General features: G+C 35.0%; 2 protein-coding genes, 1 long non-coding RNA gene and 1 pseudogene across 3 annotated transcripts; all 4 read right to left on the bottom strand.

Annotated features, from left to right (window-relative positions):
* Nucleotides 1-12,254: 12,254 nt before the first annotated feature.
* LOC122602885 (chloride channel protein CLC-e) lies at nucleotides 12,255-24,136 on the bottom strand. The gene is made up of 7 exons (XM_043775498.1): nucleotides 23,631-24,136; nucleotides 19,463-19,844; nucleotides 19,036-19,236; nucleotides 18,072-18,538; nucleotides 16,734-17,243; nucleotides 12,796-12,992; nucleotides 12,255-12,691 (listed from the first exon to the last, which is right to left on the bottom strand). Exons 1-7 carry the CDS (start codon nucleotides 23,949-23,951, stop codon nucleotides 12,631-12,633), a joined length of 2,139 nt encoding a protein of 712 aa, XP_043631433.1. The 5' UTR covers nucleotides 23,952-24,136; the 3' UTR covers nucleotides 12,255-12,630.
* A 21,226-nt stretch (nucleotides 24,137-45,362) lies between these two features.
* Nucleotides 45,363-55,033, bottom strand: LOC122584708 (transcription termination factor MTERF2, chloroplastic). Its single transcript, XM_043756755.1, has 9 exons — nucleotides 54,942-55,033; nucleotides 54,150-54,756; nucleotides 53,524-53,661; nucleotides 53,170-53,415; nucleotides 51,045-51,158; nucleotides 47,671-47,853; nucleotides 47,178-47,395; nucleotides 45,851-46,468; nucleotides 45,363-45,754 (listed from the first exon to the last, which is right to left on the bottom strand). The coding sequence occupies exons 2-8, from the start codon at nucleotides 54,750-54,752 to the stop codon at nucleotides 46,156-46,158; spliced, it is 1,815 nt and encodes a 604-aa protein (XP_043612690.1). The 5' UTR covers nucleotides 54,753-54,756; nucleotides 54,942-55,033; the 3' UTR covers nucleotides 45,363-45,754; nucleotides 45,851-46,155.
* A 4,686-nt stretch (nucleotides 55,034-59,719) lies between these two features.
* LOC122598692 lies at nucleotides 59,720-60,670 on the bottom strand. Its single transcript, XR_006323695.1, has 3 exons — nucleotides 60,578-60,670; nucleotides 59,882-59,972; nucleotides 59,720-59,785 (listed from the first exon to the last, which is right to left on the bottom strand). It is a non-coding gene; the product is annotated as an uncharacterized LOC122598692 (long non-coding RNA).
* Nucleotides 60,671-65,529: 4,859 nt separating this feature from the next.
* LOC122599931 lies at nucleotides 65,530-67,768 on the bottom strand (annotated as a pseudogene).
* Between the last annotated feature and the right edge of the window lie 4,321 nt (nucleotides 67,769-72,089).

Raw genomic sequence — 72,089 nt, 5'->3', positions numbered from 1 at the left:
TCGTTGATATGCCTTGATGTTTATATGTGATGGCTTATATGTGGGACTTAAGTATGATATGTCTAGTTCACTAGATACACGTGGGATTTGATATGAGTTGTGCACGTTAGTGGGGTTAAATGCAAAAGTAGACGTGTGACTAATTTGGTAACGATTTTAGCTAGTGTTAAAGTAAAATTAGTGATGTTGAAAACCGTTCTAGCCTTAGTGTTAGTGTGCAAAAAAGTAAGAAAGATATAAATACATGGGAAATGCTATAGCTAAATAAGCTTAACCCATGCTAGTTTATGCCAAGCTAGTGCGTATGTGGTCGCTTGAGTGGCTCCTTGCGGCATAGTTACATGGGACTAATATTTCCGGGTGGAGTGACTAACCACCAATGTTAAAAGCATAACGGGATACTATGGAAATGGCATTGCCCTTCCTGAAAGTTAAGACGTGGGAAATCGTGCTAGTTGTAAAGCTAGTGCGTAAGACGTGGAAAATCGTGCTAGTTGTAAAGCTAGTGCGTAATATGTAAGTTGATTAAAGATGTAAGACGTGGGAATAAATTGATTAAGATAATTATAAGAATATGTGAGAAAGATGTACATGTAATTTAAGACGTAGGATTACAATGTGACGTGGGATTTAATAAGATGTGTTAAGACGTGTGATAAGAACGATGGATAGGCATAATTAGGAGTATATGTCCTACATGTGCTATATATATGTGTGCGATATGTTTATATGTGATATGTAATACGTGAGATGATGTTGATTAAGCTGATTAAGTTGATAATAAGATATGTGGATAAGTATGATATATTGTTGATATGCATAAGTAGGAGTAAATACTCTACATGTGCTAATATGAATACGTGTGACAAGTTTATGTGTGATATGCCAAAATATGATATAAGTCACGTTTAAGTGGTAAGTCTATGGTGATATGATATAAGATATTGATTAACATGTGAGTATATGATTATATGATGTATATGTTGATATGAAATGTAATGTGATTCAATGTGGGAAAGAGGATGTATAGGTTGACCTATGATTATTGTGGATGATATGTAATATGGTTATGTTTTGATACGTAAACTATGACGAAGTTCTATAAAAGTAAAATGAAGAACGTTTTATCATAATGTGTGTATCTTACTTAACTAATTTTATTAGCTAACACTTGCTTTTATGAAAATGTTGTGTTCTTTAGGATAAGCAGGTATAAGCTAGTGAAGTGTGTGGATCGTGAGATGGGTAGAAGAATAAAGGAAGATAAGCATTAGTCTCCGTATGATTAGACTACCCATAGCCATATGTTAGTGCCATAACTTGGATTTTACTTTGACTATTACGATGATGCTATTAGTAACACCAAACTTTAATGAAGGATACCATCCGTTACGGATGAAACATTTTTGAAGTGATCCTTTTCCGCTACGTTTAAACGCTGTTTGACAAAGTTTTTGAAATCCAAGTTTTAAAATGACGAGTGTTACACTTATTTATCATCATGTAAATCCTACGAGAAAACAAAATTGGCTTTTTAAAGCACTAAAAAGGACATGCAAGGAAGACAGTAGCAACAACGACTAGTTTTCAAGTGAAGTGGCTTCCGATCAAATGACGAAGGTAAGTTATTTCTTGGTCCATGTTATATATTTGAGAATGTTGCCTCTCCTTCTCCGAAGCAATACAACTTTTCTCTTGTCGTGAGACACCAAGATCCCCCTCGCGTGACCAAGCCATACTACGAAGCTCTTGGTTTTCGCGTTCAAGCACACAATTTTGATGAGTCATCTTCTCCAATCGACATATCAGATCATAACTGATTTGAGTGACTTCTTGGTAGCGCTTTTCGGACCATGATGCATGAGACATATAATCATTAGTGTCAACCGGCTCTTCTTTAACCTCGAACATTTGAAGCGAGCCAAAACCCAAGTCCGATGGGACTGAGAGGTACAACAGATTGGAATCCATGGCCAGCGGTGTCTGAGGCTGCGAAACCACCTCTTGAGAATTCACCTCATTCTACATAATATAACATCCATAAGTAACTTATCATTATACAAAAAAATTAAATAAAAAAAAGCTAGACTGGTAATCATAAAAATATATATATATATATCGTGCCTTACCAAAGTACAATAAGTAAAGAAAGTAAAAATTTATCTACCTATCTATCATAGAACGGCAGAACAAAAGATGTGCAAACAAAAAGGTATATAAAGGTACTTGTGTAACTATTAATATAGTGACAAAAAATAATGTTACTTTCAGCACTATTGAGAAAGCATGGCAGTACTTGCAGTTTGCCAGCTATACAAACTCGTCTAAATATTAAAAGAAAGTATATCAGGACCACTTACCTGATCCATCTTGTGTAGCTTTGAAGTTTTCCACCTAGATAATATATATATATATATATATATATATATAGAAAGGTTATTTGAGAACCCTTAAAAAGACGGGAACTTTTAAGAACCCTTATAATAAATCCTAACCATTCAATAATTAAATCAACGGAGTATATGTGCGAGGCATAGTTGTAAATAAGTAGAAAACCAAAAAAGGACGGTACATATGATGTGGGTAGAATGGGAACAAAACAATATAGATATATTAATTTCCTAAATGGTTAAAAATTTGTAATTGATATCTACATTAAAATCAAACCGATTTATCTACCCACCTTCTCCAATCACGCTAGTGAGATAAAATCAAATTCAAAGCAAAATCAATTATCCCAATCAAATCAGCAAATTGATCGCATATCATCAGCAAACAAAAATAAAGCAAAGATAAGGTGTGACGGTGTGTTTTTAAGATATGATCATATATGATCAACAAAAATAATATAAATCATATGTATACATTAACCTATGTATACAAAAATGAAGATACCTAACTGCAATAGTTAATTATGATAAACTTGAATTTAATATTTTCAATAAAAATAATGGATAATTAGAAAATTAATATATTACCCCTAAATATATTGGTAGAAAAAAGTTTTTAAAGGTTCCTACTTTTTTGAGTTCCTAAAATAACTTTTTACTATATATATATATATTTATTTTTTATTTTATTTTTATTTTATTATTTTTTATTTTTTGACTGATGATATTCGTCCTATATTCTTAAATTCACTCATTAAAGGTCATCCACGGTTTAAAGAAGTAAAGATTACTTTATTTACCACTGAAATAAAAGTTTGGATCAAAGTTCATCTAGCGATGAAAAAGATGAATTGGCAATTGATGTGGTTCTTGAAAAGAAGCAGTAAAGAAGAATAGTGATGTAGGGAGGATGATTATGGATACATGTCTTCCTGTAATCCATTTAATCGATTCAACACGATCTATTCATTTAGCTATTGATCACGTTGAGGATCTCCTCGGCGTAGCTTGCGCTTTGAATAAGCTGTTAAGCGTCTCTCAACGTCGATAACAATGATTATTAAAGCGATGGTAAAATTTTTATTTTATTTATTATTATTATTATTATTATTATTATTATTATTATTATTATTATTATTATTATTATTATTATTATTTTATCAATAATTACCAATTACAGTAACAATGATTGATAGTCATCGCTGTAGCAATAATTATAGATTGTTATAGCCTTTGGACATCTGTCTGTTTTTACACTTCACACTCCCTCCTTCCTTCCTTTTATTAGAAACGCGTTTTGCGGAGTGAATCTTTTCTTCTAATAGTTCTTCTTCTAATAGTTTGTTGAAACTCTTCACAACCAGTTTAGGTGTATTTCAAGATCTACAACCCCTTCTTTGGTATGTTATCCTTTGTTCCTTTATTCATGATATGATGACTATTTTATATGTTTATATGAAACATTGATCTTTTAAGTTATGTTTGCTTAGCTAATGGAAAATTTTATTTTATTTTTTATTTTTTTATTTTTTAGATAATATTGTTGAGAATGTTTCTTGCGTATTTATTATGTTAGTTGCCTAACTAGTTTTATTGTAGATAAGAAGAACTCAAGAGAGTCATGGAAGCATGGCAAAACCCGTTGATTGGTAATAGTGAATGGGGAACATCATTCCATGATCTTTGCCAAGACTCGCTTCTCCAAAATACAGTATCGACATCACAACTAGAACCCCCAATGGAAAGTGTAAGTGCATCGTTCTCAAATCTTATTGATGCAATTCATCCTGGAACCTCATTTTCTAACTTAATAGAACCTTTTCATGAGTACTGATTTCTCACTGTGCCAGAACCGACATTTTAGAACCAACATTCCAACTAGAATCGCCATTCCAACCAAAACCGTCATTCCAACCAATATCATCATTTCAACCAGGACTAGGAACTTTTGAGGAAGATAACAAGGCACTAGAAAAACGACCAATGTTAGACTCGCAAATACATTCCCCAATCCCATGAGTGACGTGTATCATGGGGCCTCAACCTCAAACATAGTAGAACTGACGTATACAATAATAGATCACGGACCAGAATTTGAGAGGCTCGTAGAAGACTCTTGGGCTTATATCTCCAAGCTTTATAACCGTAAGAAAAAGCCTGCAGAAGCATCGACTTTAGAATCCTTAAGGAATGTACAGCCGAAAAGGTCATACCATTTTGTGAAGCGCAATGCTACAATAACAATGTTCGGGGAGGAAATAGACATATCAAATATGCCAACACTGGTTTGTTTGTGCACAAGAATACCTAGAAATTGTCATCGGTGGGGTAAAGGTGGATGGACCTCCACTTGTTGTACAGTTACTCTTTCCATGTACCCATTGCTGTCTTTTGTTGGTGCTAAACGTAAGGTAAGGTTGGTGGGAAGAAAAAATGGGTCATAGTACATTCATAAAGGTCATAGAGGAATTGTTGTTAGCAGGGTACGATCTCGATTGTCCAATTAACTTGAAGGATCATTGGGTTAAACTTAGGTCTAATAAGTATGTAGTGAATAGATAAATATGTGATCTTTTATATATACTGACTAGTGGTTATGTTATAAAGTAGAATTGTTCATCATCCTTAAAAGACAACTATTACAGGGATGTATGTATTTTTATTTTATTTTATTTATTTATTTATTTTTTTGTTTTTGATTATTATGATTATTATTTTTCTTCTAGTTGATTACGTTATCTAAATAAATAGGACATTGTAGTAAATTCATTTTACCATCAAAGTACAAAACCATTAATTCCAGACATTTTCTGCAGCAATATATGAGAAAATATATATGAAATAATACCATTTAAAGCTAGATATGCAAGCAATGTATATATATATTCTTATAATGGATGATCAAAATATGAATTCCAAGGCCTTACACTAACATACTTTTATATTTAAAGCACTTAACTTAAGATATTCTAATATACGATCATAATAATGTTGCAGTCAGTATTATGATTATATATTACAACACTTTGAGTCAAATTCATTAAATATCTCCATATGTTACCATAAAGCATCATATAACAAGTAGACAAGTTGAAATTTCAAACAGTAGAGATATGCATGTACATAAGTATTGTTCTATGCGGGGTTATAGTATAGGTTCATTAATATGCAATCCAGTTTACAATAACTTATTTTATGATATAATTCTCAGTAAACACCGGTACGTAAGGATGTATATCTTAAGCATATAAAATCCGGTAACCAGTCTAGCTGTTATCCTAAGTAAGGTTATAGTCTAGGTTCGTCAATTTGCAACCTAGTTCACTATAATTTGGGCTTTGATACCACTCTGTCACACCTGCCCTAGACGCGGCGTGACGTACATGGATTCACAACACAAGATATACTGAACGACACGAAAACGTTGTCGTTTTAAAAATACATTTATATCAAAACATTGTTCACAAATTTATATTACAAAATACGAAACGTTATTGTTATTGAAAACAATTATTCAATATTAAACAATAGAAAAGACTTTAGCAAACTGACGAATCTTTACTAAAGTCTGTGGGTAGGCCATAGTCCATCGTGTAATATGCAGCAGCAAATGGTCACATGCACATAGAGTATCTTTTAAATACCTGAGAATACATGCTAAAATACGTCAACATAAAGTTGGTGTTTTTCATATAGAAAATAAAGTTTCTCAAAATGTCAGAGCTCATAATGACCATTGGCTTACCGCAATGTCCGGTGGTTATGATGCAATATAAAGCAAAAATTATTATTTGTTTTGTATATAAAAATATAGAGTATGAACCACAAGATTTAGAGTAACCATTTGATCAACACAATGGATCAAATATAATGCCAGAGTAGATACTCTATACATCAAGTTCTAAGCTCATGAACCGAAACTAGTGTGTGTTTGTTTGCCTCTGGAGTAGGTACCTTGTTGAAGGTACTCTAAGTTTTCCAGATATATATATGCATCCGTTTAACCAGTTGGCGCGACCAACCCGAATAAGGGTGTCAGCCCAATAGTACTATTCACTATACCACGTTATATACCAATAATTAATCGCTCATGATAGTGAGGACTTTAGGCGAACAAAGCATAAATTAAAATCAACCATGTATACATTTCTGAAGTACTTGTGTTCATTATAACAGTAAGAGTTTATGTTTTACCCAAAAGGTAAAATAAAGTGTAGTTACTAATATATAATACAATATATAATTTTGTAAATATACATATAAGTATATTACATATAATATGACTTTGCAAATATACATATAAGTATAACAAGTAGCTTTTATGCATGTATCTCAGTCCCTAAATAAATGTATGAATAATTGAAAAGGGGAATATGGAGACTCACATTAGTAGGAAATAATAATGATCAAGTAGATGAAATGAGCCTTGTGTGGTTAAACCGGAGAGTATTTAGAAGAGAACAAATAATTTGTGTGATTATAAGGGTTAATCAAAGTGGCTATTTATAGCAAACGATTTTGAAAGCGTTCAATTAATTTAATATTTGTCTATTATCCATTTATAGAAAGAATCTTAAAAATTGATGAATTCCTATTATATTTTATTCTTCGTTGATTAGATTATATTATCATTATTATTATATTATACATACCTTATCCGAAAGTCACAACTAATATTCATGATGGAAAGTTAGCTAAGTGAGTTATGTATTAGAGATTTAAATAGCAACTTGATTAAATTATATAAATAAACTCCTCCTGGTCTTTTAGTTCTCGTGGATTCCAATTGTTGATTTCAATTTGTTGATTTCAATTTTGTTTTCAACAACTATATAAATATGTATACAATATTTAACATTCAATAAATGTATAGAAACATATATAAATAATTATGCATTCCTTGTGACAAAGTTAGGTCATGTCTTTTATATAATATATCAATGCTCCACATGAGCTATATCTCAAATACTCCACATGGGTTATGGCCACTATTTAGGCCCGTAATCAAAAACGGTCACTACTTAGGCTCAATGCCAAATTGATTACCAGACACAGAATCCACCATGATATGGTAATCTACCCGACGCATATATAAAAGTATGCAAGAAAACTCACCTCCTTCGCGACCACAAATCAACAATCAAGAATACCGCAAAAACACAATATATAAGCTTTCAACCTAGCAATAAATCACAAGTACATATAAGATCATCAATCACAAACTAGGCCACCTACCCACAATCAATAGTATCTTAGCACCAAACTCATCTTTTATAGTCTCACATTGTTCTCAGTTTGATTTACAAAACATGAATCACTTATAACAATATTATATGACCAAACTCACTTTTATACAAAAGTACTTTCATACAAAAAGTACCATTTTTAATTTCGACCAAACTGATTTCAAACGAGCATAACTTTGGTTCTACTCAATCTTTTTACATGATTCTAGCCAATTAAAGGGGACACATATATCTACATTTTATCTTTAGTGACCAACATGTGAATTAGTCACAAAAACAAATTTGACCTTTCTGACTTCAAATAATCATAATTTGAGTTCTACACCATATCTTTACCTCATACCAGTGGCCAGTTAAAAGGGACACATATAGCTACATTTTATCTTCAGTGACCAACACATGATTTGACTCTCACAATTACGTTTTACTCGTTTCAAAAACAGATAAAGAATCAGTTATTGTTGAAAAATCAGATTGACCATACTGAATTCAAAAATTTATAACTAGAGTTCTACTCCACATTTTTACACCATTCCAGTGGACACTTAAAGAAGACACATAAACCTACATTTTTTTTATAGTGATCAACAAGTGAATAATCTGATACAAGGGTGTTTTTCACGTGACAAAATCAGTAACAAAACAGTCAAAATTTGTTCTCACTAACATTTATCAAAACTTTCATGCATCCCAACTAGAAACCCTGAATTTGATTAAATTTCAATAACCCTAACTTGTATTAAAGTTGTTTTACTCATTTAAAGAAAAACCCTCAATTTTCCAAAATTAAATAACCCTAACTCTTATAGAAATTAAAATTAGGTTAAAGGAATCATTACCTTGATGAAGTAATTTACTAGAATGGATTGAACAACTAGAAACAAAATTCTTTCTTTTTTCTTGCTAAATTCGGTCCTCACCCACATCATCCTACTCTCAATCTTTGAATTTCTCTTGCTAGCAATTTTATGATTATTATCTGAAAGATTTCATTGAATTTAGATGGAGGTTATGAAACAATAAATTGAATAATGAAATGAAGATAAAGAATAATGAAAAGAGTTTATGGTGGTGGAATTGTGATTCAACAAGATGGAAGTGTCTGGCAACTTCCCTAATGGCTACGTCCCAACAAGATTTTAAGTGAGTAAAATACACGTTATCCGCTAAAGTTCTAACTAAATTAATCTCGTAACTCAATTTTAAATAATATGAAATTATTTTAATGTTAAAACTATAACAAAGGTTAATTTTCATTGGCAAAAAAATTTAGGATGTTACAATGACCACTCTACAATTAGAGGTTGGGGGTGTGCAGATAAGATGAGACAAAAAAAAAATGGAATACTATTAAATGTGTTTTTAGTTTTATACCATGTAAAGTTAAGAAGTTGAATTTTATGTTGTGGGCCCCTAAGTCTATTATATGTCTTAGAGGGGTGTCCTCCAATACAGCCCTAGCTGCAACAATAAATAATTAAAAAAATCCCATATTCGAGTGTTTAAAGTTTATAAATTAATCTTGAACTTAATGTGTTCTTTATTTTAAAAAGCAGTCCACATTCTATATTTAACAAAACAACTATCGATATACATATCAACAAAAATTCTTTACAAAGTCATCTTTTTCTCTAACTCTATTTTAAAATTCATGTGTCAAAAATAAATATATTTTATTTACGTATGATTTAAGGGGCTTAATGGTATACATACGGTAATCTATAATATAATTAAAATAAGAGGTTAGAGGTACACTTGACACCTATTAAAGATCTTTTTAGGCCTAAAGCTTACTCCTAATTGTTCTAGAGCTCTCTTTTTTTTTCAGAATTTTTTTTATATTTTATTTGCTTATTAATTTGATAATTGTATTTAAAATTCTACTTATAATTATTTTTTGCTATCAAAACAAATCTTTTTAAATTTTGAAGATTTATAAGATCCTTAAAACTTTCTCAATAAATTACAATATATACAACATAAATTTTTATTAATCATTATCATTCATATTATTTCTCTCCTTTCTATCTATACTAAATAAATTAAGTAATTTTTTCAACAAAAAAGCATACAGGTTTTTTATATCACTTTAAATTTAAAGTTTAATATTTTGTTTGTGTTTGTTTATTAGTTGAAAATATTGATATTGAATTATTATGTTATTGTTATTTTTCATCTCTTTTAATTTTTTTCCGAACATTTAATCGTTATACAACATTGGGGAGACCTCACTATACAATGGTGAAGCCTTGCACGTACCTTAGGCAACGAGATATTGACCATGAGCTGTTACAAGTATTCATATGGAAAAACCCTAAGGTTTTGCCATCCCTTAGGATTGAACTCAAGACCTTGGGTAAAACCGGGACTGCCTTTAACCAGTTGGACTGACCTTCATTGGCATCTCTTTTGACTTAGTTTGTTGTCAATTGTAGTTTGATTATGGTTTATTCTTCTACTATAAAAGGGTTTATTTTTTTAATTTTGTTTTGTTCATGTTTTGCTATTTATTAGTTTGATATTTATCTTTGATATATATATATATATATCAAACTAATAGATAACAAAACAGGTGAAAAATAACAAAACATGAACAAAACAAAATTCAAAAAATAAACCCTTTTATAGTAGAAGAAAAAACCATAATCAAACTACAATTGACAACAAACTAAGTCAAAAGAGATGCCAATGAAGGTTATTCCAAATGGTTAAAGGTGTGTGTATATATATATATACCTTTAAGAAGAGAAGATCCTATGAACCAATCAAAACGTAACATGTGGCTTTTTAAAAAAAACACGGTGGCATTTTTGTAAATAAATCAAACTTTTGTCATGCTTGGTCAGCCTGGGTTCTGATCAGATTAGGTCTCGGTCAGCTTGGGGTCTGATCAGCTTGGTTGGGTCAGCTTGGGTTCTGGGTTAGTTGGGTTCTGATCAACTTGGTTGGTCAGCTTGGTCAGTTGGTTGGGTTGGTCAACTTGGGTTCTGGGTCAGCTTGGTTGGTCAGCCTGGGTTCTGGGTCAGCTTGGATCTACATTTGTGTAGATTAATCTACATTTTTGTAGATAATGTGTAGATTGTGTCAAAGTGACCCAACCCAAGCTAACTAAGCTGACTCAACCTGACCCTGACCCCAAGTTGACCCAACCCAACCCCAAGCTGACCTAAAACCTATAATCCACATTTGTGTAGATTAATCTACATTTGTGCAGTAGATTGTGTCAAGCTGACCCAACCTGACCCCAACCTGACCCAAAACCCATAATCTACATTTGTGTAGATTATGTGTCGATTGGGTCAAGCTGACCCAACCTAACCCAACCCCAACCTGAACCAACCTGACCCTAAGCTGACCCAAAACCCAAAATCTATATTTGTGTAGATTGTGTCAAGCTGACCCAACCCAAGCTAACCAAGCTGACCCAACCTGACCCAGACCCCAAGCTAACCTTATCTGACCCTAAGCTGACCCAACCTGACCCCAAGTTGACCCAACCCCAAGCTGACCCAACCCTAAGCTAACCCAACCTAATCACAAGTTGACCCAATCTGGCCCAGACCCCAAGCTGACCAAACTGATCATGCTGACCAACCAAGCTGATCAAAACCCAAGTTGACCCAGAACCCAGGCTGACCAACCAAGCTAACCTAGAACCCAAGCTAACCAAGCTGACCTACCAAGCTGATCAGAACCCAAGCTGACCCATACCCAAGCTCATCAGAACCCAGGCTGACCAAGATTCAGAAAAGTTTGATTTATTTACCAAAATGCTACCGCACATTTTTTTTTCATTTTGACAGATGTCGCGTTCTGATTGACCTATAAGACCTCCTCTCCTTTCTCTCTCTTTAAGACCCTTCTTCCAGGATCTCTACTATATATATATATATATATATATTGAGACTATCCATACATTGAACGGGTCTAAAGACTAGTATGGTATACGTAAGGAATAAAATCTTTCCAAAAAAATTAAAATCTATGAAAAGAAATAAAAATTTTCCAAAGAAATAAGATCACTTAAAAAATAAAAATCGTAATAAAATCAATTCAAAAAGAATAAAATCTTTCGAAATAAATAAAATATATCCAAAATGAATAAAATGTTTCCAAAAGATTGTGAACATTCCCTATAAAAATAGTGAATGACGAAGGGGACCAATTTTTAGAGAACTCCACGAGAGAAAACACTTCAATTACCATTTATCAAATCATTATTAACACAATCATCATCATAGGATTCGATAAATAGTGAATGATGAAGCAGACAAATTTTCAAAGAACTCCACGAGAGAAAACATTTGGAATTACCATTTATCAAATCATTATTAACACAATTATTATCATTATCATATGATTGGATAACATAAAACTATATATATAATACAAGTTACCAACAAGGAATCACCACCTAAATATCCTAATATTCCTTACACATTCCCATGCTAGGTGGCGTGAGATCTGTATAAACCCCTTCTTTTATATAATGATATTAGATTGTGTATCCTCTACTCGTATTTGTTAATCGACATGTCATCACCTCACATCAAAAACATTTGTATATAACTAATGCGACATAAATCAATGATTTCTCTTTAACCACAAGAAAAGGGTCGAATGATAATCTTTTTACTATATTCGTAAAAGGGTATTGTTTCGTTTCACCATTTACATCATCTTTGTACTCTTTTCCATTTCTACTCTCTCAAATCAAACGCGTTCTAGTAATCTTAGTCTGTCATGTATTTTGCTATCTACAAACTCTTGGGATATACATGGCAACTTGAATGCAGTAAAAAACATTTACACAAAAATAAATTCTACAGAAGGTTACAATCTTCCTCTAATTATCAATTATGTAGGTATATGCACCTCTGACTTTAAAAGCACTTCCAGCTACAAGCGAAAAGCAGAAGTTACTTCGGTTGCTTATGGCCAAAACCACGAGAGAATGACAAAACTACAATGTACAGGTGTGGATCGCATCCGAATCAATTTCTAGGTTTGTTTGGGGTGGAAAACCAGACAAGGTATTCTCTAGTTGCCAAAGCCCTGCATCATGATAGAAGACAATTTAAAACAGGATGATATATCAAAAAGTGTTGTTTTGCTAGCAGTTACAAGCTGATAGGAGAATACAAGGTTAGATGACAAACCTGCAAGCTAAATGGATAGATTCTCTGTCTAAGATGCCAACTGGGAGGGCTGCAACATGCTCTGAAATAACTGGCAGTTGATTTGTACCATGCGTATTCATAACAAGCACAGCAGAGTACAGATTCATCATGGGTGTTACAGTCTGGGGGAACTGACACAACTCATTTAGAGAACATAGTTCGGACACGACAAGTTCCTGAAAGACGACAAAAGCATCAAAATCAATATAAGCAGAAAGCCAATGTTACAAAAAAAGAATCTAATATATGATTGTGAAATTGTATCCCCAATACAAAAAGGTACATCCTTGTTCTCTGATTATGATCATGTTTATTCCTCTTTTGGTCGAGATTCTGTTCGTGGTACGATGTATATAGTTAAGCAAATGAAGAATTTTAGATGGAAAAAAAGAAAATGAGTGGTATGAGATCATCGGGAGCACAACATTCGGTACACAACCTGCCTCTGTCTTGATCCCACGTCTTGATCCCAAGTCATGATTGCACTGCCTTGCGCTTTTATAATTCTTCCCTCACTAATCATAACCATTTTCATATTATATCCTATTGTTTTGCTGACAGTTATCAGGCTGCAATTGAAATTTATCCGTAATTGTGCAAACTTATGAAACAAGAAATATAAATTCTTAAGCAATTAGACTTGTAATGTTCAGGAAACATGCTCCGAAGAAATATTATGATCTTTCTCCTAGAGATTATTATGTTGGGCGTAAGTGTTCTAGAGAGTGATGACGTTTTAGTTCATCATAAGAAGAGCTGGTAGTGGTGGCTAAGTCAGAGATGACCTATAGACTTGTAATCGAGGTGACTTGTTTGGTTATCCCTAATGTTCACAAAACATCTACTTCATACCAACTTTACCAGCTTATCAAGAAGAAACTTCTAGACAACATCTAAATTTAAGTAAACATGACATTAGGCAATACACGTACAACTTCACCCATATACATGTTGGAGTGTGAAGGCCTTTTAGGTTGGTTTTAATTAGAAAGCCGATTAGGGCCTTTTCTTGTTCAAAACTCAAGAAACCCTAATCCGTTCTCCAATAAATAAATCCTCTATATGTAATTGTAACTGGATGGTTCAAGAGCATCAATAAAATACCTAGTTTGCAGCCGGTGGATTAGGCCCCCCACTGGGGCTGAACCATGTTAAATTCTTGTGTCATTTATCTATTTTTTTGTTTCATCTTCTTGTTTAATTGCTTCCAATGTGCTAAGGCTAAGGGTTGTTCCTAACAAGAGGCATCAGAGCTAAGGTTCTCGGTTTCGGATCTGTACCCACGCTGTGGCGCTGATTTGCTCCTGCTGCTGCTGTTTGCAGTTGTTTGGCTTGCTGTTTACAGCTAAAATCAGGATCCATTTGCCGCCGTTGTTTCTTCTTGTTCAATCAGTTTCCACGGTTTGGTTTGCGGCTGTATTTCTCGTTGTTCCACCTGTTCCTGCTGCCGCCCGCCGCCACCATGTAACCTTCTGTTCGCATCAGATCTGAAAAAATCTATTCAAATAATCCGTTTGAGATATTCTGTTCGGGTGTATTTGATTGGTTTTTGGTCAGTGTTTGCAATTAGGGTTTCTGAATTTGGAGGGTTCTTTGGTGTTGATTGATTGGAAGCTGATAAAGCACTGTTTCAGTTTTTTTTTTTTTCTTTTTCGAGAGGTATTGGCTACTGTTCTTGGTTACCAACGTGACATTCTTGTTCGTCATTGATCAGAGGATGAGGTATTGTCTCCATTCAATTTATTGTTTACGTTGTATCTCGGGTTATTTTGATTCAAGATTAGGGTGTGTTTCTGCGGGTGGTTGTTACTAAGTTTATTGTTTTGATATTACCTTGATTGATTAGAAAAGAAAAGAAGACTAGTACCATTGTTTGAAGTCAGTCCATTGAAACAAGGTATTAGGTTGATTAGGGTTAAGTCTTTGTTTGACCAGCTACATACGGATGTTTTGGATTGGATTGGATTTCTGTTGAATGCAGTATAGGTATTGAAGAAAATAGAGCTAGCAGGTTTGGAGTGCTTTGAGTTTTGAGTAATCCTGTTCTGGGGTTGCTAGTGTCGACACGAGTGAAAAAATATAGTCAAGTCATGGAACTAACATTCGTTTCCTCTACTGCTGTTATTGATCGTTTGTTGTTGATTGTTCTGAAACTGTGGATGTTATTCCTTGTTTAGTTTTGATCGGTGGTTTGACTTTTGAATGGATCTTTAAACTGGTATTCGGTGAAGGTTTTCGTTGGTTGAATATGAGTGGAGGTTTGTCTCATGAAGTCTGGTTTAGTGTGGGTTGGAATAATAGGGAGAGTGGGAGCTGTGCGTAGTTGACTTGTGGGTTTGCATGAGGTGCTAAGGGTTTTAGAGTCGCCCGAGGTTGATAAAATTCTGGTTATGAGAATGTGTCTGGGTTGATGCATTGTGGGCTCATTGGAAGGCAGTGAAGACTCATGTAGATTCTGGTTTGCTTCATTTAATGTTACCCACCGTAGTGAAGCACTTGGTGAATCTGTTGATTAGACTTTTGGAATGTGCAGATTACTAAGCTACCGGAAGAATTGAACCAACTTTTGGAGAAAAGTCTTGACTCGCGGATTCGAGAGTTATACGAGTCTGGTTCACGGTGGAAGACTATGGGACTTTCAGGTAATCTGTTTGAGCGTATTCGGAGGTTTGAACTTGGACGTGATTTTGTAAGTGGGAGCACGAGGAGTGTTTTGACATATGTTGAAATCGACGTTGGGTTCTCACCGGGTTTCCGAATGAAATCTCTTCTGTGATGCTACCGATAGTGGAGAGTGTTGTTCCTCCGGAGTCGGTATTACAAATCAGTGGGAGCCGGGTGAGATTGCAAAAGAGTCATTGGTGGTTTTTGCCATGATTAGGTCAAAGTGTTTATGACTGTTTCTGACTGTATTGGAGCAATTTACAGCTTCAATGGGCCTTTCAGATGACTGATGAAAAGGGCCACTGCAACTAGGTATACATGGGATGCATGGATTGAAGTTTAGTTTGTTCTTGGGAGCCGGACCTGTGAAGACTTCTGTTCCTATATGTTTTTTATTGAAATCTTAGCTTGTTGATGGAGGACTGAAGACTTTGGAAACTTCCGCTGTTGAAGTTTTAATTTGTTCTTAGAACCGGAGGCTTGGAGGATTTCTACTAGCCGAAGATTATTGGAGTTAGTGTTTGAACGGGATACTGTGTGCTTGAATGGCGGGCTAAAGTTTATCGCAAAGCCTTCGAGTGGGAGATAGTTGGGTGTGAAGACCTTTTAGGTTGGTTTTATTTAGAAAGCCCATTAGGGCCTTTTTTGTGTAACACTCAAGAAACCCTAATCTGTTCTCCTATATATATATCCCCTATTTGTAATTGTAATTGGATGGTTCAATTGTAGCCGGTGGATTAGCCCCCCATCTGGGTCGAACCACGTTAAATTCTTGTGTCATTTATCTATTTTTTTCTTTCATCTTCTTGTTTAATTGCTTCCGATGTGCTAAGGTTAAGGGTTGTTCCTAACAATACATACACAAACCGTAGGGATAGTATGTTTTCCATTTTATTTTTTTTCTAAATTTAATACACTTGTGTATGTCTATCCTCTTAATTGAGGAGATAAGATCAACGATCATAGAGCAAGGTAGCTTCTCTGACAAAGTCATTACAAAGAGCAATGGTGCTCATTAGCACAGTCAATGTTCTTTTAGATATATGCTTTTGGCCCATCGATCAGTCCTACATATAATATTTACATCTAGTTCAACGAAATTGGTAACCCTTTCTAGGAGAACTAGTTAACTGTGGAACATGAAGGGTGATTATATAGATATAGCACAAATACAATAGTGGGCAATACATCTGCCAGAACCCACCCACATGTATATATATATATATATAGAGAGAGAGAGAGAGAGAGCAGACCTCGGGTATTCTGTTTCTTTCTTTTGATAGCTTGCAGAACTCATGTATGTCTCTTAGAGTCAGAAAACCTATCAGGAGGTTGTCATCATCAACTATCATAGCACAGGATTGCTTCTCTGCCAGCATTAGAGCCACCACCTCCATTAGCATGGTGCTCATAAGCACAGTCACATACTCGGTTTTCATTGCTTCTGAAACAAGAAGCTTCTTTGTCATGTAACTGGTATTGCCATCAATGTTATATGGCATGTGTGAGAATTCATCAGGACTTGCTGCAAGCAGATCACTAGAAGTAAGCATGTTTGGGTCACTGACCATTGTTTCAGAATGTTGCACCTGTTTGGAAATATTATCCTTTCTCTTTATGGAACGAGATGTGATCCAGGAAGAAAATCCTACAGCGCCTAGAAGTGGTAGCACTATGCGGTAATCCTGTGTAAGCTCAAACAATAGCAAGACTGCAGTAAGAGGCACCTGACACACCCCAGCAAGAGTAGCAGCCATGCCAACCTGCACAAGAAAGAATTTCATTCATGTAAAATTGGATATCGAAATGAAATCTACAAAACTCGTAAGTGTTTAAAGAGGAATGTTGTTTCAAGACAAGAGGTTTAGGATCAATGTTCTGAAAGTCCACGAGGAACAACAAAGTACAAAAAGCCCTCCCATGGCCTAGCGATGAATATAGGCACATGATTTACAAAGAGCTTTAATACACACGGTTCATACATTAGATTTCATGTGAAAGCTGGTAGAAAGTATATAAGCTTTAAGGTTGTGAGAGACTTCTTTGTGACTTCTCTTATATCAGAAACATCATTTTTAAAGGAGAAAAATGGCTTGTGATATCAGGCGTATACAAGAAGTACCAAATTTCCTTAGGGGAGTGGCTATTAATACTTGAGCTATTAACAGAAATGATCTATTTCCCTTCTACAATCATACAACTACTGATAAATAATGATCTTATTCACATTATGTATCACACATAAAGTCCATTAACTCCATAGCTGTCTGCTGGTATTGAGATACCTTGTATTTTTTTTATTTCATTCTCCTAATAAGCTGCTAATGTTGGAACACAGTAGACGAGCAGCACCGTAATTAATTAAAAAAAAATTGTATCAAAGAATGAGTTTATTTTTCCGGGAGGGGGTAAGAACATATAAAAATGCAAAAGAAAGCTAATTGACATATAACAGAAAACAGGAGCAGTGATGAGATTTATTGTACTTCAGCATGCCAAACACTTTCAAAAGTTGAATAACAGCTTACTTAGAATTGTACTTCAAATTAGAATTCCTATCTTTATACTGTAGTGAAAAACAAATATATTACCAAGCCATATGCTTGTGGTGATGCGACCTCGAGACCTGGTAGATGAAAGATTGGACTGAGTTGAGGGATCATAGAACCGAATACTTTCCCATATGCCATTCCTGTAGCCGCACCAATAAAAAGAGATGGGGCATAGTAGCCTCCTACTAACCCACATGCACGACAAAAAGATGTTGCCACTATTTTAATTGCTACTAACTGCAATAATAGTTCAACAGGGAGGCCTTTCACAAGCGGCCGAGACTCTAAGAGGACATCAACATTCTCAAAGCCCCAGTACAGAACTTCAGGATATAACAAGGCTATGAGTCCAACAGAAAAACCACCAAGTACAGGGAAAATTGCCTTTGGCATGGAAAAGGTCTTCTGAATGTTGTCGGTAGCCATTGTCATCCATGATGTGCACCAAGATAAGCTCAAAGAAACAAGCCCACAAAAAACACCCAACAAAAGATACAGTGGAAGTTCTGAAACAAAAATACAGTAATTATGCAACAAATTTACCTATCAGAAATAATATATGCAAGTTATACTATGGTTTATTTCCCTATCTTCTTCAAAGATATAGAAAACATCACCCCGTAGTTAGTAAACCAGGGAGATGAGGGCACACTGATTTATGCACCCACTCCTGGTAGAGAGATGACCTCAAACCTCAAGACCTCTAGCACACAGGTTTGAGGAAGTTAGTTTTGGGTTACTAAGTTTTTTTGGGAATCTCAAGAAAGTTAAAACTTGTTGTATTAGACGATCTAGAGCAAATGAACATCCTAGGTTTACATAGAAACTATATGAAGGGAAATTAAGTTCACACTAGGTGAATAATTTAGCAACATTTATCTTGCGGAAACTGCATTTAATCCTTAAATGAGATGGCATAAAGCCACTCTTTTGAAGAATATCATGCTTCTATCAAGTATGTAACAGTTGGTAGATGAAATGTAATTTGGAAATAAGAAGATACCACTTGCTGAGCGGAAATCATAGTCTGGAACCATAAAGGCAGGTTCAGATCCAAGACCAATTTCTGACACCACGGAGGCTATCACAGCACTAAGAATGACTGTAGATGTTGTATTTGCCAATGATAACGATGACTCAGCAGGTGATGGCCATAAGACTGACTCTACAGCAAAAAAGCACCCAGCAACAGCAGCATTGAAACCTGAAAGAACACAACAAAACCTGCACTGTAAGTAACTACATAACATTTTCTTTGTAGTGGACACTCTACATAACAGTTCTTAGCTGTCAATAAACTTTCTAGTTAGGTAGGGCGGACTGAAATAAACAGAAAGGATTCGAGATATGCACAAAGTCCAATAATCAGATGAAGCTAATATATCCATATTTGCATTTAACTTTAAGAAAATAGATAACAGATCATTAACCAGATGAAATTCCAGCAGCTGAGCCCGCAGCTTTAAGAGAGAGTTTTCTCTGAGCATCTTTGTCAAATAACGAACCAACTCCCTTAGCCACTGATGCGCCAATCTCAACACTTGGACCTTCAGGGCCAAGAGAGTTCCCAGTTCCAAGTGTTACAGCAGCAGCTAGAGCCTTCACTATGGGTTTCAGAACAGATTTTACCCTATCTGCTGATTTTCCTTCTTCCAAAGAACTTTGAAAGACGTTCAGAAAACTAACAATCAATCCTCCACAAGTTGGTATCAAGACTATACGCTCCCACAAATTCTCATGTGGCAACTCTCTTAACCATGAGGTTCCTCGAGATGGAATTCCATCCCAGCAAATATCACGAATTTCATGCACCTAATCAACAAAACAGATTACTCATTACGTTGTTACATTTCATACCAATTGTAAATACAGAATAAATCATTGTAACCATTTATATCTTCTAATACCGCTATACATATGCCCCTCATATAGCCACTTTTAGGGGACACACGTGTAAAACTATGTAGAGAGGTTAATCAAACATGCACAGATACATAATGAGGACGTACAAGCGAAATTTTTATATATAACAGTATATATAAAACAAGAACGTATTACGGACATACAGGCCCTAATAAGTGAAGTACAACTTCTCTTCCAAGCTGACACTTAATGCCATTAATTTATGCATTTGAAGATGATTCAATAACGGGTATCTTTTCTTCGGCCATAATTGTGCTCACTGCTACTTTGCAGTCAGCACGCCCAGACTGTACCCACACATATCTACTCTAAATCTGCAACTACTGTGACAACCTTGGAGATTCGTATGAAAGGTATGTGCATTCATCCTCGTAATATACTCGGCATACCAGATATATAGCAGCCCCAAAAAACATATTTTTAGCCTAGTCTAGGAAAGAACATGACTTTCGATATATATTACCAATATAAAACATATATTCTACCAAGTAGATTTGTTGCATACAAAATGATCAGCTTATATCTTTCACATGTTGCACTTGATTTCACTCTGCTTTGATAGAGCCCATGAATAAACCAAAGATAGACACCATAGATTAGTTGATAATACCATTTACATTATTGAGCGATTTCGTCTTCCTCTTTTTTCCTGATGTGTATACAGGTAAACACATTGCAAGAAAGAACATGAATAATCAAAACTCCTGGCATAGCAAGTGAAGAGCAGAGATGCTATGCTCCTTTCCAAGAAAGCAATCTGACTTAGGTGCCAATGGGTCAAACCAAACCTGACATGGGGCTCGTTTGATCCTTTGACCTACAAAAGCCTAGATTTGACTTACTATTAATCTCTCAAATCAGCTTTTGTCAATTCTGTCCTCTCCATACACGATTTCTTCCTTGTTCTATAACTTTCCTTACTGCCTAATAAAGGATTTTTTTGCTATTGTTTTGTATAAGATGATGCGATTTTCTCTAACATTTCTACTACTTTAATGTCTCTTGGGTTAACCAAAAAATCTCTTCCGCAGAGAGATGCACATGATGCTATCCATCCCAAATGTCTATGATTGACCACACTGCAAGCAAGATGCATTATTTTGGAGGCTCATTACGCGCATATTGACTTTGGAAGATCCTTGGTGGTTGCCTCAAAGATCCCTCACCTACACCCAGACCACCAAGATGCACCATCCCTAACCCCCTCTATAGCATAAGGACGTAAATGCATGAACTCCACGTTAGCTAATGCAGACATGTTCTGCAGCATGTTATGCTTTATAAACCAATGGTCTAGTGAAACAATTTATGAAAGCAACCTCTTTATCAAATGCAGATGGTAAAGAGCGAGCTTCTCTCAAACTCTTAACCTAACAACCACTTATGATAATCGAGATGTAGACTAGGATTTAGGGCACATCTTATTAGTAAACATCATCTGTGCAAGCACCATAAGCTAAAACACCTACACCTTAATATACCTACAACCTTTGGAAAATATTTCTTTTACTGGATAGCCATAGTTACATGACAAACTAACCTAAAGAGAATAGTAACATCTGCACAGGCGTAACATTTTAGCATTGGAGTTGAAGAGAACAAACTCTAGTATTGATAAATAGCCATACTCCTTTGCTATAAATTACTCCATTTATGATTAGATAAACTTCATATCTTTATTCGTATTCACTTCTTCCCATCCTATCTGTGTCAAAAGGTTTAAATTAGGGATAATGGCACCAGAGTGTAAACAACTATGCCAAAATGGTGATGTAGTGTAGTGACTAATTCACGCATTCAATCAATGTATGTACCTATGAATTTTGTTGTACCTATGTAATATATGTAAGGACCTTACATTGTTTGAACAAAATAGACACATAGCTACTTACATTGATTAGCCCAAATAAAACGGTCTTTCCACTAATTGCACAAAATTCGTAGGTACTTACATTAATTGAACGTCCGAGTAGGTCACCACACTACATAACCAATTTGACATAGTTGGTTACACCCCGGTGTCATTATCCCTTTAAATTAAGTACTAACCAGTGTTTTTTTTTTTGTCTTTTTGAACGACAAATTTCATTAAGCCAACCAAACAAATGCAAGGTAGCACCCAAAATAGTGATTAAACGCCAATGCTAACCTCCACCATAGACCACTAGACCAAGAGCTCATTGGCAAATAGAACCACTTAATCCAATTTTCTTCTCAAAACTATTTATTTACATTCAGTGAATAGCAACACAAATATATGAATATGCAATATCTAGGGTAGGGTTAATATGACAACCAAAACATAGGAGGGAACCATGAGAACCACTAGTTTCTCTCCCTCTTTCTCCTTTTTGGTGTGATTTTTTAATTTTTTTAATTTTTAATTTTAATTTTTTGAAATTTTTTTTTTACTTTTTTATTTTCTTTTAACAAAAACCCATTCCAAAAAAAAAAATTGTGAAAAATCATATGGGTTGCGTGTTGAAAACGTATGGATACGGTACGGGCGTTGCCCTTATCCGTTCTAAAGGACGGACGCATATGAAAATGGTATTAATTTTATGGGCTAAACCCTTAGAGATGGTATTTTAGTGGTTCTCACCATTATTTTGGTTCTTACTTGATCACTCCACGCAATATATATGCATACATATATGTATAATGAAGCATTGTATTGTGTGTATATATTATATAATTAGATTACAGATGGTATTTTAGTGGTTCTCACCATTATTTTGGTTCTCACTTGATCACTTCACGCAATATATATACATACATATATGTATAATGAAGGGGGAAGGGCAGGATATATGTATATTTTAGGTCGATGAAGGGGGAAGGGCAGGATACCGAATGCTCCAAAGGAAGTTCTTGGCGGGGGACGTGGACAAGGGGTGAAAGGCATATGGGATTAGATTTTGTAGACTTTTTACTTAGACTTTTACTTAGACTTTGGTTCTCCGTGACCTCCGTATTGGTTTTAGGCCTTAAGTTGAGGTAAGCCTAAACCGAGGGGGGAGGTCATGCTAGGCTGACCCCAAAATGCTTTGTCTGTCGGAGGACGTGACCATTGAGTGAGGGTTTAGAGGATTAGGATTACTATAGGGGCTTGGAGAGTATATGTGAGGATTAGGATTAGGATTAGTCTAGCTACGCCGCCTTAGAACCTAGTTTCATAGGTTGTTTAGCCCCAGTTATCTTTCTTGCATGGTAGTTATGTATGCATGGTGGTTTCCATATCCTATGTTGGGTTTCTTGCAGTAGGCTAGGTTGCTATGTTTTTACACTTTTATGTTGTTTAATATGTCCAATAGGGTTGCTAGTGTATAGTTATTGTCGGACCTGTGCTAAAGTATGTCAGGTTGCATGCTTGTTACTCCCCCTACGCTTAATGTAGTTAGATGATACTCAATAGACAGATATTTTCTTCCTTGCTATCGTAGACCCACAGGTATCATAACTAAACTCTTTACACTTTTCGACTTTCACCTCTTTGTGGCCGGAGGTCCTTATGGAAGCAGCCTCTCTCCCTTTGGGTAGAGGTAAGACCGTCTACGACTCACCTCCCCCATAACCCGCCTAGGGATTGGGTCTTTGTTGTTGTTGTTGTTGTTGATATGTATAATGAAGCATTGTATTGTGTATAAATATATATATATATGCAATTAGATATACCAGGATATTGAAGAGGACTACAGAGAGGCCAGTAAGGAGACCAACAAAACAGGCGGATATTATGCCACTATTTCCTCCTAATATTCCACCTTCTTCTTCCTCTTCTTGATTATTATCACTTTCAGGTTTCTTAGTAGCAGCGCAGACGAACAGACGGCCACGGTGGCGGAAACACAAGCCATTGTATTTGTATTTGTATTTATATTTGTATGTGCATTTGGACTTGAATGCATCTGCCAAACTAAAAAGTGGTGATGATAAAGAAGCAATGTTATTTGGGGTTTGAAGAACAAGTGGTGGTGTTGTTGTAAGGGTCCCCATATTCCCAAAAAAAAGCTCATCCCCGGACAATATTTACCATACTACCACCAGTCGTCCACCGCACCACCACCAGAGGACCCCGTGTCAGAAAAAAGTAACAAGTTTTTTAAGTTTAAACGACTACAGCCACATGTTTAGAGCCTTTCTGGATGATTAAACGACTATCCACATCACAACTCAGTTTTACTGATTGAAAAATTGAATTTTTTATATCTACGTTTAAAAAACATTTTAGGGGAAAATCTATAGAGAAAGTAACTTTTTACACAAATTTTCTTATTAAAGTAAAAATATTTAGTTTTCATAAAACTTATTTCTAAAAATCTATATCTATACTCCCTATATAAACAAACTACCTCTCCCCAAATTAAACACTATACCTTTAAATTCTCTATTTTACCCTTATAATTTACATTTACCCAAACACTTTATTCCTGAACTTCCTAAAATACCCTTAGAAAAATCTTATGCATCTACATATCTATCATTCATTTTTTGAAATAAAGATGTTAGTACGTTTAGGTAATTGATATTGTGGTATGTTGATATTTGCAACTTGTTCGATCACTATGTTGTAACATTCCAGTATTTTAAGGTAATAGAAAATTAACCATTTTTATAGTTTTGACATTTAATTAATTTTCTAGTATTTTATTTGAGTTAAGGGGTTAATTTAGTGAGAACTATAGTGGCTAGCGGGTATTAAACCCACAAAAAATCCAGCCACTTAGTTTTGTGACTCATTTTTTTCCCACTCACTCAATTCAACTACTTCTCCATTCTTCTTGATTCTTCAATTCATGCAATTGAGACTCCAAATCTCAAATTAAAGAATTTAATCTTAGAACAATAACAATAACCATCTCCAATTGTAAAAGAAACTGAAATTTGAGGGTTGTGAGGAGGTGGTGATGGCCGAAAATTTTAGGAAGAAAAGGGGAAGAATTGTGTTTTGATAACCCTAATTCTTTGTCTCTCATTCTTGAGGTAATGATTCCCATAACCCTAATTCTATTTGTTATTAAATTTAGGGTTCTTAATCTTAAAAATTTGGTGATTTATATGTTTTAAATGTCATGTTTTGGTATTGGGAAATGTTGAAGTTGAAATGGTGTTTGGTTTTAGCAAATTGAGTCAAGTGTAGGGAAAAATCTGGTTTTTGATCAAGCAGTTTGCTGCAGGTAGTCCCACTGCGTCGCAGTGGGCTAATGGATTTTTGTTGCCGAGTTTATCCATTGCGCCGCAGTGGGTGTGTCGTGCCTCACTGCACCGCAGTGAGCTTCCTTTCATTATTTGCCAAGGCTTTCCACTGCGCCGCAGTGGAGGTGTTTTGCCTCACTGTGCCGCAGTGGGCACTGTAAATAAATAAATAAATAAATAAATATTCGATTTTGATTAAAAGGTTTGGGTTCTTACATATGTACATGTAGATTGAAATGAGTTTTTTTTTTCAATTTTATTTTAATCTTTATAACGCTGGTTTGATAAGAGTTATTTGACGTAAAAGACAAGATCTCAGTTTAATTTCTATATTTGATTAAAATTATTAGCCGCATCACGTGTATTTCTATTCAATACAGCCCATTGTTTTTTGTTAATGATACCCCACATTTAACCGCCTTTCTTTTTCCACATGTGCCGCTGTAACGCGTGGGTATCCCTCTAGTTCCTGCAGAAATGTCATTAGCTTTTAACGTCAACCCTCCTATTATATCATCACTTCCACATCATCAAAATTGCTTATATGACATTTGATTTTGACTAAAAATACATATATGTATGTGTCTGTGTACGAAAGGAAATTTTGAGTGTGTTTTTGTGTTTTTTGAAATACATACATATGTGTTTTTATGTATAGAAGGAGTTTTGACCGAAACTTTCGTGATTTGAATGTGTTTTTAGTGTATAAAAACACATATATATGTATTTTCAGTCAAAATCAAAAGTCACGTAAGCAAGCAATTTTGATGACATGACAATGGGGATGTGATACTTAATGGGGGGCTGACGTTAAAAGCTAATGACATCCCTTTTATTGCAAAAATTTTAAAAATAGGATCCTTTAAATAGAAGAAACTAAATAGATTCTTTTTAATAGGAAATTTGTATATAAAGGTTACCTTTTTATGGATACTTAAAAACCTCTATAAATTAATAATGTCGGGACCAGGGTATTTTATCAATTTAGCGTGATATTATTATATCGATAATTAATAAATTATCAATTTAAAGAGATTCATGTATGACGAACTTGATGATGATTCGGTAGCTTTCAACCAGACATTTGGAAAGAAGCATTGCAAGCGGCAACAACACTTCACAACTTTTTGTTACAATATGAGAAGATAATGTTGAACTCTTAAGTGAAATATGGAGATTTAAAAATAAAATAAAAAAACTCATTATAGATTTAAAGTTAAAAAAGAAAACAAATGACTATAACTTCAATTTTACTAGACAATTTTAAAATTTTAGAATATTTTAAGAATTATTAATTTATAGTTTCATTGGGACCAATATAATTACACTAGTATTTCAAAAAAGTTATTATCTTATTATTTTATTGATTGTGGTCTAGTTTTGTATTGGTCTCAAGTTAGCACCAGACAAATTATTAGTTTTATCGAGGTTATTAATTTATCGAGTATTATTTTATCGAGGTTCTACTATATTTTCTTTTTTTATAGGCACTGGACACTATGTTGTTTTAACCGGTTTTCAGTAGAGAACTTGCTCATTGAATATCTAATTGGAAGAAAACATCCTATTAATTCACTTAAACACGACATTAATAGGGATAAAAATCTTGTCGCTCAAGACTCGACCTAAGGTCCTCTTAGATTTAAGTCTTCATTGGAAAGACTGCACTTTGCCACTAGGCTATTAACCCAATATAACTAAAATTAATTAGTTTTATATTTTTTCAAAAAAAATACATCCTAATTACATAATTATCCAATTTTTATTAATATTTTTATATTTACACAATTTTAGTTCACATTTTATTAAATCTACCAAAAACCACAAATTATATTTTGATTAAAACTCAAATTAGTTTTATACTAATCCATTAATTATTTAATCACCAATACCCTTTTATGAGCGACAAAATGAAAAACACTCCCGCAAAATAGCAGACTCGTTTATACCTCCATGGCAGTTAATAAGATCTAAAAGAAAATATTGTTCATCTCATAATCTCTCAATATACATATGGTCATTAAGGTTTGTATCTAAATAGAATTTGTATTTTTTTTTATTTTATTTTGAACATAAGTGGTGATTGAACTCAGCGGCATGTCTCTTTATCGTTCGGTAGAGATCGACTACGTCACCAACACAGTCAATCCGAGGGCATGACTAAGTGTTTTGAGAATTGAATTGGGCAAATGACATTTTGGGTAATCTGTGAGATGGTAGCTCTCACTAGGAGGCACACCTTGAACGTTCTTCTACGCGTGCTATTTATAGTACATATCTTCAATAATTTGCAATGAACTTTCCGACATAAAGTTTTTGGTCTACAGTAGTGAGCAGAAGTATACTATTCAAGCATGTGCGTTCCAAAACAGCTAATAGAGATATCTGATTCTTTATTTCCCTCTTTTGTGCATTGATGAATTTATATTACAAGTGGGGTGCAAGAAATCTTGTCCATAACTTATAAATCTTGAGCAATTTCCAATATTACTATGAAACGTATGTGATGCATAGATTTATGATTGAATGAGGTCCAGTAATAACGTCGCTTTCATGGATTATCTTTATGCTTCAATCTTCTAAAAAGTAAGGGTTAAGTCACTGGATGAACAACGTACTTTCCCTCATTTACATGGTTGCCCATTGAACTGGATTATTGAGGTGTATCACCCATATACTTTTCAATTTTTTACATGGTTGACCAACTACTGACCTGCTATAACAGGTTAATCTCAATTTACATGGTTGCCAATTGAACTTGATGAGTAATGTACTTCCCCTCATTTACATGGTTCTTCATCGAATTGAATTATTAATATACATCACCCACATACTTATCTAATTTTTACATGGTTGACCAAATGTCGACATGATGACTTACAATAACAAGTTACTCTCTATTTTTATTTTTTCAGAAATTTAACAAACCATCAATCAAATCAATCCGTTATGACCCGTACTCTAGGATTTCACTTTTCCTTTTGAACAAGAATAACCCGCCTGAAAATATTTTAAAGTCCAGCATCACCCAAATTTCTGAACTAACGACCCAGTACATTTGGGTCAATTTGAAACGAAAGAACATGGTTGCGGAATTTTTATCGGAATTATCGAACGAACATGGTTGCCGGAATTAAGACGATGAAGATAATTTCTGAAAAAAATAAAAAGTAAATATATAGTTTAACCTGTTATTGTAGGTCATCATGTCCACATTTGGTCAACCAAGTAAAAAATAGAAAAGTATGTTGGTGATATATACTAATAGTCATGTTCAATGGGCAACCATGTAAATGAGGCAAAGTACATTAGTCATCTAGTTCAATGAGTAACCATGCAAATAGAGATTAACCTGTTATAGCAGGTTATCAGGTCAACAGTTGGTCAATCATGTAAAAAATTGAAAAGTATATGGGTGATATACATCAATAATCCAATTCAATGGGCAACCATGTAAATGAGGGAAATTACATTGTTAATCCAGTGACTTAACCCAAAAAGTAATCATTGTGGCTAATTCATCGAAAGTGATCAACATGAAACTTGCATATTTTAATTTTCTGAATTCGTAGAAAGTTGAATCGTCTCGATCGGAGTTCGAATGAATAAATTGGAGCCAAAACAATGCAACAACGTTTTATTGTCTTTTTTAGTGCATTTCCCCATCAATTTCCAATGCAACCTTAAAAAACACTTATGCGAGTAATAAGTAACTAAAATACATTAAATTACATTCAAATGGGTCATATTTATTCGTTAAATGGGTCATATTTATTTGTTAAATGGCACAAAAACGCTAAATTAAATATGTATAATTTGAGCGTTATCAATTACTTAGAAACACATTCTAGTAATGTACCTGGGGCATGGCCATGCACTTAATCAGTTCCTTTCAACGCATGGCCGCGTGATATCTTTCCAACACTTTGGCAAACAAATCCTTTCTTAACAACATACGTCCCTTCCATATTTCACCTCACACCCAAAACAGCTCATACTAATGTCAGTTAAGTTCCAGGTTCGAAACTGAATCAAAGCATGAGACTACGTACTCCGGGACATACTTATGTGTCTCAAGTCGAAGGACAACTAGACACTACCACTTCTTAATATAATTGATAGTTTTTTCATAATAAAGCATTTCATAAATATCAAAACCTTGTGAAAAAATTCAATCCATTAATTGACGTAGCTTTCCATAAACAAAATGAGGCTCAAAGGGTTAAATATGAAACTAGATTAGGGGTTGTTATCTATTGTGTTAGACACTTGCTAAACAGTTGTTCTACGGGAATTTCACCATTGAACAATCACAAGTTTGATGAAGTTGTTTCGGAAGTTATTAAGGTTCTTAAGTATGTTAAAGAGGATGGTACCATTTTATCTAACCGAAATCAAGCATCTAGTATCATATCTTATTTCAAAACACTTGATTTTGTGTTTTATCTGCATTTGATAGAAGAAAAGGCTTTGGTGGGTTTTTTAAGAAAATCTCAGTGTTTTCTCAAAAGCATGATATTCGAATGTTGAGAATGACCGACTTATTATTGGAGTGTGATCATTTTATTATAAATCGCATGTCCGGGAATAATTTAAGCCTACGGGGTCACACGAAATGACACGGTAACTCGATAATACTAATTGATATATTAAAGTAATATATTGATTAGTTTGATCACGAAATGATTAATTAAACATAATTAAAGGGTTAGTTATATTTAATTGATTAAAGATGAGGATTAAAATGTGAAAATCGAAAAATGGACTTGGACCTAAAGTCCATGATGGGGGACGCCACTTAGAGGCTTGTTTAAGCCTTTATGTTACTTATTTTCCAAGCTAAGATTAACCTAATTAAGCCCTATAAATAGAGGCTTAATTCTTGGTTTTTCATATACTTTTCACATAAGCAAATTCTCTCCTTTTTCTTCCTTTCTTTGAAGTGGCCAAAATTCCTTCTCCTAAGAGGGGTTTCGACTTTGAAGTTTAAGGTTCAAGGAAAAGGTTTGTTTGGTTTGTGATCGAGTACTAGCATACGCTATTCGGAGTGTCTAGTGTGCGATCGTAGAGGGGTTTTGCTTTAAACCCTAAACATTAATAATAATCTTATTATTATTATCTTTATTGGAACTTGCATAAGGTACACGACTCAATTCTAGTCTTTGTTAATTAATTTGATTGCATATATGTTTCGATTTATTCCGTTGCGCTTACTCGTGATTATGTATGTTTATGTGCTCATATTCTAAGAGTGGTATCACGAGCCACATATGTGATCTATTAATTACAAAGATCAAAACTTGAAGGGGGGTTTAAGGGTTGGTTGATTTTAATTAATTGTTAAATAATTAAAAGGTTGTTTTTCTTATTTTTTAATTAATTAAATCGGATCTTGATTAAATAAAAATTAGGTATTTTGTTTAATTAAAGTTTTAACCTTGTTCAATGGATATTGAAACCCTCAAGCAAGTTTTGAATTGTGAAGTGACATGATTTATGTGATGAATTGCATGATTATGTGTATCTTGATTATTTAAAGTTGTTAAATAATAATAAAATCACAAGAAATTCATGCAAAATTTATTGTGATTTTACTGGATATATAGAGATATATTTTGCAAAGCATGATGATCCAATAATTAGGGTTGATTATTAGATAATTATGTGACAATGTGAATTTTTCGTGTAGATTTCCTGATGTGCGACAGTTTACTAAAAAATTCATATCTATTAATCGGTAATGAGTTAGAAGCCCAAATTCGGACTGTAGATTGTCGACTCATAGGGATACAACTTTGTAGTTCTGGTCGAAATCTGAATCTGATCAGAAATAGGCTCAAACTGGTCGTGAAGCTACTGGAAATTTCCAGTCAGCATGTTTTATGTGTTTATGTGCTAAATTGTTAGTTATTTTGTTTAAAGGCTTACGCAATCAAGGTAACTTGATGCATGTGGTCCTCTTTTTCGGAAGGGGGGGGGGGCGGGTTTAAACATATGCATGAACCATAGTGACCATGTTTAGGTGTCCTACCTTAACTTGCTACTTGATTAAGTAGTTCGGAAATTAGTAAGTTTATTAATTTTTGTATTGTTTATAAGTTGTATAAAGGTGATGCAAAAAATGGTTTTTGAAATAAACTTAACTAAGAACTATCGAAATAGAGATTTCATTAATAAAATTGGAGTCTAACAACCTTGAGCTACACCGGCTCACCCATTTGAACAAACTCTAAGAGAGGTATAAGTCGGAGTGCGCTAGCCTTTTAAAAGGGCGGGTTTTTAATTGCGTCCATCGCAAACCTTTGCCCTTGCGCTTCTTTGTGCGTTCAAATGGAGCTACCGAGCTCTCTTGTGTTGTAAGACTATACAAATGATTTTATTAAATATTATGTTTCGAAGATTATGCATGAGTCTTCAAACATAAACTTTTGATTCACATCAAATGCATTACCCATTTAAAGTTAAGTCAATGCCACCCACTTTGCTAAGAACACTTGCCAGTGCTTTTTGCTCTACGTGAGACGTAGGTGAATTGTATCTCTTCAAGGTGGATTACCACTCATTGTGAGACAGCGGTGGACTATCTGCATGTTCTTAATTAGGCGACTTAAAACGAGTTAAGAGGTGAGACCTTAACCCGTGGCATAAGATGGGACAAGACATGTTTACAAAACACTTAATACCCCTTTACAGTGTTGTTGTAAGTCCCATAATTCTAGGAGTTGCATGAATGCAATTATCGATTCTCGATTACCTTTTGAATACCGTCATTTCTAGCAGATCAACTGATGAAATGATTGTATGTTAAGTTGGATCCTAGCCTTAGTGGAAGTAATTTGTTAGATGAATTTAACAAGGGTAAATTACATTTCTTAAGGATAATTATCGGAATACTGATAATTGAACTTTTGTCTGTTTTGTAGAAGGCAACAAACAATACCACTCAAAACATACATCAATCGGCATTTAGGTCGATGTTGGAAAGGGAAAAGCTTTCTGGGCCGAATTTCAATGATTGGTATCGTCAGCTCAGGATTGTTGTGAGAGCCGAAAGGAAATACTAAGTCCTTGAAGAGCCAAGACCCGTTGCTCCTGCTGCCAATGCTTCTAATAAAGCATTAGCGGATTATGCTGTTGCATATGATAGACATAATAAGGTCGATTGCCTGATGTTGGGAAGCATGAATAATGACCTACAAAAGTAATTTGAGCATTCATTTCCATGTGATATGCTTACTGAACTTAAGTCTATGTTCGAGAAGCAAGCTAGCGTGGAGTTATTCGATCTTATCGATGTACTTCATGACTTGCGACATGAACAAGGAACACCGGTGAGCGCTCATATCCTTAAAATGAAAGGATATTTTGAGCAGTTGGATAGGTTGAATTATGCTTATGCAAAGCCAGTACAAATTGGTATGATTCTCAAGTCCTTATCTAAGGATTTTGAAGAGTTTGGACGCAATTATACTATGCATAGCATGGATAAAACCGTTATGGAACTTCTTGCCATGGCTAATGAGTTTGAAAAGAAGTTACCGAAGAAAACTGCTACTCCCAATGTTCTCATGATCAAGGGGGGAAAGGTCCAAAAAGGCAAACAACCGAAGGGAAAGGGCAAGGCTGAAGGTAAAGGAAAGCAAATTGTTGCTGCTCCTAAACCTAAGAAGACCCCTCCGGCGAAGAAGGAACATCCCGCTAAGAACCTACCTTGTTACCATTGTAATGAAGTGGGTCATTGGAAGCGGAATTGTCCCAAGTATCTTGCTGAGTTGAAGAAGAAGCAGCCCGGTACGTCCGGGACTTCAGGTATATTCTTCACCATTGAATTATATTCATTTTCTAAGTGGAATTCATGGGTTTACGACACTGGGTGTGGTACTCATATCTGTAATTCTTTACAGGGGCTTAGAAGGAGAAAGAAACTGAAACCGGGATCTTTACAACTGTTCGTGGGAAATGGCCTACCAGTAGCTGTAGATAAATCGGAGATTATCATTTGGTTTTACCTAGTGGTTTAATAATTGTTTTAAACGATTGTCATTATACACCTTCTATTACTAGAGGTGTTATTTCAGTTTCTTTGTTGAAAAACAACGGATTCGTTAATGTCTTTAATGATATTGGTATTTCAGTTTCTCAAAATAATGTTCATTATTTTGATGCTATTGCTTGTGATGGTATTTATGAAATTGATATGTGTGGTTGTGATTCAAAGGATAATTCAATGTATAATGTTAGCAAACGAGTCAAGCCCAATTCGGACTCGACTTATCTTTGGCATTGTCGACTTGCTCATGTTGGCAAGAAACGCATTGAAAGACTTCAAAGGGATGGTGTCTTGCAAACAAATGATGAATCATTTGAAAAATGCGTTTCTTCTGTTTCTGGCAAGTTGACAAGGAAACCTTTTCAAAATAAACCGGAAAGGGCTAAAGAGCTACTTGGATAATACATTCTAATGTATGTGGCCCATTTAGACATGTGTCAAGGAGAGGTGCTAGCTATTTCGTCACTTTTACAGATGATTTCAGTCGTTATGGTTATGTTTACTTGATTAAGCATAAACATGAAGTCTTTGAAACATTCAAGGAATTTAAAAGTGAAGTGGAGAATCAACTCGGTAAAACCATCAAGATCCTTCATTCGGATCGAGGTGGTGAATACTTAAGTCAAGAGTTTAAAGATTATCTTAAAGCTTGTGGAATAGTTCAACAGCTTACTCCTCCATATACTCCTCAACACAATGGTGTTTCGGAAAAGAGGAATCGAACCTTGTTGGAAATGGTTCGATCAATGATGAATCATACCACTCTTCCTTTTTCGTTTTGGGATTATGCCCTCGAGACTGTTGTTTGCATTCTCAATATGGTTCCAACTAAGAAAGTTGACAAAACACCGCATGAATTGTGGCATGGAAGTGTTCCCCATTTGTCTTACTTAAAGGTCTGGGGATGTGAGGCACTCGTGAAACGAGATACGCCTGACAAGCTTGCACCTAGATCTGTCAAGTGCATCTTTGTAGGATACCCAAAGGAAACGATGGGTTACTACTTCTACTTTCCTACGGAAAACACTGTCAAGGTTCATCGATATGCTGAGTTCTTTGAGGAGAAACTCATATCTCAAGAAGACAGTGGGATGATTGTTGAACTTGATGAGCATCAAGAAGATGTGTCAACTTCTAAAGATACTAGCAATCTTCAACTTGGGGGGGAAATGTTCAAAGAGATGAATCTCAAGATGAACTTCAAGTTGAAGATGAAGCGATTCCACTTCGTAGGTCCTCAAGGACAATACGTGCTCATGATAGATTAAATCTTATGATTGAGTCTGAAGAACACGTAGTAGGAGATTTGAATGAACCTCCTAATTTCAATGCTGCATTATCAGATCCGGAATCTGACAAATGGCTTGAAGCTGCGAATGTGGAAATAAAATCCATGAAAGACAATCAAGTCTGGAGCTTGGTTGATCTTCCACCAAATGGTATAACCGTTGGGTGCAAGTGGATCTTCAAGAAGAAGACTGACATGGATGGAAATATACACACCTATAAAGCTCGTCTTGTGGCGAAAGGTTATACTCAACTCTTTGGAGTTGATTATGAGGAAACCTTTTCTCCGCTTGCGGATATTAGAGCTATTAGGATCATCTTAGCCATAGCAGCGTACTATGACTTTGAGATATGGCAAATGGATGTCAAAACCGCTTTATTGAATGGTTTTCTAGACGAGGAAGTCTATATGGTACAACCAGAAGGTTTTGTTGATCCTAAATATCCCAAAAAAGTATGCAAACTTCAAAGGTCCATTTATGGACTAAAGCAAACATCAAGGAGTTGGAATAAAAGGTTTGATGAAGAGATCAAAAAGTTTGATTTTGTTCAGAATCTTGATGAGCCATGTGTATATAGCAAAGCTAGTGGGAGTAATGTTACATTCCTTGTCTTGTATGTCGATGACATATTGATAATAGGAAATCACATTCCAATGTTGAAAGACGTTAAATCTTATCTTGGAAATTGTTTCGCTATGAAAGACTTGGGTGAAGCAGCATTCATACTTGGAATCAAAATCTATAGAGATAGAAGTAAACGGTTGATCGGATTAAGTCAAAGTGCGTATATAGATAAGATCTTGAAGAGATTCAAGATGGAAAATTCTAAGCGCGGGAACTTGCCTTTGCAAGAAGGACTTAATTTATCCAACAAGAATGGTGCTTCTACACCTGAAGAGGTGGAGCGTATGAAGAGAGTCCCTTATGCTTCGGCGGTGGGATCTATCATTTATGCGGTTAGATGCACTAGACCTGATGTTGCGTTCGCGCAAAATATAGTAAGCCGATATCAGCAAAATCCCGGAGAGGATCATTGGACTGCTGTGAAAAACATTCTTAAGTACATGCGTGCTACTAAAGAATTGTTTTTGGTGTATGGAGGAAATCCAGATCAAGAGCTTAAAGTCACTAGATACTGTGATGCTAGATTTCAGACTGATAAGGATAATACCAAGTCTCAGTCAGGGTATGTCATGCAGCAATGGAAGTTGTCTGGATCAGAAAGTTTATTTCTGGGCTTGATGTGATGCCATCAAATAATACACCTATGGATCTGTATTGTGACAATTCTGGAGCAATTGTCATTGCCAATGAACCTGGGGTTCAAAAGGGTGCCAGACATTACCAAAGGAGATATCACTATGTTCGAGAGCAAATCGAATCACGTGAAATCAATTTACTCAAAGTTCACACAGATTATAACTTGGCGGATCCTTTTACAAAGGCATTGTCAAAGGGAAAGCTCAACAAGCATGCAAAAGGCTTAGGTCTTAGATATTGCTAAGTTATATCATGTAAATCTGTGATTGGTATTTGGATAATGGGATGTTAAACAATTGTTATTTTCAATAAATGAATTTTTATACGCGGTATAAGTGGTTTCATTTTTATAATAATTGTGTCCTATATTTGCATGTTTAAATCCATGAATATTAGTTGAATATTCTAAATGTCTATTGTCGATTAATTATATGGGAATATAATTAATGTAAGACAATTGTGAGAGATTGGTGAAAATATTTAAGGGAATATTTTGAAGATGGTGGATCGTACCAAACTCTCATGATATTCAAAAGGTGAATATTGGACTTACCCTAAAGAACGAATTATCATTTTATGGATCGGCGTCATTAAATGAAATTCATGAAATGGTTACTTTATTTATCCTTTGACTTGAGATACAAGTGAGTTATGCATATGTGGATTGCATTTCTTGATATAGTTCCTAACTGTCCTGAACAAGGCAGTAATAAAGGGCTATTTTCAGAAATGTTAAAGAAACGACATGGCCAGACACTTGTAGTCAATACAGGATTTGTTCCTTCAATTTGCAACTGAAGTATGATACCATTTGGAGCCCTCATTAATTAATTGAAGATGTTTGTGTGGCCACACCCAAATGAACTCAAGAAGTTGTCTTGACTAATTTGGTAATCTTAATTAATTGTAGAAATGAGAAACATAATCGTTAAATTATGAAATGACATTGATCCATATTCATAATTAACAAGGGTATCTGAACAAAGGGATATTAAAGACTAAATCATTTCAACTTGGCGATTTAAGAATCTAATCTTAAATATTTCCGGGAGCATTGGAGTGTTGTTAGACACCAACCAATGTTATTGCCTTTATAATAACATGCTCAAGTGGGAGCTGTTGGAGTGTGATCATTTTATTATAAATCGCATGTCCGGGAATAATTTAAGCCTACGGGGTCACACGAAATGACACGGTAACTCGATAATATTAATTGATATATTAAAGTAATATATTGATTAGTTTGATCACGAAATGATTAATTAAACATAATTAAAGGGTTAGTTATATTTAATTGATTAAAGAGGAAGATTAAAATGTGAAAATCGAAAAATGGACTTGGACCTAAAGTCCATGATGGGGGACGCCACTTAGAGGCTTGTTTAAGCCTTTATGTTGCTTATTTTCCAAGCTAAGATTAACTTAATTAAGCCCTATAAATAGAGGCTTAATTCTTGGTTTTTATATACTTTTCACATAAGTAAATTCCTTCTCCTTAGAGGGGTTTCGACTTTGAAGTTTAAGGTTCAAGCAAAAGGTTTGTTTGGTTTGTGATCGAGTACTAGCATACGCTATTCGGAGTGTCTAATGTGCGATCGTAAAGGGGTTTTGCTTTAAACCCTAAGCATTAATAATAATCTTATTATTATTATCTTTATTGGAGCTTGCATAAGGTACACGACTCAATTCTAGTGTTTGTTAATTAATTTGATTGCATATATGTTTCGAATTCTTCCGTTGCGCATACTCGTGATTATGTTTGTTTAGGTGTTTATATTCTAACACTTATATGTTACCTCAAGGAACCGAACAACTGAGATTATCAATCGACATCATTTTGAGGTTGACATTTTTAACACGGTTTTGGATATGCAATTTATATAGTTTGGTGGCTGCTTTAGTGAAGAAAACACCGAACTGTTAGCAAATATGACCTTTTTAACTCCATGTGATAATTTTTCTATGTTTGACACGTCACAGTTAGTGAAGCTTAGTGAGATGTATCCAAATGATTTTGATGATACATATAGAAAATAATCTTCTCGTTCAACTTATGATCTACTATCACACTTTGCAACAAGTGCTAGATTTTCTAACTTAAAGGGGATAGTAGACTTTGCTAGAATGCTGGTGGAAAAAAAACTGGTTCTTTCCTTTGGTTGATCGGTTATTGAAACTTTAGTTTTGCCCATTGCAACTGCAAGAGTTGAAAGATGCTTTTCACGATGAAGCTTGTGAAGTCGAATTTACGTAATTGTATGAGTGATAGAAACACTTCATAATATTCCTACTAAGAATGTCATTACAAGATTTAATATGCAAGACGTAAAGGACAACTTCCATGAAATAGGTTATTGTTAAACTTTTGTTTTAATATTATGTTAGATATAGATAAAGGGAAAACCAATATGCTGCTAGAAGTATGCTTCCCCTCACAAACTCCCCCCCCCCCCCCCCCATGAAAATCACATGTTTCAATATAAAATCTCTCCCCCCCCCCCTTGAAAATCATATTGGAAACATGCTGTTCTACATACTAGTTAACCCCATAGATAAATTGTGCCTTTCCAATCCTAGTTTATTACGCATTCAAGTATACCATCATTTACCCATATGTAACGATCCACATACAAATCAAATGATAAAAATGCTCGCGTCATGGAATCCAAGATTAGTGGATGAAACTCAGCAAAATATAGTCATTTTATATTTGTATTAAACAAGCATATAAAATTGGACACAAATACACTAAAATGTAGAAAACAAAGGTTATATTTTTCCCGTTTTAACATAGACTGCAAAAGCGTGAAATTAATCGCCTATTCCAATGTAATGCTGAAAGTATTGAGACTTTGTGTTTGGAAACAAAACCAGAAATACCATGTAATACGACTTATTTTACAAAACAATCCAACATTATGATATATTTTGTTGGGGAAATTCAAGTTACAAGGGTAAGAAATAAATAACTAGATATCTCTTTGTATCGTGATATCACTTTCTGAAAACAACAATTCGACCCTAACTGCCTGGGTTACACGAATTTTGTTTTGGGATAATACAAAGACTAATGTTCTAGATTTTGGCAGAAATCTAGAACCCGTTCGCTATAGAGTATTTCGTGTTTTGTATATATTTTCTCACGTATCAATTCTCTATAAGAGACACCCAAAAGATTTAATAACTGAAAGTGATCAAAGTTTACGTATATGTTTTTCTCATATCCCATGCAGTCTATGCATGGACATATTTATAGGAGGTAGCAAAGTTTCATATATGTTTGATGACATATAATATAATATCATATACGAATTTTCCATGTGAAATGAAGAATAGAAATTGACAGCATGATTGTGATTTTCCTTTTCACTATACAGTGAATTGACAAAATGGAAATGTGAATAAGAATTTAGATCATGTGCTATGTTCCTTATCAAAGCAAGACACAGTTACCTACAGATTCACTTTTCCATTTTCAAACTTGTACTTCTATCAAATTTCTACACGTAAATTTCAATCATGTCATGCTAGCAATTTCACCTTTAGAATTCATGTAAAAAACGTTATAGTTATGTTTATCAGTTATTACAAAACTTTTGGGTCACAGATGTCGTTTACTTGATGGGTGTACACTTCGTACCTCCAAACCCATTTCCAAGTGTTATAACCATATCCCTTAATTACACTAAATTAATAACAATCCTCCCCAATTTAGTGCAATTCCTATACATGAGAAAGTAGTCAAAACAAAACTTATGCATAAATGAAAATGTCTTGAAGATTGAATTTCCATCTTAGTATATTACACATTCCAAATATTCGATTATCGGGGTGTTTCTAAGAATCGAACCCTTCAACCCATTTGAATACCTGAAGATAATATACACACAAGCTTTCAAACACTCTTACGCTATCCTGACGCTATACAAGCCATGCGTCCATATCCATTCATGAATGTATCCAAAGCTAGAAGTCCAAAACTTTCTTGAAGCGGCAAAACTTAACATTCATATAGGTAGTTCTACTTTATTCATGCACCTGCTATTGCACTTTTTCAAAGGAACTATTAAGAAGCTACACTTCAACCTAACCATCTGTAGGTCCGAGCACATACCTTGGGATGATATGTAAAATCATGTGCTCCAATTTCTAAGTGTAAGCTTTCCACATTGAATTCAGGTTCTGATTAATGTCAGAAGGGAATTAGGTATCTCACAATTAGAAATTTAGGTGGACTTTAAACCCATCCATTCAGCAGACTTATTAACCAAGTCTCTAGCCAATCCCTTCGTCAAGTGATCAGCTAAATTTTGTTGTGATCTTACAAACTCTATAGAAATCACCCCATTCGTGATAAGTTCACGAATCCTGCTATGTCTAACACCTAAGTGTCTAGACTTCCCATTGTACATCTGGCTATAAGCCTTTGCCAATGTAACGGCACTATCACAATGGATAGAAATGGGTGTTATAGGTTTAGGCCACAATGGAATCTCATAAATCAAGTTTCTTAGACATTCCGCTTCTTTACCAGCAGCAGCTAATGCAACAAACTCAGATTCCATTGTTGAGTTGGTAATACAAGTTTGCTTCTTGGAAGCCCATGAGATAGCACCTCCCCCAAGCAAGAATACCCAACCAGATGTAGAAGAATGATCTTCAACATTGGTTATCCAACTCGCATCAGTATACCCTTCTAAAACCAAAGGAAACCCAGTATAAGATAAACTATAATCCATAGTTTTCTTCAAATACTTCAGTACCCGCCTAATTGCTTGCCAATGATGAATACCAGGATTACTAGGATACCTACTCAATTTTCCCACAACAAATGCAATGTCAGGCCTTGTACAAGTCATGGCATACATCAAGCAGCCAATCACACTTGAATACTCAAGTTGTGATACAGCTTCACCTTTGTTAGGCATCAGCTTCATACTTGGATCTATAGGTGTACTCATTGGAGTACAGTCAAACCACTTGAATTTCTTTAGCACCTTCTCAATGTAGTGAGATTGAGAAATTGAAATTCATTTGTTTTCACGTTTGATCCTTATACCAAGGATAACGTCAGCTTCCCCCATATCTTTCATGGAGAACTTTGATGACAAAAATTCTTTTGTTAAGTCAACCTGATTCTGGTCAGTTTCAAATATCAACATGTCATCAACATATAGACAAATGATGACACCTTTACCAGAATCATCAAATTTGCTATATACACATTTGTCAGCTTGGATTAAATGATAACCATTTGACAAAACCACTTCGTCAAACTTTTGATGCCAACGTTTAGGTGCTTGTTTTAATCCATATAAGGATTTAACAAGTCTGCAAACCTTGTTTTCATTTCCTGGCATGACGAAGCCTTGAGGTTGGTTCATATAAACCTCCTCATCCAGATTAGCATTCAAGAATGTTGTCTTCACATTCATCTGGTGAATGACCAGATTGTGAATTGCTGACAGAGCAATCAGCAGTCTAATGGTAGAGATACGAGCCACTGGAGCGTAAGTATCAAAATAGTCAATACCAGACTTTTGTCTAAAGCCTTGCATGACCAACCTTGCCTTGAACTTTTCAATGGTTCCATCTACATTCATCTTCTTTTTGAAGATCAATTTGCAACCCAAAGGTTTGCAACCAGGAGTTAGATCAGCCAACACCCAAGTGTTGTTGCCCATGATGGATTCCATCTCATCATCAATTGCTTCTTTCCAGAAGGCAACATCCTGAGACTTCATTGCCTCATCAAATATTTTAGGATCGTCCTCAACATTGAAGCAATAGGAATATTGGGTAAAAGCATCATCTCTGGAACCTTTAATTAAATATAATTGAAAATCTGGTCCAAATGATTTAGGTTTACTTTGTTTTTTGCTTTTCTGAAGCTCATGATTTAGGTTTCCAAATTCAACTTGAAGATTATTCATCTCGAAAGAAAAGGATATACATTCAAGATTTAACAAGAGATTTTTAAAAAATCAAAGAGATTGTGATTACTCATGAATTGAGGGGGAGCATGATTACTCCATAAGAAACTTTTCAAATCCTCATTCAAATGTTTACTCTCAAAAGTGCTTAAGATGATGTGACAAAGATCAAATCTTCAAAGGAAAAAATTGAAGATTCAAGACAAAGAAGAAAAGCTTCAAAAGAGTCTTCATCAATTCAATTTATACAAGATCTTCAAAGTCTTACATCAACATTTTACCAAAAGCTACATTGCACACATCAAGGGGGAGAGTACATATCTCTGAAAATTCATTCCAAGACTACAAAGAAAAGACTTCAAGATTCGAAGATTGAAGAATTCATGACAAATCCATGCCTTCCGCATTTCAAAAGACAACTCTGATCTTTGATTCAACAATCCTCAAAGATTTCATACACACACACTCATCATTCTCTGTTCACAAAGAACATTGAGAATCAACAGATGATTTAACTTCAAGAAGTCCAAGACCAATGCTGAATCAAGTTCTCCAAAGACAATGAGAAAGCTTTGAAGACTTGTTTCAACTCACCAATTGTCTTCATCACCGGGCTCATCAAATTCATTCCTACAAGACAAAACAACACGTACTTCAGACCTTACAATATATCACTAAGGAGGAGAATGTTAGAAATCCAAAAGTAGTGATACATTGTAATTTAAGTTATGGACATACTTGTTGTTAAGTCATGAGTTGATCATTTCTAAGGTTGAGGGGCTAATTGTGATTATTAGCATTGTTAGTTTGTTTAGACTATAAATAACCCTCAATCCCTTAGAAATCAACAACACACATGACTTTTGCATAACTTTGGCATACACCTGAAATATTAATAACACACTCTTGATCCCAATTCTCTCTCAAAACACACACAAACACCAAGAACACACACACTAACCAAACGCAATTGTTGATGTGAATTCAAGTGATAAAATCGTGTTGCTACATCTTTAAGGACCCTATTCTTTCTTTCTGATATACCATTTTGTTGTGGTGTATATAGAGTCGTAGTCTCATGGATTATCCCAACGGATTGGAAATATGTTTGATCAATATATTCACCTCCCTTATCTGTTCTAAGCCTTTTTATCAAAGTCTTTTGTTGCAATTCTACTTCTGCTTTAAATATTTTAAATTTATCTAATGCTTCATCCTTAGTGTGTAATAAATAAACATAACAATATCTAGAAGCATCATCAATAAATGTCACAAAATATTTATTATTCCCAAAAGTAGGAGTTGGATGCAAATCACATAAATCACTATGTATTAATTCCAAAATTTCAAAATCACGTTTCACATTTTGAAATGGTTTCTTAGTGATCTTTGTAAACATACATGTTTTACACTTTTCATCGTTTATGTCAAAGGCCGGTATTAATCCATCTTTAGACATTTCTGGCATTCTTTTAAAGTGTACATGTCCTAGTCTAGCATGCCAAAAAGTAGAATCATTTATGCTAGAAGTTGACATAAAAGCAAAGTTGACATTCATGTGATTAATGTTAAGTCTAAACATTCCATTGCACAAATAACCAAAACCAACAAACATGTCATGTTTTGACAAAACAAATTTATCAGATTCAATAACTTGTTTATAACCACAATTATTTAAAACACTACTTGAAACCAACTTTTTACGAATTTGTGGTACATGCAAAACATTAAATAAAGAAACAACTTTTCTAGAACTAAAACTCAAATCCACACTTCCACGTCCAAGTATTGGGGCTGTTGACTCATTTCCCATATGAAGAACTGATCCGTCAGTCGCTGACTCGTAAGTCTTGAACCAACATCTATCCTTGCACACATGGGTATTAGCACCCGAGTCAACCCACCACGCAACATCATCATCCTGCACAAAATAAGCCTCAGTTATATATGAAACATAATAATTCTGAAATCAATCATTATATATATACTGACCTTTCGAGTTTTGGTTGTTAAAACCATTTCCCGAATCGCTTGTACCAGATCCATTGGTATTTTTATTACCAATATTAACTCTGCAATCTCGTTGCAAGTGTCCGGATTTGCCACACTTCCAACAAGCCAAGCTAGACTTCTTATTGGACCAGCTTTGTTAGCTTCTTGATGTTTACGTTTCCCCTTCTTGTCATTATATCCGGTGGATTTTTTTATGTTCCACCATATTGACTGAAGACGTGCCAGCAACATTGTTGCCTTTTGATTTGTCGATATCATGCGCCCTGATAGATTCCTCAATACGCAAATGACTACCCAACTCAACAAGAGTTAACTTCTCCTTCTTATGTTTCAAAGAATGCTTAAATTCTTTCCACGACGGAGGGAGTTTATCAATAATACTAGAGACTTGAATAGTCTCATCCATATTCATTTTATGTTGTGTGAATTGACCAAGTATGTGAATGATCTCATTGTATTGTTCCATGACCGGTCTAGAATCGACCATCTTGTAATTATTAAAATTACTCACAAGGAACGTTTTACTAGAGGCATCCTTAGATACTTGGTCTCTAAAGAGTCCCACAGTCCTTTAACAAAAGCATGGTTTTGGTAAATTTCAAAAAGAGCATCAGATATAGCATTGAGGATTAATCCTCGAGCAATGTAGTCATCATTCTCCCATTTGCTCCTTTCCGAATTTGATCAACAGTAGCATCATCACCATATACTGGACAAGGAGTGCTCAGCACATAAACCACCTTCATGGTGGTCAGGAGAAAGTGCATCTTCCTTTGCCATCTACGAAAATCCATTCCTACAAACTTATCGAGCTTGGAGAAATTAGCAGTCATATGCTTCATCGTAGACGCCATTGGTTTCTGTAAAATTGTTGTTTTCGATTGTTGCGGAAATTCAAGTTACAAGGGTAAGAAATCAATAACTGGATATCACTTTGTATCGTGATATCACTTTTCGAAAACAACAATTCGACCCTAACTGTCTGGGTTACACGAATTTTGTTTTGGGATAATACAAAGAGTAATGTTCTAGATTTTGGCAGAAATCTAGAACCCGTTCGCTATAGAGTATTTCGTGTTTTGTATATATTTTCTCACGTATCAATTCTCTATAAGAGACACCCAAAGGATTTAATAACCGAAAGAGATCAAAGTTTACGTATATGTTTTTCTCATATCCCATGCAGTCTATGCATGGACATATTTATAGAAGGTAGCAAAGTTTCATATATGTTTGATGACATAATATAATATCATATATGAGTTTTCCATGTGAAATGAAAAATAGAAATTGACAGCATGATTGTGATTTTCCTTTTCACTATATAGTGAATTGACAAAATGGAAATATGAATAAGAATTTAGATAATGTGTCTATGTTCTTTATCAAAGCAAGACACAATTACCTACATATTCACTTTTCCATTTTCAAACTTGTACTTCTATCAAATTTCTACACGTAAATTTCAATCATGTCATGCTAGCAATTTCACATTTAGAATTCATGTAAAAAAACGTTATGTCTATCAGTTATTACAAAACTTTTGGGTCAGAAATATCATTTACTTGATGGGTATACACTCCATACCTCCAAACCCATTTTCAAGTGTTATAACCATATACCTTAATTACACTAAATTAATAACATATTTCATGCCACTAAGTGCAATCACAAGTCCATAGAAAGATATATTTCATGTCACTAAATGCAATGACAAGTCCATATAGTACCTGACAAACTAAAGAGTTTTCAACTCATACTATTGCCTATTCCATGACATGCTCTTTTTATATATAACTTTTCTAATTCCGAATAGGAAATAGTGTTTGTTGATACTTATAAGCATTCTTCCTACATACACCTGCATGCCAGTAGGGAAAGCACCCGTTCACCCATATATTCTTCATTTGTTCTTTTCTTAAGAACAAATATCTGTGAGTTGAACAAACTTTCCATTAAACATGAGATCCGGTAAGGCGGTGATTATACAAACACCAAATCAGATTAAGAAGCTAGAGCTCCACCCATTCTACCAGCAGCTTCACAAGAATCGAGAATCTGAAGTATAATGGAATGTTCAGAACTGGAATTGTCAAGTGAAACATAAAATGAACAATGGAAGGTCATGACTCAAGAACTGGAATGAAAATGTACCTTGTTTGACGTCCACTTGGCAGAGAGGCATTATTCTATATGTCTGTCAGCTCGTGCTTCTAAAGTATGCCACACTGGTGGTTTCAACAATGATTCTGTCTTACTCGGCTTCCATAGTAAAATTTTCCCCCTCAAACACTGGAGATTCTTGAACTCAATTCACAAAACTGAGCATCCTTATGTGATAAGATTATACACATATTATGATACAGGAATGTAATTCCAGTTCATCCAGAAGAAGAGACTTGTGTATCAGAAGACATTTCATTTCTTATAAACTATTAAAGTGACCTCCAGGCCTCCATTCAAGAAGAGGGTACACTCATGTAGTCGGCTGCAAATTCTTCGTCATTCTTACCCAACATGTCTTTCAAGCTACACTCACAATTCATACTCCTGATCACCCAAAATCTTGGCTTTATTTTCTTCTCCAGTGAGTAGCTAAAATATCTTGGATAGTCCACCACCTCTTCTAATGGCTTTTGCATTGTGTTCACCAGAAACTCATATTTAGGTCTCAAAACCTCTTCAATACTGTAGCCAAGCAATGGAGAGAATTTGCGTATCATAAATGCAATTTCCCTCTTGGATAGACCAATCTCCAACAAGTACTCCATTCTGCAACGATAAATCATGTGCTAATTAGCACATATTATATATTTATATAGACACAGATATGGTATGTTTTCTCTTTTGGCTCCAGTAAATAATCCTATATATCGATTCTTTGTTTAGTACGAGGTGTAGTAGTGGTACAATTTATGGTTAAAGGACACTAGCTTCACTTTCCAAATCCTTTCCAGACATAGATGACAAGGTAGTGAGCTATATAACATGCTTGAACATTAAATATGTTGAAATTAATTATTATAATGCACATGAATTTTGGTTATGTTTTTGATTATAGTAGTTTTAGTATTTTAATTAGTGCTGAAAATAAACTTGCAAATGGTCAAGTTTGTTGGTTAGTGTTTCTCTTTCTCTAAAAAGGACTCTCAAACCAGCCTTGAATCTCACCGGCTCTGATACCAATTGTTGTATCAGAAAACACGCTCACACACTTGAACACACAAGGATTTCTTGGTAACTTTCTGATTACATAAAAACTGAAAATACAACATACATAAATAACAGTAACCCACTACTCCTAAAGTCCTAATAAGGCTCCACTACTCCATGATTCCTCGGTCAAACACAAAAGACCATTTCTTAATTTCTAAATGACAAATAATTTGTCAAATAAGTAAATATGTAACATTACCAACAAAGACCAACATCGAAACCTTGTGACATAATTATGACATTAATTTTAACAAAAGATTCTTACCTTGGATGTAAAGAGTTATTCACATCACATATAAGAAGCTCCGGGTACTTTCTGATTACACGAGGAAGATGGCTCTTAGAAACACCAAGTTCAGTAAGAAATTCAACCTTCTTCTTGAGAGTCTTGTCTATGTTCGACATGAAAAGCTCAGGACACCTGCCAAGTATCCTTCCAACACTTTCTTCCTCAAGTCCCAGACCTTTTAGATAGAAAACCACCTGTTGGACCAATCAGTTGACTTGTATATAATATGGTGCCAAGACACAAATGTTGTCTTCTAAGAGGGTGTTTAAGTTTTCTTATTGGTAGGGGCTGGTTGAATTCAAAAAAAATACATGCCTGATTGATTATGTGGACCATTATATATAAGTAGTAGATGAAACTTCAAGGAGAGTGTTAAAATCTATTTTACACGATTGCAATCCTACTACTCGCTTTGCCCTCCGAGTACAAAAGAAAGGTAAAAAGGGCCATGGAGAAATGAATAACCAACCTGAGAAAATTCTCGTGGTTTCTGCATAAGTAGTTGAGGACTAGTTGAAATAACTTTGTGCAACATCTTTTCTGTGACACCTAATTCATGAAATTGATCAATCATCAACTTCTGTTTTCCAACCGAACAACCTAAAAGAAGTGGCAAGCTCTTGACAGCACGATGAATGCTACGTTCCGGAACCTGCCATGAAATGTTGTCACAACTTTCTAAGTCGCATGATCAAAAAACTTGGGAGTATCCGAGCAGGGTATCATAATTTATAAAATGTGGTCATACACAGCACTTTTCTTCTCATAGATAGGCTTCCAAAAAGAAGGTTAAGAACAACGAAAACAGCCATACCCATACCCATGAAAGCAGACGAAAAAACAGGTTGAAAAAAACCACCTTTGCAAGTAACTATGATGTCTGTGTGTGTGTGTGTGTGTGGTGGGGGGTAGAGGGACACATAACTATTTTTCCTTATCATTAATTTCTATGATTTTAACGTATTCAAGTGTTACCCTCTCTCCATCTACAAGCAGAAATTTATATACATATATATATATATACACGATATTAATAAACATATAAGAGGGGTACTTTCGGTAGTGTGTGCAAAACTAAGACGCGTACAAAGGAAAAAAGCACGATGTTATAAGCCATTCATGCACTACTGTCTTAGAAACCGTCTTAAATTTCACAATTTCACACACTACAAAGCTTCTCAGACACACTCCTTATCTTTTCCCACCCCGCCTCTCTCTCTTCAATCGCCATTCCAAATTCAAAAAGGAAAAATATACTACTCATCTCTCTCTCTCTCTCATACACTCCCCATTCAGATCTATCATCTTCATCTCATATATTTAGCAAACCACTCAAACTCCTCTCTCCTAAGTAAAGGTTATTGGATTGTCAAAAAATCATGGGGTGGAGATTGGGAAGAGAAAATGGAAAGAAGAATTAAAGAGAAGACGGGCAAATGCATATGCTACCAAGCCTGGTCCAGCATCTGATGGTCCCCATATGGACAGCAGTTTTAAATGCTTATCAGATGAAAAGAGATTGTCGAACCTAAATGAACCAAATGAATCAGTCACAAGTGCAATTTGTCTTTCAATGAAGTAATTTTCAGTTATATAGGTCGTCTTTTTACTGCTCTAGATAGCTCGTAACTAATGATATATAAAATATGATGATTTTTAAAACGGTTTTTTTCTTAGCATTGTTGGGTCACAATTATCATAACTGATGGCATTGTAATCTTTGGTAATATTGCAGGAAAGGCATGAGATAACCTTGAAAAGGCCGGGAGCCTGAGACCCTCTTAAGCTTCCATGGGCTGAACCCAATATGGCACCAACAACTTTGTAACTATCAGGCAGACTAGGATGTGTGCTACTTTCCTTTGTAATTTTTGTTCATTGAACCGAGAAAAGAAAGGGCCTTCTTCATATGTTCACTCATTACATGACAATATTTGGCTTAGCAACAGCCCGTGACTTGCCTAACTTACATTTTGGATATTACTATGTGTTAGTCTTTGTATCCTAACTTAAATTTTGGGTTATTGGGTGAATTTGATATGTTTAATTTGGCTATTACTCAGTCTATATATGCAGTCCATGTTTTTGAAGTACTCTTATTGATATGTTTTGTACGAATGTTCCATCTCTTGTTCATCTCACATTTTTGTCGTATCTTATGTTTTAATTATGTTTGTACAAATGTTTCATTGCTTCTATAATGTCATATGAATATCACACACGTAAATCTCACATTTTGTGTCGTATCTTATGGGTTTACAGAGTTGATTTTGATTTTTTTGGTTTCCATTTGCTTGGTTGGTTTTTTGGTTTTTTTTTGGATTATTAGGACTATATTTTTGCCTTTGCAGTCGGTAATAATCTTATTAAGTATGCCTTTGTAAAAGTATTGTGGCTGCGGTACTTTGAGAAGCTTGCTAGATGGTTTTGGGGTAAGAGTTGTATACAATTTGGTGCTGAATTTTAGTAGTCAAAGGTTTGTGACACTGTGGAAAGGAGTAAGTGAGATAGTTGGTATTAGTTTGGGTATTAAACATGAAATCTTTCTGTGATGTAATGATATTGTACGGAATTGCTAGATTGTTTTAGGAGACATTATTGTTATGAATGCAGAATTTTGGTCAATTTATGCAGGTTTGACTTCTGAAAGTCAAAGGCAGAAATGGCTTGGTGTTTTATGTGCAGGTTTGATTTCTGAAAGTCAAAGGCAAAAATGGCTTAGTGTTTTATGTAGTTCTGCTATAGTGAAGTGCTATGAGCCTCAATATATTTTTCTTATTGAAATAGTAGTTGTTTTGGATTGGTATATAGTAGAAATACAATTCATTATCATAAGAATGAGGAGTTTTAACAAGAGTGTGGTTAATGGGGAAAATGTCATGGTTTGAAACATACAGAAGGGAAAAATTATGTTTTTAGGTTGTATTGTTTTAAAATTTTGAAATATACTCTATATATTTTTACCATGTTTCTGTTAGTACATTTACCTATCATGTCATATGATGTTTCTGTTTTTCAAAACGTTCTGGTCACGGCATCATCTATCATGTCAAATGATATATACACACGATAGTAATTTAACGTTACGACATCTCAAGCACTATAACCAGAGCTGCTGCAACACGCGGCTACCAAACAAAAGTTGGTGGTTTTGATACACCAAACAAGATTGACAGACAAAAATTTCAATAACAGACATCATTATCAAGTCGAAACGAGATGTTAGAAGGTACCTAAAGCCGAACTTGGAGTCTGAATAGCAGTTCCAAGATTGAACACTTGAACGAAGATTAGGACACGGTCACCTAATTATTTTGCCTTATCATTAATTTCTAGGATTTTAAAGTATTCAAGTCGAAACGAGATGTTACAAGGTACCATAAGCTGAAATTTGGAGTCTGGATAAATGTTCAAAGGTTGAACAAAGATAGGGAGTTAGAAGCGAATTTATTTTATAAAGCAATGCGAATTTCTTTTACGAATTATTGCTTCTCAAAATTATACCCAAACTATAAGAATCTTGTCAAGCAGAACTGCAGAACTGAGTCAAGTTTTTTTTAAGGGCTGGTCAGTAAAGCTTGTAGAACAACTAGCAACACTGGTTGACGCCAATTTATTATTTTCACAGAAAGATGCAGCTAGACTCGAGTGAACTGATGGAGTCACAAGGTGAAAGCAGGGAACCAAGACAAAAAATCAAGGCTACAACTTCAAGCAATTAACTAGTTAGACCAACAACTTACAACTATGGTGTGATTAACATAAAAACGAAGGATATAACTTTGATCTGAACAGTTATAAAATGAAGCACAATTCTGTACATGGAATTGCAATAGTACATACCTTTTCTGCACATAAGAAAGCAAAAATGTGCTCATAATTTTTTTGGATGCTCGTAGAAAGAATCCAGGGATACTTCAACAACATCTTACCGAACTCCGTATCTTCTCCATACACCTACAAATTGGTAGTGATGTGAAGGCAACGACAAAATATGGAAGGAGTTACATGCAGCAAGTATTCGGTTTATACATCGTAGACAACAGATTGAGGATTGCAATTTAAATAGTTGTGACCTTAATGGCAGAAGAGATGAAGAATGCAAACTTTATGCATCATGAAGTCAAGTCAAGTATAGTTTACAAACCATTACTTGGCCAGCAATAAGAATGATAAATCATTCTTAAAGCAACAAAGTGAAGTTATCTTCTTACAACCAAAACAATGTGTTTAATTCTGATGTGTATCAACCAAGATTCACACACAAAGTAGAAGAATAAACACAAATAAAGCCAAAGCAAGTCGGCTGTAAAATTGATAGGCTGGTTTCGAGCACCAGAAGTTCCAGAAGTTTAAAATAGTAAAATAATTATAAACTCAATCCGCACCTCCAACACGGTGACTACAAGCCTTATTTAAATAGGACAACCCTAACTTGGAGAACACATAATTAACAATTATTAAAAGCAACACTTAACCCTATGAAGCCCAGCCCAGCCCAGCCCCTCCTGCATATGTATCACTACTTCCCACCGCGAAACACACCTTGTCCTCAAGGTGTGGCTTCAAAGATTTCTTCAAGTGATTCCCGGATCCCATGGCATCATGTGAAGTGCCATCTTTTGATGTGGAAACCAAAAAACATCTAGCCAAGAGTATTCACCAGCATCTTCACATACGTTGTCAAACATAAATGCACGTCTTGCCTTATGAGGCCTTTTATTGACCAGAATTCTTCATCTTCTAATACATTTTTCTTATAGCTTTTCTGAAGACAAATCATCCTTGTTTCATCAGCCCCACCATTTTCTTTCCCAGGCGTCTTGTAGATTTCTTCCAACTTTGGATAAGCAGCCTCCTCCCCTCTTCCAAAAACAGATTTCTGATGTTCTTTATAATCTGTTTCCAACTCATCTTTGTTGTGGTTTATCAAATGGCAACCACGAACATCTCCACAGTTTTCACCGATATCTTTCACCACATCCGATTTAACAACAATAAACTCATTTGTACCACCGCCATCTTCGTCACTTGCTTCAACAGCCGTAGGTTTGATAGAATCATCATTAATCTGATCTTCATCCAACCCCTGCGGTTGAATCAGATTATGAGCATTGCCATAATTTCAGCATGGCGTTCCTCAGCTTTCTCACTACTCAGCCTCTCCTGCTCATGAAGCCTTGTTAAGGTATGATCAATACTGACCAAGGTCTGATCAATACGATCAAATATAGCCTCAATTTTTCTTGATCCCATCGTTCAGATCCAAACAGGTTGCAAAATCTATGGCTCTGATACCAATTGATGTGTATCAACCAAGATTCACACACAAGGTAGAAGAATAAACACAAATAAAGCCAAAGCAAGTCGGCTGTAAAATTGATAGGCTAGTTTCAAGCACCAGAAGCTCCAGAAGTTTAAAATAGTAAAATAACAATAAACTCAATCCACACCTCCAACACGGCGACTACAAGCCTTATTTAAATAGGACAACCCTAACTTGGAGAACACATAATTAGCAATTATTAAAAGCAACACTTAACCCTATGAAGCCCAGCCCAGCCCCACCCCTCCTGCATACGTATCAAATTCATATGAAGCGGCACTTAGAAAATTTTGGTAGATTTTGACAGTGATTAAATTTGTGCATGTAAATTTCAAGGGAGATTAAGAGAGGGTGTGAAGAAAGAGAGAAAAAAAACCACACAGAATTTTCTCAAGCTGCTGTGAACATGGATACAATGTATTAAAATAGGATGATGGTTGATAAAGAATCATGTAAAACACAATACAAAATGTCCTCAACCTATTGTAGATTCACCTGGACTTGCTAAACATAATAACTAATACACACTAGAACTTATTAAATATGCATATTTCATATTGAATCACTGCTAAAGCCTACACTCTATATAAGACGGTTAGCATAAGGAGGCCAACTTAAAAAATGCTACAGATATCATCATACCTTCACAAAAACCTGCCGTCTTGGTTTGATCTCTTTCTCAATGTCATAGAAAAGTATCGGAGGGTACAACAAAAGGATATTTCTTATACAACCTTTAGAGACTCCGACATATTCAAGGAAAGCTACCATCGGTTTCACATTGGATTCTACAGAAAGCAAAAGAAGCCGAGGAAATGATTCAATCAAGTAGCGGAAAGACCCATCACCAGAACCCAGCAACTCTAGACCTCCACGTCTTGCTTGAATCTACATGACAGGCAGAATTTAACAAAGAGATTAGGTGGGAAAGCAAGCACGAACAACCAGACGTTTTATAAGAAAAAGACAGAGTTAACCAAAACATAAGAGTATCACCTTCTCAAGAAATGATAATGTCTGCTGCAAATCCTCATCAACAGATACTGATAAGTGCATCATCATTTGCCGAGCACTCCTTGCAATTGGCAGTTTTCCATCCACATCAGAAAATAAGAGTTCCTTTACATGCTTGATCTATAAGCAAATGCCAAGTAAAATTAACATTACCAGCTACTTATTTGCATACAATTAGTTCAAGGCAAACCAAAATAAGGATCCAAATTAATAAAACATAAGCTTTTGGAAGTTAACTTATTCATTGGACCCATGTTAAGACCAAAATCCAAAACCATGACTGGAAGTACTCCCTCCGTCCCATTAGAATTGTCTTATTTTGACATTCCAAAATAACTGTCCCTCTAGCCATCTTAATTGATCTCAAGATAAATGTTTACTTTCAAAACTAGTTACCAAATTTCACATTCTACCCATAAATATACTAATGCCTAGATATATTACAAGAGCTAAAAACACAAATTCCAATGATGTACATTCTAAAAAGCGTAAAAATTTAAAACCACATTAAAATCACACTTCTTAAGCTATGTGCATTTTTTTGTGGATGCTTATTTGGGGACAGTAAGAGTAACATCTTAAATTAGTTAAGTGAAGAACTAGAATACCTTTTGAAGGAGACTAGGAAGGGTGTTAGAACTAGCAGAGAGATAACGGGCTATATGTATAGCAGAAGCCAGAGGAAGACCCACCATACCCTCCAAAACAGGAACCAAACCCTTGTCCCCTTTCTGTTTTCCCATTTCAAAAACCTTTTTCTTGTAACTCGGAATACTTATAATAGATGAAGACGACGAAGAGGTCGATTGTAGAATTTCATCCAACTCGCCAACACCATCCATCAACATTTCCAAATACTTTGGTGATTTCATTGCGATTTCCATTGACTCCTCCTTCAAAACTCCATTTTCCTGCAGAATATCCGATACAGCCTCTATCGCCGCCGCTCTTTTCTGCTTTTCATCATCTTCATAACTATCTTCAATACTAGGAGAAACATGAGATGAACACAATAACAGACGTTGTGGTGATTGTTTGTAAAAATAATCAACGACCCGTGTGTTACTAAACCAAGGACAAACCAAATGAACCGGAAATGACAATAAGAAACAATGGCGACGAGAGTGAACACCCGGTGTGGCCATCCAATTTCTAGGAGCCTGAAAAGGCGCCGACATATCTACTATTGTTGTGGACGTGAGCTTAGACATAAGCCTAAACAATAAAAACAATCAAACCTAATGATTAAGATAAAAAAAAAAATGGATATAATAATTTTAAAAAATGGGAATTAATGGGGAAAATGGATATAAGATATAAAAGCAATGATTACAGGATATACAGAAGAACAATGAACATAATAATATGAATAGAAAAAAGATTTCAAAGAAGAGAATTACCGTGAGAGGGGATGTGGCCGGCTAGATGGGCTAGATGGATGAAGAAGAGGGCTTTTGGGTAGTGTTTTCTTTTCTTAAACCCTGGGTTTTATCAAATCCAAACCCACTTCACCAGCCGTCAATAACTATATTATCGAGGAAGCACCATTTTTTCTGTTTTTACTTTTAAGTAGCGTTATACCCGACCGACCGTTAGCCGCGGATAACCATAAAACATAGATTCGCATCTAGACTTTTAAACGTTAACTTGTCAATAGTTATCAACAGATTAAATAATGGCATTGGGTAACACCACCAGGTCAACGGTCAACCCCACCAGATTATTAGCGGCGACGTCGCCGCTAATAGTGGGACCCCCGACACGTCCATCAACTAATGCCACACGTCAGTCTGCAGCGGCAGTCTGGCATCAGATATCGGGAATGGGAATGGTTTATGACATATCGGGAATGGTTTTTTGACATAGTTCAATAAGATCAAAAGAGTTTAATGCATAGGAATCAACGATTTTAAATGTAGTTCAACAGGATCAAAAGTGGTACATAGAAATTATCGATTTCAAAACTATATATATAATGGAATGTCCAACTAAATGTATACTTGAAAAAAACAGCAACTAATAACATATTCAATACCCCAAAGTCGTGGTTTTCCTACTGAATTATTGTGTATTTCGAAAAAAAATTCCAAACATACGAATCATCGTTTTTCATTACATATTTATAGTTGCTGGTATTGTGTATGGTTTTCAATCTTAGTGTTTATATATATATATATATGTATTATGAATATAGATATAGATATTATACGTATGTGTAAATATATATACATATATATATAGTATGGACACCATTAATAGTTAATGTGGTTGATGTTTACTTGAATTGTTTCAGATGGATAGTTTGGAGGATATTTGGGCAGACCCAGAAAACGTACGTATTGAAGTGCCGGATAATGTGTTTGAGCAACCTGATGTAGATGGTGAATATGAATGCGAAGCTGGGGACTTTGAAACTGATGAGGTGTTCGGTTCCTTTGAAGAATTAACGAAGTGGGCTCAAAGAACAGCAATGGATTTGGGTTATGTTCTAGTTATACGGCGGACGAACAAAAACTCAAAAGAGGTGGTCAATAAAGTGACACTTATATGTCACCACGGTGGAGCGCGCGATGCAAGGTTAATTGGTCCACCTAAACGGTCAAGTAAGATAGGTTGTCCTTTCACTTTAATAGGCCGCTCTGGGCGTGATGGTGGTTGGAGGTTAACTGTCCAGGATTGGAGACACAATCATGATCCAACTACTAATCTGCAAGGGAATGCATACGCCAGACGGATGACGGATGAAGAAAAGGAATTTGTGGGGACCCAATCGGATCGCGGTTTGTACCCACATCAGATCCTGGTAAACCTCAAACTTGAATTTCCAGGAAACTTGACTCGCAAAGGAGACATTACGACCTTCCTAAAAGCGAGAAGAAGGTCGGGCCAAGCAGGGCGTACTCCAATGCAGGTACAAACATTAAATATTTTATTGTACTACGTTGTTGGAATTGACTTATTTACTCTATCTTGGTCATTAATCGCAGGTTATGTTTTCACTGTTGCAAGAGAAAAGGTACTTTTACCAGTTCACCACAAATAACAAAAATGGACGCTTGGAGAACCTATTTTTCATTCATCCAACATCAATGACCCTATGGCGCGCATTTCCCTGGGTTATTGAAATAGACTCCACCTACAAAACTAACATCTACAACATGCCGTTAGTTGAGATCGTCGGCGTGACTTCAACGGGGAAGACCTTCAGTTTAGCGTATGCGTTTATCGTAAACGAGCGGGAGGCAAATTATCAATGGGTTTTACGATGTCTTCGGTCCACCCTTGATGATAGCTTTGCCGTTCGTGTCGTTCTTACTGACAGGGAGCTGGCCCTGATGAGAGCTTTGAAGGTTGTTATGCCGGATTCGAAACATCTGCTGTGTAGGTACCATATATGGCAAAACATAATCAAGCACTGCGAACCGGCATTGCGGATGAAGAAAGATGTTAACACCAACCCAACCCACCTGGGCTACGAAAATCCAAGTCCAGTCGACCAAGGGAATACAAGGTGCCAGATTTGAACAAACCCCCACCTGTGCAGCCCGCCAAACACAGTACGTATAAGCCGTCCCAGTCCTGTCGTTATCCCGAGAACCGAAAATTGTTCGACGATCAATCCCACCCTGAATCACAATGGGTCAAAGATAATCCTGACATTTTCGGAAACCTGCACCCATATCCAGGTCTTGATGATATATATACGTGGGGGGACCCGTCCCAAGCCTACGGGGTCGGGGATACACCATATGTGACACAAAAATTATATGGATTCGGCGATACGTCCCAAGACCATTGGCTCAACTATGACCAACCATATTCCAACTTAGTAGATGACATCTTCGGGCCACCACCTACACAATCTAGAAATGCACCCATATATGAATCAAGGCAGACGCAGGTTTCGGATCCGGAGTCAGAGGCACAGTCATCGGCCAGTTGGGTTGGGTATGTTGCGGAACTGTATAACGCCAGTCTTTCCAAAAATTACGCTTGGGTACTAGGTGAGATACCATCGTACTTAAGGCCGTACGTTGTAGGCGCACAAAATGTTAAAGGAGACGGTAACTGTGGATTTCGAGCTACCGTTGTAGCTTTGGGGCTAGACCACTAGATGGGTGCAGAGTGGGTTCGTACGCAGATGCTAGCGGAGTTTGAATCTGATCTCGAAGGGTACATGCAAATGTTTGGGCAAATAGAGGGCAACCGAATGTTGACGGCGCTGCGAACATCTTATTATGGACGAAGCCGGCCCATGCATCATTGGATGAGTAAAGTGTGGTTCCATATCCTCCTGGCCAATAAGCTGGGTATAATAGTCAATTGCGTTAGCCTACGTGACCCCCGCACAGTATTTCCGATGCATCACGGCTTAGATCATCTGTTATTCAAACAACCGATAAGTATTGCTCTGATAAACAACGAAACCCATTTTGTTGCAGTGAAATTAGCAGGCGACTACCCAATGGCCTACAAGAATCCGGAATGGGAATTTCACGCAACCGATCCTGCACGTCGACTAGCATTAACGTACGCAAATCAAGAAGAGGCGTATCAAAATTGGTTGTACGCAAACATGCCAAGAGTACCACCAGGCCCTCCTATTATAATAAATGATTAAATTCTTTCAATGTTTTATTTAGGTTGTTTGTATGTATACTTTTTTTATTGTATATATTTTTTATTTATTTAAGTTGTTGTTCCAAAACAAGTTTCAATCAATAATTTTTCATACTTTTCTGTTGTACATACATTGACTCTATAATACTCTTCTAAAGTTGATTCCAATCATTTTTTTATCAACAAATGTATAAAACATAAAAAATTACAAATGATTATATCACGGAAATCAAGATTACAAAAGGAAATCACATTTCAGTTGAACGATGAATACAAACAATAAAGAAAAGGGAAAACTAATCACTTTCATCATCACTATCACTATCACTATCACTACCCAACCGCTGTGTGGGGGCCCGTGACGTGCTAGGCCCAGCATGGGATGATGACGTGCTAGGTCCGGCTTCGAATGATGACTGGGTCAAAGGGCTACCCTGGGCGAACATATCATTGATGTTAAAGGACGGTGACTGCTGGGCTGGGAAGGGTTGCTCTATATCCTCTGGGAGGGGGACATTCAGTCCACGTGTTCCCCTAACTACACGCCCAACCACACGAGTATGTCCCGATCGTGTCCCTAAAGCGTCCACATATGTCTGCGTAGGCGGTGTATTGGGCACTTGGGAAAGTCTTTGGTGGGTATCAAGAAGCCGCTCCTGTAGCACATGAAAATTAAGTTAATAATTACTAAAAATTAGTTATACTTAATATAAATATACCAAAAAAAATTCTTTCTCCAGGATTTGTGCAACATCTTACATAAATGGGCATAACTGCGTCCTGCACCATCCCATCTCGTCTCGTGTGGGCCCTCAAATAAAACTCGGGCGGCTCCTCACGTCGCCCGTCATTATCTTCTTGTATATACATTAATCAAAGTTATATATATGTATGTGTATCTTTGTATAGATATATGTTTAAGTACGTGGATATAAGTAATTACGTATAACTTACAGCGTAACGCCATTCACGCTGAGCGTATGACTGCCGACCGTGAGTACTGACAAAATTATTTTGTTGCTGCCTGTTTGTCGTGTTTCTTTGGGCAACAATCATCCGGGGCTCGCTGGTCCAGTAACCCAGTAGATAACTCCACGCCTGTGGAGGCATCCCATATGGAGGTTGACCCTCCAGTTCTGCCAGCCTCTGGGACCCACCCCTGTCAGTGAACCAAGTCTTCTTGAATTTTGCTTTTTTATCCCTGTAGATCTTCAGGGCATCCTGACGTATCATCCTGGTCACGGCCTCTCGTAACGGGTGATTTTCTGGGTGACCTAGATATGGTTCTAAGTAGAACCGTCTCTGCAATAGTATCAAGTAATAGTTAGCATCTACCATTTTTTTTAAATAAAGTATTTAAAAAGTAAAAAAAAATTGTTTTATACCATAAGCCAGTCACTAAGTCCATCCTTGATGGGCTGGGGCACCTGATCCCACGACTCGTAATTATGTGGGACGGTAGCGACATAGGTTCCCAAATAGCTCTTGTACCACTTGGCGAGGTCCCCGATTGCCTGCCACCTACTTAGATCGTTATTCAACAAAAGCGAGATTCGACGTCCCGAATTCTGAAACTCGCGCTCCAGATCGTTGTTAGCAGCAGCAGCTCTCCCTGTGCTAATACCTGCAAAACAAAATAAAATAACAAATATATATATATATATATATATATACATATGTACCATATATTTATATGCATCGTACATTAATATATACTTACCACCCGTACGCCTACAACCCCATTCGGGATTCCACCCCCAGTTTGGAGGGTCGTTGCCACCATCTCCGCCGTGAAGTGCAGCCATTTTAACCTACATTAGCCGTCCCAATTTATAAAATAACATAAACAAACAAAAAAGTCATAAAAAAGGTGCTACCTAAATAAACATATTTTGGACACAAATTTGTTTTCCAAAATTATTATACCTAAAATGACCACTTTTTTGCAACTTTTTTTCAAACCTTCGTTTATAACATTAATACTAACCTAATAACAACTATATTAACAATTACAATCATACTAAAAAGTGTTTTCTAACTAAGAATCATACTTTGAACTATAATAAACAATAATTATAACTACAAGTGTTTTCTTAAATATTTATGAATTTCTAAAAATCATATCATTCCTAACTATAATAACATAAGTAATCTTTCCTAACTATAAAACTATAACATTTCTATAACTAATACTTTCTAACATATATTTACTAACACTTGTTCCTAACATATATTTTATATAACATTAAACTATAACATTTATATAACTAATATTTTATAACACATATTTTTTCTAACTTTTTTTTTCAACATATATTTTCTAACAAAAAAATATAACAATTCTATAACTAATAATTTCCATAAGAAATAAAAATTTGATAACATTATTATATATAAAAAGGTAAATGAGTGTTACCTCGTCTAAAAAATGGTTTACCGGAAAAAAGAGTAGAACAAATAACGGATGGCTGGCCGGCAAAAATATTAGTCGCCGGAAAACAATATCGCCGGAATAAACCGGAAACGTTTCAAATCTGTTTTCCCGTATATCAATGGTGGAAAATAGGTTCCCCGCAAAACTGGTACGCCGGAAAATATAATCGCCGGAAAAATGTCGCCGCTAAAAATACGCCTGAAAATGGACTCCGGGAGGCCGGAAAACGTAGGTGGTGTAAAAAAGAACGTTGATAATGATGATGAGGGGATAGATGGTCGGATTTGTGAGTTATAGTAATGGAGAAGAATGGATTTTTTGGAGAAATTAAAAGTTTTTACGGAGGAGTAAAATGGAGAAGACGAACAAACGAAGAAGAAGAGGGTTGCCTTGTTTATATCGACGATGGATCTGTAGTGGGGGGACCCACTATTTGCGGCGACGTCGCCGCTAATAGTGGGCTCCACAACCACGTGATTCGGCCAGTTAAAGCCGTTGACTGACAGATGGGGACCCACTATTTGCGGCGACGTCGCCGCTAATAGTGGGTGGTCGGGTTACTACTTTTTCCCTGATCGGGTTACGCGCTTCGTAAATAATACACATAGTTAAAACAATGTATTGTAATTTTTAAAAGTTTTATGGATTTTCGTAAATTATATTTCTATATTTGTAAAGTTAGATATATACCAAAAGTTAGTTCATTCATTAAAGAAAAAGGAAATGAAAAAAAAACAAATATCAAATTATATGCTAGCTAATGGAAATCCCAAAATCAATAGTGAGGTGGAGCTTAAATTTCAAAACATAGTATTGTTTGTAGCGGGGTTCGAACTCTAAGAGCGCGTTTGGTTTCCAGAATGTTTTGGGAAAGAATGGAATCTTTCAAAGGAATTAGAATTTGAAGGAATAGAACTTGACAGAATGTTTTTGATTTTTTGAAAATTCAAGTGATGGAAGGAAATTCCTCCATCCCCAAAGAATGGAGATTCCATCAAATGATGGAATGTTTACATTCCTATGGAATGAGATTCCCTCTTCTTTGTGCAACCAAACACACTAAGGAATGAAATTCAATTCCAATTCCATCAAATTCTGTGAACCAAACGCGACGTAACTCTCTAATAAAAAAAGTGAAGCATGTCAAAAAAAACCCACTTGATCTATGATTATTGTTGCCGACATAGTTCATACGTATTATATACTCCTTAGCCAAAAGTGATACCTAATAATAAAATAAAATGAGTTAACATGAAATCACTTTAAATAGGTTATAATTATATATGAAGGATTTTCGAAGTATTTCTTTTCATAAACTCTAGTTTTTTTTTAATTAGTGTTTATGCATATATTTTGGTCCACTATTTTGTTATACTTTTTATATTACTAATAAAATTGAAAAGTATAAATTAATTATTTTTAAATTGGATGAAAGTATAAATTGGTGATAAAAACCAAAAAGTGTATATTAATCATACATTGTAAAAGTAAGGGAGGTGATATTCGTACCATGATTTTTGATAAATATACCACAACGTACAGATATTACAGCTGACTGTACAAATCAATAATGCACCGTTGTGGTAAAATTATCAAAGAATGTGGTACTAATATCAATTTCCGATATATATGCTTAGAAAATATGCCTAATAATATACATAGTCTATTCATTTATTGACGCATGTGTTACACTTTTTCTCCTTTTTAACCATTATCATTGATTTTGTAATGAGTATTGAAAAATATGTAATGTTTTCACTTATCACCCTTTAAAATATTTTTACATAAAGTACCCACTTAATATTAATGATTAAATTAAACTATTAATTATTTATCTTTTAAATACATTCATTAACTCTTTACATCAAATATTTATACCACTCGACGCCCCCTCCACCACCAACAGTCGACCCCACCAATACATCGTCGCGTCATGACAACCGTCGCATTGCGCTGGTACCGTGCTAGTTATTTAGATATATATCAAATATTTTTCAAATTTATACTATATCTAAAAGATAAGGTTGAGGGTACACTTGACACTCCTTAAAACCAATTTAAGACTAAAACTTTCTCCTAATTACTCTCGCTCTCTTTTTTTCTATATTTCTTTATTTATTTATTTTTTGCTTATTAAATAGATAATTATATTTAAAACTCTATTATAGATCTTTTTCTATTAAAACAAATCTTTTTAAATTTTAAAATATATAATCTCTTATATAAATAAAATAAAACTCTAATGACATCATGACTTTTTAACAAAAAGGCTTTGTTGTCATTATTATATTTATTTCTATCAATTATATCTTTTTTATTTTCTTGATTTATGACATCATTCTATAAAAAGTTTAAATTATTTTTTAATAGATTTATAATATCTTTCATGTTTAGCTTAAATCCAATGTAAAATAAAATGTAATTATCTAAATTCTCTTTTAAACGACTATATGTCAATTTTTAAATATAATATCACCATCTATTTTCGTCTTAATATTATCAATCAGCCCGAGACTCAGTTTCAGTAGCCGTATTTGATGATGTTTCAAAGTAACTTCAGGAATTTAGCATAATAAAACAATCTACCAATATATATATAACAAGGTGTTAAATTCATTCCTAAACAAACAAAAACCCTTGGATGGATTCCATCTTTAATTTAGAACCATTAGATCAAATTTAATTATTTCATCTTTATTAAATGACGATATTAATACTTTCACTTTATATAATTAGACAAAATACCCCCTTTAAATCATAAACCTTAAATAATAATAAATCTATATAATAAAAGACGTAGAGGACACACAACAACTTTACAAATCAAAGGAAACTATTGTTATTTATTTTAAATTAAATTAATTAAGATTGTTTATGCGTGATATATGATTACTTAAGAGATTCAAATTATTATTATTATCATTATTTTATTCACATTTATAATATCTAATATTATAATATATTAAAACATAATTGTTTTAATAACTTATCACCCAATCATAATTATCAATTTCCTCAAGTTTATTTTTCTTTTCAAATCTGACTTGAATTTACACTTTTTAATTTTTTTTATCATAAATCTATATTTTTTATCCAATAATTCCAATATAAGAAATCAAGAATAATAGATTTTTACACTACCAACAGAGGGGTTTATCTCAAAACTAATGTTTCCAACACTAGGATGTACTTACAAAGAAGAGGTTTACGACAATAAAGACGACGTTTGTATGTATTCTTTATTTATTAATATTTTTTAGGAACAAATTTACAAATACACCCTTTAAAATTTACATTGTACCAAAATTGGAGTGGGAGCTCCATCCATGATTATATTTTATAAATTTTGAAACTTGTTAAAGATAAAATTTAAATCAATACTAATGTTTTGTCTATGGTAGATTCTAACTCGACAATTCAAGAAAAAAAATTCCTTAAAGTATTTAGGATGTACTATTTTTCTCTATTTCGGTTGATAAAGATCACAACTTATTTTATTTTTAAGGTGGAAGGGGAAGGGGAAGGGGGGGGGGTCACTCAGAAAATGAAATGTAATGGATCGACGGGAAGGCGATTGTCAGGTAAAAAAGTGAGTAGCTTATGTTGGTGGTTTGGATGCTCTTAATTTAGAATTGATGTACAAATGGATATGACATGTGGTTCAAAATTTGGATGTCTTTAGAGTTAAAATCATCCATGTGTAACGTGGTTCTGAGTCTGTGTTCCCGTGTAAAACAAATGGTAATAATATATGGGCAAATATATGTTTCTCATTATTCGAGGCACACTCTAATGCTAGCCCCTTAATATGTTATTAAAGAACAATTGAGAATGAAAATAAGACAAGATTTTGGAATGATCATTGGTTTGATGTTGGCAATCTCGCAACTCGATTTTAATAGTTGTATGTCTTGTCACAATCTAAAGTGTGTCATGTGTGATATTTTTGATGATATGATATGGATATCGGAATGACATCGAACTATTTATGAAGGCATAGATGATTAATAACTTTTGACATTGAATAATTTGTTGAATCAGTAAGACTTAAGTGAGTAACACAATAAGTGTTTGTGAAATTATCAAGGTCAAAAGAGCATATGTTAATAAAGTGAAATTGAACATGTAAATTTGTTAATAATTACTTAAGAAAATTGTGTTGTTCATATATTTAAATATAACATTATATTTACTCGCGTATTACGTGGGACAATAATCTAGTATCAATATAAAATTAGTATTGCATGTGGTTTTTTAGACAAAAAGTTGTTGTGGTAAAAACATAAAGCAATTAAGAGAAAGAAAATCAAGAATCTAATTTAATAAATAAATAAAAAGAATAAATATATAAATAAAGAACTTGTAAAAATTCTAAGAATGGTCGTTTTCATATGTAAAATGACAATATTGGTTGATGGAAATTGTTAATTTGGACTAAAGATGCAAAAAGATACAAACCACGGGGATCTTTGTTGCTAATAAAACTTGAAAGGACCCTGTTACAAAAACGTGGAACCATAGGGACCGATATTGCAATTTTGTTTTTTGAAAAGTAAGTATTATTAACACAGCCCCAACAAGTCGTCAGCAGCTAACAAGTCATATACAAATTCACACCAAATTGAAACAACACCAATCCCTCCAACTAAGAGATCTAAATTTAGTTCTATTTTTAAACCATAAAAAACCTAAGATATGATGCTTTGAAAAACGATGGGGATGTTCACAGTGGTACCAGCAACCCGAAACTAATGAAGAAACTGATGAAGATAATACCTTTGAGGGTCATCTATTCCAGAGACACCAGGCAGCAACTGATGAAGAAAATACCTTTGAGGGTCATCTATTCGACACTGTACTTGCTAGGTTGCTTGTAAAACTCAATTAAATCTTTGATCTCAAAAATCATGAATGGGTCGTATTGCACCACACTTTCACTTCTTGCCACACTTATGCACCAACACGAGTGGCGGATCCACGTTGATGAAAGGGTTTGCATACCCTGTAAACAGTCCAACTAGTAGAAAAAGAGTTAAAGTTGTAAAATTTTATATGTTCAAAATATAGTAGTGCATATCCTTGAAAAATAAATTGCATATCCTTTGTTCAATTTTCTAGTTACGTGCCCTGGATCACTGTGTGTACGTCTCGATGTAAGAGAGTAACTCATCATCTTAAATTGATTCCTTTAGGAGTTGTTTGGTAGGATTAAATTAAAAAGAATGGAATGGTGGTTGAGAATGGAATTGTAGCGAAGAAGAATGAGCCCAAGAAAAGGAAACTCGTTCCCTTGTTTGATACATGAGAGAATAAATTTATGGAAAATGATTCTCCTATTTGATTATGTAATTGAATGGAATGGAAATTTGATAAATTAACTAGATTATTTTTTTCGAGCTATTGTTTTTTACAATATTGTTCCAGCTTTTGTCCCTTTTTTTCTCCACAACTTTATAGCTTTTATTTATTTTTTCTTCATAATTATAGGTTGTTGACGGATTCGAAATTCTAGTTTTTTTCATACTAATACATCAACTAGCTAATTTATTGTTATAGCATATATTCATGTATTCAATAATCATCCAAAATAAATATAGGGAACATATCTGTATGAAAGGGAAATTGATATCAAAGCTACAAAAGATATATCATTAAGATAAAATTCCTTACTAGTACATCGAGATATATTTCCAAAAGATGATATGTGTTCCAAAAGAGGATATATATATAACAGCAAGCTACAATCAAAAAACATGTTCGAGTAATCGCATGCATTACAGTACAACAAAAAGGTCAAGTGAAGTAAACCCAACTAGGTACCATCTAGTTTAAATGACGATCTCGAAGCATTTGATGTAGCATTCTTCCTTCTTCCGGGTACAATAAAAAAGGTCGCATCAAGTAAGCCAAACCAAGTGCTATTTAGTCTAAAGGACCGTCTCGAAGCATTTGAATGTAGCAAACTCTTCCTTCTTTTGGGAACTAAAGAAATATCTTAGCCATACTTTGATTTTGATAGATAATATGCATACCTTTCACACGTTGATTCCAAGTGATGTTAGGCAAATTTTGTATCTCCAAAATATCTTGATCCAATATACCACCGGCAATGTTAGAACCTTGATTGGAACTCTCAACAATTTTTTCACCCAAAGAGTTGATGGAACTTTGGATACTTTTAGTCAAGTCTATGGAACATCCGCGGAAAGTATCGTTGAAATCATTAGCACTCTTGCTTCTTTTTCTTTTATTAATCACACTACTTGGAGGTCCATTGGACATGGGAGCATAAATATCAACATCAACAGGGGTAGTAATTGGTGGGGAAGTTACTGGTGTCGCCGATGAATCCTCTAAAGTATCTTCATCTCCAAGATCAACGACTTGAGATCCTGTAGCCCTGTCTTTACCAAAGATAGTACAGAGCTTTTCGTTGAATGGCAATGGCTTGCCTCTAAAACTAGCTGCAGTTTTATGAGACTACAATATAAAGTGATTATGTGCATTAGTATTTGTAAGTGATGTAGCAATGGTCATCAAATAATATATAAAATGATATACTTTGATGTATTCATTCCACACTTGGTCTTCTGCATCAATGCAACATGTTTGAGAATTCCAACCAAAGCCACTTATGTTTGTACCAACTAGCATATCATGCACAATGCTAAAGTTTGCCTTCAGTGTCTTCATTCTTGATTTGATATGAGGGTCCGCGTTCAAGCCCGAGTCAGGGAGACTTACTTGCAACAATTGTTCCACTGCCTTAAGGTATCCGGGTTAGAAGCCATTATCTGCACCTGAGTACTTACCAGATGTATGCAAATCCATGAGGGCATCTATCAGCTTTGCATCTTCATGTGTTTTCGATGGTCTTTTGTTTCTTCCAGCACCTCGAGCTACACTTGGACTTGAATCTGCCACGCCTGTAATGTATACTAACAATAATGATGATAATACTTTACAAACTATAAATCTGCTATAACAAAATTAGAAGTAACAAAGTCAAAAACTAGTAGCAGCAATATATGTTCCATTTAATGCTCATAGGCAACCCTTCATAGATTGAAAAAAATAAAAAAATAAACTTAGACAAATAATATATATGATTATATATTCACTGTAGGTACCAATTTTTACCTTAACTAACCTTAAACCACTTCCATCTCTCATCTAATTCATTATCTGGCACAGGGACTGGTGTCTTGTAAAAATCTTTGTGTAGTCGACATATCACATTTAAGACTAGCTTGAAATACCGACTTATCGTTTAAGTGGACCTTTGAAATCTGTTGACTATTATTCGAATATTCTGATTATGTCCAAGTATATGTAAAAACATTGCAACTTGTTCATCCATTTCCATGTTTTTCGTGCTACATAACCCCCCTCTAGTCTCAAGAATCTCACAAAGTGTTTCAAAAGCATATATATTCATTCTTACATTTACGATACTTGTAGCATCACTTGCATATACCATTCTTACCATATTTTGGCGTCTTTCATAATAACTTACAAAATAATTTTGACGCAATGCTCTAGGCTCGATTATGGGTCCTTTTCTAATGGTAATCCCTCTTTTTGATCATCAAAACGACCCGAAACCACAACGTTTGATTCAAAAACACGATTGAACACACATGGATCTAATTAAACACCTGGGATTCACTTATTTACATATAAACAACATTATTAAACATTAAAGTTTTCATCTTGACATAGTTAATCAACTCTATTAACGATTTTTCTCACGAAAACGCCGTTTTTAACCGAAAACATCAACTTCCAACAACCCCAACCCTCATGGTCGAATCTACAGGGACAAAACCTACTTTAAAACTTAATCAAAAATCAATTGATGATATCATACCTGTAGGGTTAATCAACGGATCGAAAACCAAGCAAAAACCCTTCCGAAATCCCCCGAAATCGACGATAACTTGAAGATTTAACTTAGTTTTTGTGTGAAATACTTTTCTAGGGTTTTGATATGTTTCTCCAGCCTTTAGGTCGTCCAATAGGACATATATATACTGGGGAAACTTTAAAAACTTTACATCTAGGCCCTCGTACTTCGTTACAACTCGTTTCGGCCCTTTACGACTCGTTTAACGCAACTGGGAACACTTAACAACTCTTATATCTTACCGGGAACACTAATTGACTTTATAAATCATTATCAACATTAATTTTATTACTTTAAATCACTTTAACACATATCTCACGTTAATCATTTAATTAACATAAGCACATACAAAGCACATAGTTTTCAATGGTCGCTGACGGAAAGTTAACGGTCAACGTCAAAAAGTTTTGGGATGTTACAATTCTCCCTTCCTTAATAGGATTCTGTCCTCAAAATCATCTCACGATATGAACACCTACATTTCTTTTCTCACTGCTTTCTACACACGTATAAATCAACATTTTTCCACATTTACCACCTTAAATTTCAACCGAACTTTCAACCATTTCCCTTTCATTACCTTCATTTCATGTCTTTCATTATTCAATGTGTATACCATCAAATGAACACGCCCGCATCATGATACATTTATAATTATGTTCCGGACACTATATTATTCCTCACACGTGTACCTTTAACTATACCCACACATCATAATGTCCAACATTTCATTTACAGTTCATCATGGCATAATTATATTAACTACAAAACACACAATAAACACACAACACATATACACATATAACACAAAATGAAACACTACGTACTACTTACACCGCATACCACATTCGTGTATCACAATGTCTTGCACCCTTTTCATAGATGACCACCTATTCCACCAATGTGCCTTTCCTTATGTACATAACATCTGTCATAAACAAATCTTAATTGATCTCATGTTATCATCAAAATTTTGCAACAGACAAAGCGAGAAAAAAAATAATAAGGGACTAAAGGCTATCAACATAATTTATTTCAACAAATACTTCTCAGCTTGAACCACTATAACTTCCATCACATACATGACATCTCATACCTCTTTTCTTTTACAGTCCTTATTTCCAACCAAGTGGGTGACACTTTATACGATGCATTCTATCTCACCTAATACCCCACTTTCAATCACCATCCTTAGCATATACCGCATTATATTCACAACACCTCGACGCAAATCATTAAAGAAGTTTATCAAAATCTGACTTGGAATTTGCATATTACCTTAGGAGATCGTCCATCGTATCAACAAGTACATTTATCGACGGAGGAAGCGAGAACAGTGAAGGAATAAGGCAACCGTCATAATCATACATATCAACAACAAAATCATATTAAGCCTTAATCCTACTCTCACACTTATCCCAACCCGTCCTAAAGACATTTCATCATACGGCTAAAGCGTTCACTACTTAAGCCTATCAAGTCCTTATCGGTTTAAGTCCAAAACCTATGGCTTTTGGTCAGTCTTTGGTTCACTTAAACCATTTCTCTGATACCAACCTGTAACACCCGTCATTTAAAAGTCTGGATTTCAAAAACTTTGCCAAACGGCGTTTAAAAAGTAGCGGAAAAGGATCACTTTAAAACTGCCACATCCGTAACCGGATGGTACCTTTATAAAATGGTGTTACTAATGTGCATCATCAAAACAATATAAATGAAATCCAAGTTATGGCACCAACATAAATGCCATCATTATTACATGTTCATAAATCATAATTGAAAGTAGCCAAAACGTAAGGCTAAGGGAAGTCTAAGCATTCAACAATTTATGCTAGTCTTCTTTATTATTTCTACCCATCTCACCGAGCTAATCCTTCCCTAGCTCAAGCTTGCTTATTCTGAAGGACACAACATTTTCATAAAAGCAAGTGTTAGCTAATAAAATTAGCTAAGTAAGATACACACATTTTGATAAAACGTTCTTCATTTTACTTTCATAAAACTTCGTCATATCTTACTTATCAAAACATGATCACATTACACTTCATTCACAATTATCATAGATCAACCCATACTTCCCTTTTCCCACATTGCATCACATTTCATTTCATATCAACATATACATCATATTATCATATACCCACATCTTAATGAGTATCTTATATCATATCAACGTAGACTTACCACTTAAACGTAACTTCATATCATATCTTGGCATATCACGCATAAACTTGTCACACGTATTCATATTAGCACATATTCTCACGTCACATGGCGGTCTCACAACGTAAAGCACATATACTTCTTCCACACATATCTTATTATCATCTTAATCAGCTTAATCGACTTCATCTTACATCTTACATATCACACATAAACATATCGCACATATATGCATAGCACATGTAGGACATATACTCCTAATTGTGCCTATGCATCGTTCTTATCACATGTCTCAACACATCTTATTAAATCCCACGTCTTAAATTACATGTACATTTTTCTCACATATTCATATATCTATCTTAATCGACTTATTCTCACGTCTTACATCTTTACATATTACGCACTAGCATTACAACAAGAACAATTTCTCACGTCTTACGCACTAGCATTACAACTAGCACGATTTCCCACGTCTTACGCATTAGAATTACAACTAGCACGATTTCCTACGTCTTATGCACTAGCATTACATCTAGCACGATTTCCTACGTCTTACGCACTAGCATTACATCTAGTACGATTTCCCAAGTCTTACGCACTAGCATTACATCTAGCACGATTTCCCACGTCTTACGCATTAGCATTACATCTAGCACGATTTCCAACGTCTTACGCACTAGCATTACAACTAGTACGGGTTAAGCTTAACACTTCCCACGTCAATCTCACGTATTTAGCTATAGCATTTCCCACGTATTTATCTTTCTTACTTTTACGCACTAACACTAAGGCTAGAACGATTTCCCACATTTCACACTTTACTTTAACATTAGGTATATTCATTACCTAAGTAATCCCACATCTACTTTAACGTTTAATCCCACTAACGTGCACAACTCATAGCAATTCCCACGTGTATCTAGTGAACTAGACGTGTCATACTTAAGTCCCACATACAAGCCATCACATATCAACATTAAGGCATATCAACGACATTATCAACAACACATATCTTAAACATACCATAGCAACGTCATTATAAGCATCATACTTCATATGCACATATATACTTCTACTTTAAACGTCATCATATCAACATAAATCATTTCAACATGCATATATTACCACATAACCTCCCGCATAACCCGAAAAACCCAACACACATAAGATAATCCGATTAAGAGGTTATTTATAGAAAACCACATTTTGTTGTGCCTCCAGCGTGAGAAAAGTTATGTATCTTACCTCGTTGAAGAGCACATTAAGAGCACAATAAATGATAACGTAAGTTATCGAGCTTTGCAATAATTCCCGGCTTACCTATAATCATTAGAAGACATAATGAGCTAATCAAATATCTACTTACTTATGGTCATAACTCAGGTCTAGATACCTATAAACATGACCCATGACAAAGCTTGA

The sequence above is a fragment of the Erigeron canadensis genome, chromosome 1, assembly GCF_010389155.1.
Source record: "Erigeron canadensis isolate Cc75 chromosome 1, C_canadensis_v1, whole genome shotgun sequence".
NCBI classification, from domain to species: Eukaryota; Viridiplantae; Streptophyta; class Magnoliopsida; order Asterales; family Asteraceae; genus Erigeron; species Erigeron canadensis.
Note: the sequence above shows the minus strand (reverse complement) of the source record. Positions and strands in the feature narration are given on the sequence as shown.

What these genes read in the sequence shown, in the direction of transcription:
- LOC122602885 (XM_043775498.1), bottom strand. Translation starts at nt 23,951, where the DNA reads ATGGGGACCCTTACAACAACACCACCACTTGTTCTTCAAACCCCAAAT. An exon ending in CACCACAAGCATATGGCTTG is followed by an intron (nt 17,244 to 18,071) that starts GTAATATATTTG and finishes TTTCTTGTGCAG; the next exon opens with GTTGGCATGGCTGCTACTCT. An exon ending in TCTATCCATTTAGCTTGCAG is followed by an intron (nt 12,692 to 12,795) that starts GTTTGTCATCTA and finishes ATCATGATGCAG; the next exon opens with GGCTTTGGCAACTAGAGAAT.
- LOC122584708 (XM_043756755.1), bottom strand. Translation starts at nt 54,752, where the DNA reads ATGTCTAAGCTCACGTCCACAACAATAGTAGATATGTCGGCGCCTTTT. An exon ending in CTTTCTTATGTGCAGAAAAG is followed by an intron (nt 47,854 to 51,044) that starts GTATGTACTATT and finishes ATTTCATGGCAG; the next exon opens with GTTCCGGAACGTAGCATTCA. An exon ending in AACCACGAGAATTTTCTCAG is followed by an intron (nt 47,396 to 47,670) that starts GTTGGTTATTCA and finishes TTGGTCCAACAG; the next exon opens with GTGGTTTTCTATCTAAAAGG.